The sequence below is a fragment of the Carassius carassius genome, chromosome 18, assembly GCF_963082965.1.
Source record: "Carassius carassius chromosome 18, fCarCar2.1, whole genome shotgun sequence".
Taxonomy (NCBI): domain Eukaryota; kingdom Metazoa; phylum Chordata; class Actinopteri; order Cypriniformes; family Cyprinidae; genus Carassius; species Carassius carassius.
This window is the reverse complement of record NC_081772.1, coordinates 17,376,847-17,448,935: the sequence shown is the minus strand read 5'-3', so window position 1 is coordinate 17,448,935 and position 72,089 is coordinate 17,376,847. Positions and strand designations below refer to the sequence as shown.

The 72,089-nt window shown below is 38.8% G+C and overlaps 2 protein-coding genes across 2 annotated transcripts; one reads left to right on the top strand and one right to left on the bottom strand.

The window, feature by feature from the left end:
• The first annotated feature begins 15,514 nt into the window (after window positions 1-15,514).
• Window positions 15,515-27,422, top strand: LOC132092574 (neuronal acetylcholine receptor subunit alpha-2-like). The gene is made up of 6 exons (XM_059498857.1): window positions 15,515-15,662; window positions 21,220-21,371; window positions 23,178-23,222; window positions 23,371-23,480; window positions 23,846-24,998; window positions 26,944-27,422. Exons 1-6 carry the CDS (start codon window positions 15,593-15,595, stop codon window positions 27,067-27,069), a joined length of 1,656 nt encoding a protein of 551 aa, XP_059354840.1. The 5' UTR covers window positions 15,515-15,592; the 3' UTR covers window positions 27,070-27,422.
• Window positions 27,423-28,653: 1,231 nt separating this feature from the next.
• On the bottom strand, window positions 28,654-51,634 carry LOC132092573 (protein-tyrosine kinase 2-beta-like). Its single transcript, XM_059498856.1, has 31 exons — window positions 51,519-51,634; window positions 49,245-49,477; window positions 47,023-47,201; window positions 46,857-46,944; window positions 46,690-46,769; window positions 46,473-46,535; window positions 46,331-46,385; window positions 40,681-40,821; window positions 40,503-40,577; window positions 40,293-40,394; window positions 40,066-40,198; window positions 39,758-39,797; window positions 39,535-39,563; window positions 39,360-39,407; window positions 39,134-39,228; window positions 38,854-38,935; window positions 37,422-37,522; window positions 36,768-36,883; window positions 35,988-36,088; window positions 35,718-35,807; window positions 31,084-31,288; window positions 30,834-30,936; window positions 30,674-30,733; window positions 30,378-30,500; window positions 30,074-30,223; window positions 29,944-29,970; window positions 29,776-29,800; window positions 29,584-29,630; window positions 29,336-29,470; window positions 29,154-29,234; window positions 28,654-28,965 (listed from the first exon to the last, which is right to left on the bottom strand). Exons 2-31 carry the CDS (start codon window positions 49,434-49,436, stop codon window positions 28,729-28,731), a joined length of 3,003 nt encoding a protein of 1,000 aa, XP_059354839.1. The 5' UTR covers window positions 49,437-49,477; window positions 51,519-51,634; the 3' UTR covers window positions 28,654-28,728.
• Window positions 51,635-72,089: the final 20,455 nt, after the last annotated feature.

The window sequence follows — 72,089 nt, the reverse complement described above, 5'->3', positions numbered from 1 at the left end:
ATGTACTCTGGTTCTGTTAGTAGAGGCAAATGGTAAATAAATTTAATATAAAACTGATTTACAGTACACTGAGTTTTAAAATTAAGTTTAGATGGGTGCAGAAAGACTGGCTCCTAAATAAAAGAAACCAAGGAACATACAATAGAGTATGTCTGTATAAAATGAACATGGTAGAGAATAACACGCACCTCAGTTAATCAAAAAAATAAATTCTGTCACTTAAATGAAACATACTGAAGTCACATATATAAAGAACAGTGATAGCTAACTATTAGGTTCCAGTAAGATATAATAGTAACTGTTGGGTACATCTGTAATATTTACTGTGAGATTTTTTTTGTGTTGTCATAAAAGATACTTAGCCTGCAAAATTTAATATTTAAATCAGCTCTTTTTTTTCTTGTTTCCCTGTAAACATTATCTTAAAACAACAGAATTTAGGTTAAAGATACCCTTCCATAACAATTAAAAGTTTCTTTACGCAACCTGGTCTCATGAGACCATGTCACTGTTTTATTTGCTCTCCAGAGATGACTGGCGGTCCACAATTGTGAAAAACATTAAATCTCATAAAAAAGTTTATTTTCTATCCTTCCAGGTAAACAGAAACAGTTGAACCCCACCAATTAAACATATAAAATACAGCTTGAAGTGACTTGAATCACTATAGGTCAGCACTTGGATAATAGCAGCTGCCAAATTTGCTATATATGTAGTTGTTTTCAAGCAAAGTTTTTGTTGCTTTAAATTTTAGCCATTGTTATCGCTTCATCTCTGCAGTCTTTTAGTTCCCTTTCAAGGGAACTTCGAACTGCGTCCTCTGAGGGGACACTATGGGGAACACCTCGTCGTGACCCGTGTCTGAAGCATACTTTGAAAAACGCCAACGTGTTGGCCGGCGACAGCCTCTGACGTCACTACCAGCGCGACTATAAATACGCGCCCGTAGGACCCGTCAATATCTTCTTCGTCTTCAGTTGGCTGTTTTGTTTGAAGCGTGCATCTGAGAAACGACCAAGACGGTAAGAGCGATCTATTACTGTTTTCATCATGGCTTCCACTAGCAAGGCGTTTAGACAGTGTGTGCATCCGTGTCAGCGTTATCTGACACCCGATGACACACACACTCTTTGCGTCTCTTGTTTGGGCGAAGAGCACGCGCGCGATGTCCTTGAGGGGGCGGTCTGCGTGCACTGCGAGCGTTTCTCTCTGAGAAAGCTCCACTCTCGTTTGTCTCTCTTTTTGAGGAAAGAGGGACAGCCATCTGGATCCCGCGGCTCAGGTCCCGCCGTTGCCGAGGCACGGAGGAGAATGAGCTCGTGGGGATCACAAATGGATCTCGCTGAGGAGTGTAGAGAGGGACCTTCCTTTTCACACTCTCCGGCGGCGAACGAGAGCGAACTTCGGGAGGCAGATGTGGTATCATTGACCCATTCTGACACTGAAGTTAGTGCTCTGCTGGGTTCTACCCAGGAAGAGCAGGAGATGTCTGAGAGTGGTGAAGAAGCTGAGGCTGAGCCTTCTCGATCCTCCTGTCCCGCGTATGAGGAGCTGTTAGAGGTTATGGATCGCGCCACGGCAAAATTAGATTTGCCATGGAAGCGTGCCAGCAAGGTGGCGCCACGAGGTCGCCTCGCTGAGCGGTACTTGTCTGACCATAGCCCTCCAGCCCAGGTGAGCCTTCCATTCTTGCCTGACTTACATGCAGAAGTCGAAAAGGAATGGAAGAGGCCGTTTTCCTCTCGCATCCACCGGTTTCAGCATACGAGCTATGCTAATATCGAGGGCTTGCATGAGAACGGCTATGAGAGGATGCCCCCTGTAGAAGAGACGCTGGCTTGCTATCTCTCTGTGGGGCAAACGTCCTCTCTTAAATCTCCCGCTTTGCCATCTAAGCCCCTCCAAGATACATCCCGCTTAAATGGCAGGTCATACGCGGCAGCTGGTCAGGCTGTGGCTTCACTGCACACGATGGCGGTGCTCCAGGCCTACCAGGCTGACCTGCTGAAGGACCTGGATACAGGTGAGGGCCTTTCACCTGACCAGGTAGCCGAGCTGCGCCGCACCACAGACCTCTCTCTCCGAGCTACCAAGCAGGCCGCCTCCGCCATGGGCAGGTCTATGGCGGCCATGGTGGTGACGGAGAGACATCTGTGGGTGAACCTGGCTGACATCGGGAAGGAAGAAAGGGGGTTTCTTCTCGATGCTCCGGTCTCGCCTTCTGAGCTTTTTGGTACCTCCGTCGAGATGGTGGTCGGGAAGTTCAGGGAGGCAAGGGCGCGCTCAGCGGCCTTTAAATCCTTCATTCCACGAAGGTCCAGGTCCGAGCAACTCAGGGGTCCTGGCCCATCTCGATCTGAGGGTCGTAGAGGGGCGCAGAAGGCTAGTGTTGCGGCTCGCGCTCCTCCCCCGCCTAAGGGCAGGGGCAAGAGGAACCGCGGGTCACGGAACGGTATGCAGGGTCTGAGGGACGTGATTCGGACGAGGCAGCGTCCTCGCCCGGGTCAGAGCGGTAGGATGACCTAGTAGCTCCGGATGTTTTTAACCTCTGTTTTTAACCTCTGTTTTTTGTCCTCCCCTGCTTAATTCCCCTGTAGCCACCAGCTTTCCACCTGATCGAGGTTAGGTGGACGGTCTCTCACATAACAGTCTCCTTCTGGACCTATGATGTTTTGGTTGGTTCTATGTTCATAGCAACCGCCTTACTGACGGTCCGGACCAGAAGGGGGCGCCCCGCAGCGGGACTCCAGTACAGGAGGGTGGGTGAGTACGTAACCCTTGCTCTACCTGTTTATGGACGTTATGTTGCTGGTGGTTATATGTCTACTAACAATCTCTGTGAGTTTCCTTTACAGTAGCTAGGTGGCCAAAGAATTGGCACAGCACTGCAGGGAATTCCATAGATGTCCGGCCAGGTCACCCTGAGGGGCCGCCTGGCCGCTTGGCGCATCCGGGGAGGTGGTGGTTACGGCAAGAAGCTCTGTATTTACTGCCTCAGGTGATGCTCCCCTCGCCTAGAAAAGAGGGTTGGAGCTCACCGCTCCCGTACGATTCAGCGCCTCTGCGATGCTTGGGAACCTCTCTGTACACACGCTTGCCTGTGTACTTTCTCAAAACCACATAGTGGTCAGTGTGCACGTTGACGCTTTGCGCACTGTCTGAAATCCACGTAAAGTGGTAAGTGTGCACGCATGACTTTGCGCACTTTCTAAAATCCTGTACGGTAGGGGTTACGCGCTTCGCTTCGTTCCCTTTCTTGTGATGATTAGCCCTGGGTTCCATGGGCTTCATTCAACCAGTGTGTATTTGTTATACACCTCAAGCATCGCTTCCCTTAACATGAGGGGCTGGGTGGACTCCCACATACTGTGGTTATCAGGTGGTAGGCTTCATCAGGCCTCCCTGATGGTGAGCTCCCACATACTGTGGTTGCCAGGTAGTAGGCCTCACCAGGCCTCCCTGGAGATTTAGCTCCCACATACGGTGCGTCTCCACTAAATAGCATATTGTGGTTTTCAGATAGTAGGCTTCACCAGGTCTCTCTGAAGGTGAGCTCCCACGTTCGGTGGTCGCCAGGTAGTAGGCCTCACCAGGCCTCCCTGGAGATTTAGCTCCCACATACTATGCGTTTCCACGGAATAGCATATTGTGGCTTTTTCAGATAGTAGGCTTCACCAAGTCTCTCTGAAGACGAGCTCCCACATACTGTGGTTGCCAGGTAGTAGGCCTCACCAGGCCTCCCTGGAGATTTAGCTCCCACATACTATGCGTTTCTACGGAATAGCACATTGTGGTTTTCAGATAGTAGGCTTCATCAGGTCTCTCTGAAGACGAGCTCCCACATACTGTGGTTGCCAGGTAGTAGGCCTCACCAGGCCTCCCTGGAGATTTAGCTCCCACATATTGTGCGTTCCACTAAATAGCACATTGTGGTTTTCAGATAGTAGGCTTCATCAGGTCTCTCTGAATACGAGCTCCCACATGCTGTGGTTGCCAGGTAGTAGGCCTCACCAGGCCTCCCTGGAGATTTAGCTCCCACATACTGTGCGTTTCCTAAAAAGCGAGCTCCCGCGATTTGTGGTTGTCAGGTAGTAGGCCTCACCAGGCCTCCCTGGAGTTGAGTTCCATATTGCTTTCAGTTTCCACTGAGGTGGTTATCTGGTAACAGATAGTAGGCCTCTCTAGGCCTCTCTGTAGGTGAACTCCCACATATTGTGGTTATCAGGTAGCAGGCTTCACAGGCCTCTCTGAATGTGAGCTCCCACATACTGTGGTTGTCAGGTAACCTTTCAGTACACACGCTTGCCTGTGTACTTTCTCAAATCCACATGGTGGTCAGTGTGCACGTTAACGCTTTGCGCACTGTCTGAAATCCACGTAAAGTGGTAAGTGTGCACGCAAGACTCTGCGCACTTTCTGAAATCCACGTAAGGTGGTAAGTGTGCACGCAAGACTCTGCGCCCTTTCTAAAATCCTGTATGGTAAGGGTTACGCGCTCCGCTTCGTTCCCTTTCTCGGGATAATTCACCCCGGTGTTCCTTGGGCTTCATCCAACCGGTGTGTACTTATTGTACACCCCCAAGCCCCCTCAACTTGGGGGGGCTGTGTGGGCAATTCTCGGGTAGTTCAGCAGCGCTCCCCTTTTCTGAAAGGGTCACCTATGAGCATGCTGCTCGGAGCTCGGAGTCTTCCTCTCTTGGGAGACTGATTCCCGGTTCTTCAGAGCGCTCCAGTACCACATACTGTTTGAGACGCTCTGTGAGAGCAGGCATCCTGCTGAGGCAGGGGCTGAGGCCTCCAATTGCTCTGCTCCCGGGCCATTCTTCTACGAGCTGCTCTGACAGAGTCCCACGAGAACCCCTCCTTAGAACAGTATTTTAAATCCATGTTATGGTAAGTGTGCACGGGAGTCTTTGCGCACTTTCTAAAATCCACATTGTGGTAAGTTCGCACGCTAGTCTCTGCGTTCTTTCTAAAATCCCTAGATGGTAAGTGCTTCGCGCTGCTGCTTCGTGCCCTTTCTTGAGTTGGTTTAAGCCCCGTTCATCTTGGGCACCACTCCACCTAGGTATCCTCGGATACCTATCTAGAACAGGGCGCCGCTACTAGAGTGCTGTGGGGACAGCCCTTTCGGCAGGTTTTTGCGAAAGCTAGCAGTAGCCCCTGTGTGACAGGCAAAGACTTGGTAGAGGAAAGTGCCAGGCTCTTAGCCGTATCCCTTTAAAGGAATCTCTGTGATTCCAAGCCTTTAGCTCTACCCCGGGCCAGGGCCCTACAGGATAAGTTGGGTATGTAGCTTAGGCCTTTGGCCGTAAGGGATAATGTCATAAGGCAGCCCTCAGACCGTCCCAGGGGCGACTCCCGGTGAAGAGAAAAGCGGTAGAGTTGGTACTTAGTGTTTGCCATGATTCTGGTCTGCACTCCCCTCAGCATGGCGGCGTGGGTATACTGTTCCCCATAGTGTCCCCTCAGAGGACGCAGTTCGAAGTTCCCTTGAAAGGGAACGTCTCAGGTTACGAATGTAACCATGGTTCCCTGAGAGGGAACGAGACACTGCGTCCTCTAGCTCCCTGCCATGCTTCGGACGCAAGCTTCACGAAGAAGATATTGACGGGTCCTACGGGCGCGTATTTATAGTCGCGCTGGTAGTGACGTCAGAGGCTGTCGCCGGCCAACACGTTGGCGTTTTTCAAAGTATGCTTCAGACACGGGTCACGACGAGGTGTTCCCCATAGTGTCCCCTCAGAGGACGCAGTGTCTCGTTCCCTCTCAGGGAACCATGGTTACATTCGTAACCTGAGACGTTTTCAAACAATTACAGTTTAAAGTTCAAATTTTAAGTGTGTGGGGGGAAAATATGCTCCCAGTGTTCTCTTGACGTGCATTAACTGCGTTAAATGTAACTGCGAAAGAATATAGTTTATATGGTGTTTAGTGCTTGTGTGAATGACACTGTGCATCTTCTATGTGTATTATTATTTAAAAGCTGTTTGTGATGGGCTTTGTTTCTTCACGTGACTTTCTCATCACCACCTGCTTTTGGTGGTTACCAGTACATTAAAAGGTACAAAACAAATTTCAGTACTTAATGGTATATTAACATTATATCAGTTAAATTACAGTATTAAAACGTAAATTTAAGGAAAAAACGTAAAACCTAAAATGGTGTTACCATATTTTTTACAGTATAATTCTGGCAACCACAGCTGCCATTTTTTTTTTACAGTGTGGGAAAATCAAATATTTAATTGCATGCTATTTAAGAGTGGCATAACATCTGATCATAGAGCTTTAGATTTATATCTTTTGCCAAGTAATGATGGATACATTTTAGGTTTGAGAAGCTCATGAGATGTTTTTAGAACTGGTTTTCATACGTATTTTCAAATGTTTTGTGGATTTGAGAGCTTTTGTTTGTTTTAACAGCTTTCTTTCCCTTCATTCATTCATATCTTGTAGTTTTTATTAAAACGAAAGGCTGAGTGAAAATCTGGTATGATGACGAAAAGACCCTTCTCTGTGAAACTCGTACATTATCCGACATCAGGGCACAGATGTGAACTGTATTACCCCACACTCCCCTCTAATATTCTTGTCCTGCTCTCTCTCTCTCTCTCTCTCTCTCTCTCTCTCTCTCTCTCTCTCTCTCTCTCCTGACCACAAAAGAAAGAAATATAAACACTCCCTTCAGTCTTCAGTAATCTCAAAATAGGGACACAGACTTTCAGGTTCCCAAACTTTGTTGGAAGAAGTGAAAAGAAGTTTAAGGCAGACTGATTATGTGTGCTCTGGTTCTCAGTCTCTCATTGGCAAAGCAAAGAACAGCCCATTGAACATTTTGACCAGACACATGGCTACCTTGTGACATGGCAGAAGATTCTGGTGAGTTCTGTCAACTTTTGGCTTGTGCATCTTATTTTATTCATGTTTCTACCTTGAAAAATGAGACCTATGTCTTGAAGAATATAGCAGAGTGTATACATTTTTTCTGCATTCAAGGTCTAAAAAATTAAACTGACCAATAATTTGAGTGCATGACTAAAGATTGCTTTATTGACTGGTGTAAATATATCTTTATGACATTCTTTTAATTATGGCAATATTGCCTTATTTCATTAATATGCAGTGATAGTGTGAAGTGTAAGACACCATATTCAACCTTTAAACAACTACACTTTTACATTTACATTTACATTTAATCATTTAGCAGACGCTTTTATCCAAAGCGACTTACAAATGAGAACAATAGAAGCAGTCAGGTCAACAAGAGAACAACAACAGTTTACAAGTGCCATGACAAGTCTCAGTTAGTCTAGTATAGAACACACAGCAAGGTTTTTTTTGTTTTTTTTTTATAAATGAAAAGACAGGAAAAGGAAAAGTGCTAGTGTTAGTTGGTTAAGTGCAGGCGAAAAAGATGAGTCTTTAGATGTTTCTTGAAAATGAGTAAAGACTCAGCTGTACGAATTAAGATTGGGAGGTCATTCCACCAGCTGGGCACAGTCCAGGAAAAGGTCTGTGAGAGTGATTTTGAACTTCTTTGGGATGGCACCACAAGGCGTCGTTCACTTGCAGAGCGCAAACTTCTGGAGGGCACATAAGATTTAACCAGTGAGTTTAGGTAAGTTGGTGCCGTGCCAGTGGTCGTCTTGTAGGCAAGCATCAGTACCTTGAATTTGATGCGAGCGGCTACTGGTAGCCAGTGTAACCTGATAAGGAGAGGAGTAATGTGAGCTTTTCTTTTCTTTTGCTGCACATGAAATACTCTTTAATGTAAGTAAGACTAAATTAAACCCAGAACTGGAAAAGCGACTTTGTACTTTCCATTCACAAAGAGTTGTGGCCTATTTGCAAAGTCTTCCAATATTGCAAATGTGATCATTTGCTCTGAAGGTTAAGTTTCAGCACAAGAGTGAACATGACAACTTCCAGACACTTGGCATCATTACTGAAGGTTAATTGTGACTTTTCATTTAGACTTGGCCTCAAAGTTTGTTATTATTAAAAAGATATTGCATCTCCGCAGCTTTGAACTGGTTTGGCATGTATTTTAGGAATGACACAATGCTACTAAAAAGGTGCCTGAAAGAAACATAAAAGTCAAAAGCTCTGTTTGAATGGGCTTTTATGGTTCCAATCGAATCATTTCAGTGTCTAAAAGGTTTAATTGTTTTTCTGTTGTAAAACATTACAAGCTCTGGATTGGCAGTGCGGGCAGTTGTGTGGCATAAAAGTAGAGTGGCTAATCAAATCAAGACATTTGTGCTATTGTTCACTTACAAACTTGATCAGTAAATCTAAAGATCATGTCTGCATATGTCGGCATATGACAGCCAATTCATTCTGTTTCGCTAAGAAACAAAATGCAGTATTCCATGACATAATATATATGTATACAGTATATATAAATATATAAATAAATATATATATATATATATATATATATATTTTTTTTTTTTTCATCTCAATACATTTCACAATTTCAGAGTGGAAAAACCTTGCAAACCATTTCAGTTTTTAATTTTCAGTGAAAAATAATAATAATAAAAGAGATTAATTTTCTCAAAGTGCTTCAGGACTAAATGAGAAATAAATCACTGCATGCACAGCAGAGCAGAAGTTCATTACAAGCTGTGTCGGTCTGCAGAGTTACAGATATTATCCTTCCTCCATGAAGCACAAATGTCAATCAGCAAGTATGAACGACAAATTACTGCTGTAGAGAGGCAAAGATGCTCTTGATGGTAGTCCTTTAAACTTTTCTTTACTAAAATAGCTTGATAGTGATAGTGTCTTTGACAGACAACTACTGACTTTAAAAATTTTAAATGTACAAATGCAAACCCGCAGGTCAAGCCTTTAAAAAAAAGGACACTGCAAAGAAACCACAGATTTGATTTTTCTGCCCAGAGAATGCACAGAAAGATTTTTTTAGGCATAGCGAGCTGAACTACCGCAGAATCCAAAAGTGCTCACACTGCGGAAAAGACCTGCCGTCTTCCCTCGAAGACAGAAATCACATTTCCAGATGTTGGGATGCCCTAGAGTAAGAGATTGTGTGAGTTGTCAGTTCAGTCACATCTGGAGACATGAGAGATGAGGTGCTGAGCCCTATCTGCGTCAGAGAGCAGGAAAAAAAAATCCCCAAATTTTTGTTATCCAGCATTTTGACTTGTTTTGCAACAACCTTAAAGCAACCTAAGATGCAAAACTGCCAAGATAATTGAACTTATTTTCAGAGAATACATCTTGAATTAATTTTTTCTTTGCCCCAAAAAAAAAAAAAAACTTTTGGTTACGTAAATACTCTTTATTCAGCAAAGACATTAAATTGATTCATTGATTCTTGTTCTTCAGCTTTTCTTCAACTGTATGCAACAACAACAACAAAAAAGCTTTTAAGGAAGCTTGTTTTCACCAATAATCAAATGTATCAAATCAAATAAATAAATAAAAAAGGTAATTCTGACTTTTTCCTCACAATTCTGAGTTTACATCTGATAATTATGACTTTTCTCTGGTAAGTCTTAGATTTTTTTTCTCTCACAATTGCAAGATATAAACCCAATTATGTGAAGTCACAATTGTAATTTATATATTCACACTTTTGAAAAGAGTCTAACTGGTGAGATAATTCAGAACTGTGAGATAAAAAAAAAAGTTACCAGTTATGTTTTATTGCATGGTGGAAACAAGAGATTTAAGACAAGATGTACACTCAGAATCAGAAAGTCAGCGTTTACAAGAGAATTAAGACAAGATGTACACTCAGAATCAGAAAGTCAGCGTTTACAAGAGAATTAAGACAAGATGTACACTCAGAATCAGAAAGTCAGCGTTTATCTCGCAAATCAGCATTTTTTTAGTCTGTGGCGGAAACAGGTTAACAAAGTTTTCAACATTGATAATGGCAAGAAATGTTTCTTGAGAAGCAAATCAGCATATTAGAATAATTTCTGAAAGATCTTGTGACATTGAAGACTGCTGATAATTCAGCTTTGTCTTCACATGAAGAAATTACTTTTTTTTTTTATAATAATATTTCACAATATTACTGTTTTTACTGTATTTTTGATCAAATAAATGTAGTCTTGGTGAGCATGAAGATACATAATAATAAAAATATTTAAAAAAAAGACCACATTTTTGAACAATACAGAAAAGTGTTGATCTGTTCTCAAAGCAAAACATTATTAGAGTGTCTGTTTATTTCTTCACAGATGAGGAGGTCAGAGCTTTGCAGCAGTGGTGACTGTGTGGAAAAGATCTGTCCAGCTTTGAGGGGCTCAGGAGGGACCTCACATTTGCCATCGCTTGGGTTCTCATCCATCCCTCCGTCAAGTCCCAGGTCATAGAGGTTACTCCCTCTTCTGGGTCATGAGGAGGCTTCACTCTACTCTGGGCACTTGGCTCTTCACAATCCTAGTGATGCCAGTCTACTGTCAGCATGGTGATGATGGAGAGTGGGGATCAAGTGACCTCTCTGGGATCGCGGTCACTGGCAATTCCTCCACTTCAGTCTTCCATGAAGTCGGGGATGAGCCAGACAGGACCAGGCCAGTTTTTCAGACCCTGCCAGACACAGAAAGCGGCGACTGTTATGTCCACTTTCAAGTTATGTCAAGGCAGTTACGAGCTTCCAGAGAGGAAGTTGCTTATCTAAAGGCCCTTCAACATGAGAACCAGGCAGTGATGGAGAATCTGGTCCAGTTTGTAGGAGCAGAAATGGGAGATCAATGCTATGAGGAGGTGATCCAAGAGAACATTGTTGGAATCAGGGAGGATCATGTGAGCTGTGAGAGCGTGGTCACAAAAGCAGCAGAGGAGTTGGAGAGTCAACTGGAGGGAGATGCTTAAGCCACTTTGGCTGGAATTCAGAAGTGAGATGAGTTGAATCTTAATAAGATAGTCGTATGCTCTGATCTTCGAGACAAAATTAACAATTTAACAATTTGTGATGCTCTAAGGCAACAAACCTGGATAATAAAGAGAAGGGAAGAGAGTTTAATACATGATCAAAATATTTAGTGTAAAAATTTTACAATTTGCCCTTATTTGCTCTACACATAAGAAGTGAAAATCAAATCAGAAGTGAAAATATTTATATTTTTCTAAATATATAAGGTATACTGTGCATCCCGTATACATAAATAAGTAATATAAATATTTTATATATTAACCCTTTCATGCATCAATTATGATAATCTCATTTTTTAAAAGAGATCTTCGGATCTCCATTGGAGTGGACAGCATGCGGTTATGGTTTAAACTGAAGATATACTATATTAACTATAAGACAATAATCAAATAGATAAAGTATTTGAATTTAACAAACTAATCAATACTTCAATCAGGACCACTTCCGTCAAGTATATTTATGACAATTATAATTGCATACAGTTAGTGTTGGCAGTATGGTTATGTTCTGGGCAACACTCCACACGCCTGTCCATGCAGCCATGCTTGGACAGAGCGGTGGAGAGCAGCAAGACAAACCCCCCTGGTGTACAGAACAGAACCATTAGACGCATATATATAATTACAATTCACAATTATGTGAGTCGTAAACAAAATGTGAGAGACTTCTTCCAATGAAGAGACTGTAAAGAAAAAACAAAGTTAGATCGGATTACTGGTTCAGTTGGTTGAGTTGGAGTTGGAGGAGGGAGTTAATTGCAAGCAGCAATGGGATGGAAGAGACACTGAAGAATGGGAATTTAAATAGACCGCATGTGATAGGTGTCAAGACTGGATTGGTACACGTCAGGAACAGCTGTCTCACAGCTGATGCAAGCTTGACTGACGTGGCCTGACTGAACTAACGCGATGCTCGATAATTATATCAAATCATGTTAAAACTATAAAATATATATAAAATATATATATATATATATATATATGCGAAATATTGCAAAGGCTTCATACAACTTTATACAAATTGCACTTCACGTATCTTTGATTTTAGAACATGAGGACATGATTCCATCAGAATTTTCTACAGCCTGTCAAGGTACAACTGTGGAAACCACTCAGATGCTCCTCCAGTGCACCAGAGTATGCATATTTACCCTTATTAGCTGATAATTCTGATTATGTTCAAGATGGACATGCAGATTTCTATCATAGCCCTCCTCTGAAAAAAAACCTAGCGATACATTTTTTCAATTTCATCTGAAATGATCAGTGTTGGGGGTAATGCATTCAGATTACTTTTTTGATGTTACAAGTAAAGTAATGTGTTACAAGTAACATGCATTACCTAATCAGATTACTTTTTGATCTAACAAGTAATTAACTACAAGTAATGTGCATTATCTAAACAGATTACTTTTTGATGTAACGAGTAAAGAAACACATTACAAATAACATGCATTACGTAATAAGGTTACTTTTTGATCTAACAAGTAATTAACTATAGTAATGTGCATTACCTAATCAGATTACTTTTTGATGTAATGAGTAAAGAAACACATTACAAGTAACATGCATTACGTAATCAGATTACTTTTTGATGTTGAGTAAAGAAACACATTACAATAACGCACATTACATAATCAGATTACTTTTTGATGTTATGAGTAAGGAAACGCATTACAAGTAACATGCATTACATAATCAGATTACTTTTTGATGGTATGAGTAACGAAACGCATTACAAGTAACATGCATTATGTAATCAGATTACTTTTTGATGTTATGAGTAAAGAAACGCATTACAAGTAACAAGCATTACGTAATCAGATTACTTTTTGATGTTATGAGTAAAGAAACGCATTACAAGTAACATGCATTACAAAATCAGATTACTTTTTGATCTAACAAGTAATGCATTACAAATGTGATACATTATGTAATCACATGACTTTTTCGATGTCAATGAAAATTACATTCTAATAATACAAATACATTTATTTACAGTAAAAAAGTCACTGCAGATTAAGTTTTTAAATTTTAAGTTTCAAAAACAATATTCACATTATAATTATGAATTGTAGCTGAAATATAGCAATTGATACATGACATCCACTACAGTGGACGTGATTAATCAGAGTTTTCTCTCAATCTAAAATCAAAACTTTTACTGTGATATGACTCATTAGATATTGCTTGATGCTGCAATATTTTTTTTACCTACAAGAGTCTCCTAGGATAGAAGGAATGGGTGGATATTCCGGAGCAACTTGGCATGTCTGACTGACCCTTGGCCATCTTGGTTTGGAAGGGGAAAAAATCAAAACATAACAGCTTGCCACTTGGTTGCAGTTTATAGGATGATGCACCAGGGTCCAATGAAGAGGCTGATGTGCAACTTTCCCATAAAAACCCGTGCAAATTCAAGAAAATGCTTTTTTAGTTGCTGTCCACTGTAGTGACCACTATGCGTGAAAGGGTTAATATATAATACTAATACTATAGAATTCACTCATTTAAAAAAAGGTCTCGAGGGTACCCCCCAGCCTGCGAGGGGCGATAGGGGTATGTGACGAGTGGGGCGGGGCCGAGAGACGTGGGAACAGAGCGAGGCCGGTGGAGTGATTGGAGATGAGCGACACCTGCTCGACCCACCGGTCTCGAGTCCCACTGAGGAGATGGAAGGTTATAAAACTGGAGCAACGACAGTGAAGGACGAGAGAGGACCAGGCCTGGGTTTTAGTTGTGTTTGGTTTGTATTTGTGCGCGTCATTCGTCCGTGAGGGGCTGACGCGCTGTTTTGTCTTTATTTTGTAATTAAAGTTTATATTTGATTGTACGCCGGTTCCCGCCTCCTTCTTCCCATGATCATGGAGTTTTAATTTGTTACAGTAGCCTATTATATGGCATGTCACATTTATATTTATCCACAATGTTTTCATAACATTAAAACAATGTTGTCCCCTTAAACAGTCCACATGTTAACCATTTTATTAAACTAATTCAGTTTTTTAATATTTTATCTCGTTTTTGGGAAAGCCACTGAGATCAGAGAAAAGACTGAAACTCTCTTGTCTGGTGTTCATTTGTGAGCCATATTGAAAATATAATGGCTATGTGTACAAGGAAACATGATCATGATGAAACATGATGAAAGAAATGATCTTGGCAGTGAGGTGATATCTTAAAAGAATATTCTCTTTCCAAAAACAGACAAGCCCACAGCTATGGTCTGGCTGTCTCGGCGCTAGGGAGCAGATGGTGAAAAGACTATATGAGGGTCTGAAAATCAGCAAGCATGAACTCACATGCATTGGAGAGAGAGAGAGAGAGAGAGAGAGAGAGAGAGAGAGGAATATCACTGAGGAATAAATAAAAACATGACTTGGCAGCTTGGAGCCAGAATCTAAAGAATCAGAAAACATTGCGACTTAATATTAATATTTTAAAATATTTTGTGATTTCTCTAGTCTATGATAGAAAAATACTGTAAGTATACTATTAAAATATAAGTGTATTACTCTAGTCAGTTGTGGTCACTTTTGCTGGATGTGTACTTTTGATGCAATTCTGTGTGTATGCTGATCACAGAGACAACTTGTGTGAAAGAATGACTTTCAGTGACATGAACTTAAGACTGTATTGAGGGTTGTATATTTATAAACTGTTGATGGTGGGTTATAGTCATTCTTGATGTGGCATTGTTGAATATGATATTCACATTAAGTGTACTTTTGTGTAAGATTATCAGGGTATAAAAGGTGTGGGAACCCTGAAATGCAACTTAATTGTTTAGGCTACTTTTATTAGAAAGATTTATGTGAAATACTGTAGCAATTTAACATAATTAATAACTTCAGGATTCAGGATTAGCATAATTATTATTAATAATAGATGTTTCTGTCTCTAAAGTCAACCAGGGTGTTTCACCTTCTGAGTGAGTTCTTGTTTCCGTCAGCATTTATTCAGCTCCACTCACCTCTAGCGGCGATCTACTGCAATAACAATTCAATCACTTCACGCAATTAGGTTTGGACTTTTTTGACAATGTTTGTCTCCGAACGAGTTTGCGAACGTATCCATTTAACGTGATGCTTTATTTATTCATTCATTTTTATTATTGTTATTATTATAATCATCATTATTATTAAAAAGAAAATCAGACTGGTTGGAAACAGAAATCAGGCAGTTTGCAATGTGGTCAAGCTCGCTCCCTCCCTTTCTGTCTGACATGAAAGTGGATGAGCGGACTGAGAGAGATGCTCAGTCTGGAGTGAACCCTGAGGAACAGCAGGAGCGAGGTCATGGGGCCATCTATATTTGTGATAGAAATGGAGTTACTCTGGGATATAACTGCTTCTAAAAATCCTTTTTGGATGCACGTGGAAATAAATAATACTTTTTGCAGCACGGAATCCGTGTTCCTGATCTTTCGCTGAACAGGAGGCAAACCTTAAACTAATCATCGTAGAGAAAGAAACGAACGTTTTGGATAAATATGGATAAACAAGGGATTTATGCAACTTAACTAGACTTTTGTCAGCACTTAAAATGCACTACAAAATACACCACAACAGAACACGCAGAAGCCACCGAATGATACCGAAACTGTCTCGTGGAATGCAGACGAATATATAGAAATGTATTGAAAGTAGGCTATGCTAACTGGCAGTAGGCTACGATGGAGCGCTTTGAGAATCAGCTGTTCTTCCTAAGGATCTCTCTTCTCTGCACTATTCTATGTGAGTCAGGTGAGTTTCACTTCAGATTTTTTTACTTAAATTTTAAATACTTAAATACCTTTACTCGAAATTTTCCATAAATAGGCTGCTGCTTAAGAAAAGAGACTCATAGAACATAGTGGATTAGTCCATCGGACTATTAATGTATAAACTTGTTTTGACTGCTAAACCAGCTAGCATTTTCCAAAAACCATACTGACCACCTTAATATGGTATAGCGGCTTTGTTGTTGGTTTAAGTCTGTCAACTTGAACCAGCTATGGCCACCATGGACCAGAAACGCAAAAATATTTTGTAGAAGGGAGTCTTAAAATAACACAAGACAAAGTTTATATTTGTTTGCGTATTTTAAGCATCCCCAACGTGCATTGATTAATATGATCAATTTAATTCATTGTCAGAAAAAAGAAAAGAAAAGAAAAAAAACATCCAGACTAATCTGGGTTTCAGCTGGTCAAAATGGGAGACCATCTTATTTTAAACCAGCTAGGACCAGCAAACTATCATAAACTGTTTTAAGACGAAGGAGTTTGGCTTTCACATATCTACACTCAGAGATGTGTAGGCATTAGAATGGCACGCACGATTTCCAGTAAAATGAAATGTCCTCTCCACGTCCAAGCTGGCGCTTAAATCAAGGCAGATTTATTGGGCTTGCTCATCACTCTGCGTTTACGCTCACACTCTCCACGAGCGTGTCTTCATTTATGTGGCTGCTCGCTGTCAGCAGCCGCTGAACTACTGATGAATAAATATCACTGCGGGCATCTGACGCCTCCCGTGCGCGCTCGAGCTTACAGCTGGATGCACTTTACCACCACTTGCATCAGGATTTGCTTAAGAATATCCCGAGTTCTGGAAAGTTTTAGAGTTGAACGGAGATGCACGAAGAAGGTCGCCATCCAGTTTCAGGTTCGAGGCTTTGATCTACCAGTCTAAAAGACCGTATAGTGAAATCCGTCCACCTGCTCTGCTTCTCACAGACTGGGGAACAGATGCGCTGTTATCGCTGTTTGAGAGGCTGCAGAACTGACGCAGGCTTCACTGTTCCAAACTGGAATTGAGAACGAACCTAGAATTCTGATGATCTACCACGTTAACCATTGTTTGACTAGCCTAAGGTTATTGCTACTTGAGAAAAAATACACTAATTATTTATCATATATACATTTATAGTTATACCAGTACATTAACATTTTACATTATTATTATTTTTTAAATAAAACATTTATTATATATATATATATATATATATATATATATATATATATATATATATATATATATATATATATATATATATATATATATATATTGTTAAGTTCACTGCGCTTTGAATTTAATTACTGCTGAAGACAAATAGACAGTTTGAACAATGGTGAAAATACGAAGTCAACAGTTTACCTTATTTTATTGGGATAGATAGATCAGTAAAAAATTAATCAAACTAATTAAGCTCAAAATGGAATATTCAAATTTTTGGAGATGCTGAATTTTTTATTTGCCTAAGCTGTAAGGACTAACCATCAGAATAAAAACACAACAACAAAATAAAACAATCTTGAAATATTTCAGTTTGTGTGCTATGAATGTAGAATATAAGAAAGTTTGCTTTTTTGAATTAAATTACAAAAAATAAAGAACTTTTCCATGATGTTCAATTTTTTTTAGATGCACCTGTATATGCTGTTTTCTTCTAAAAATATTAAATTCCCACCTTTGAACTGCATGGCCTGTCCATAAAATGCTTAAAAAAGCCAGAAATGTGCCAGAGGTGAGAAAGTATTTTCCTCCCCGTCTGCAGGCTGCTGACTGTAATTGCTTGGGTTTCATATCATGTCCCAGTGTGCTAATGCCCTGTGGTGCAGACCCTAAATTTGACTTGTTAATGACATGTTGTCATTCGCCCAGAGTGTGACTCATTGTGCCAGCATGACCCAAGGGAGCTCAATTCTCCAACACAGCTAATGACTGCGCTGAGAGAGCAACTCCAGCCACGTACAGCACTCATATAGCAAACCTGCAAACATTGTCCTCAGGGTTCTGTATTAATGCCTCCTCAGCTCAGAAATAAGACCTGAGTGGGCCACCTTAATGGTGTCTAGCCTCTGCCCTGCATATGAGTCAACCAAAGGTGCAAAGATTGCAGGACATCTCCTCCTGGAAAAAGAAGAGAATCAGTCATCATTCAGTTAGCCATACTGGCCCACGTATCATTAAAAATTGTTGGCTTCTCACATATCAGGTTTTTGAAGCAATGTTCCTGAGAGCATATAGGAGCATTTTCCTCAGCATATAGGTCCAAATGAAAACTTAAAGGGGTCATATGATGCTTTTTAAAGATCATTATTTTGTGTATTTGGTGTAACAAAATATGTTGACATGCTTTAATGTTCAAAAAACACATTATTTTTTAAAATACTGTACATTATTGTAGGTCCTCTATAACCCCGCCTCTCTCAAACGAGTTTGTTTTCTACAAAGTCCCTCCTTCTGACAAGCGCAGTCTGCTCTGATTGGCCAACTGACCCAGTTCATTGTGATTGGCCGAACACCGCAAGCATTTGTCAGAAATGTAAAGCCCCTTTCCATAATCGCGATCTTCATCTTTCAAAATAAATGTAAAGACAGTTAATAATGTCCTTAGTTTTACCGTCAGTTCAAGCCCGAAGGAGGAACAGAGTCACGTGACAGACACAGTGATGAAGCTCTTATTTGTTTGCAGTACCCAGACGGTTAAGACAGCTGACTACACTGTGTGACCACACACACACACACACACACACACACGACACGGAAAAACTCCGCATTTGAACAGTCAATAGCAAATACTTAAACTAAAACAAAATGTAGAGCAGCTGATTCAGAAGCGCCAGATTGTCATAGCAATGTCAGAATTACCTTCGATCCTAGGTTCTAGGTTTACTTTTGGAAGACCAAATAAAGTGCTTTTGCTTTCTCCTAGATACACACAGCATCTCCCTGACATGGCTGCTTCAACACTAACTGCGGATACTGAAACCACACCTTCTTTCTTTGCGTTAACATTTTGGGCAGCATTATGCAAATATTCATGTGGGGGCGTGTTTAAACGAGGTGTTTTAGGGGGGCGAGGCAGAGTCTTAACTTTGATTAAGAATATCTCTTTGGTTTTGAGACTTTAGTCTTTGCAACTTCAGGGATTCTATCTATGCACAATCAGCTTGTAACATGCCAAAGAGAAAGTAAAACTTGAAATCGCATTATATGGCCCCTTAAAATAGAGAACATTGAATGTATTCATTACACAATAGTTGGTTATTGTTCTCGAACTGAGCAGCATTCCAGCTTACCAAGAAGCACTGGGACTTCACTATTTGTATCTCTTCGCCTTTCCATGTTTGCACGCTCCAGACAGACAGTAATTGTGTCCAAAATTGCCTACTGTCTAGGTATTAGATTTGGTTAGAAACTTAACAACCTTTAAGTATGTTCTATATAATATTAATATATGTAGTATTAATAAAATGTAAACGTATTATATTTATCATGTGGTCACTGTCACATGACTCACCAGTGTACTATGAATTAGGACATACTACTACTCTTTTGGCATATCCTAGTGTTTTTCCCATATGTGACTCTGGACCACAAAACCAATCTTAAGTCACTGGGGTATATTTGTAGCAATAGCCAAAAAAACATTGTATGGGTCAAAATTATATTTTTTACTTTTAAGCCAAAAATCATTAGGATATTGAGTAAAGATCATGTTCCATGAAGATATTTTGTAAATTTCCTATTGTAAATATATCAAAACGTAATTTCTGATTAGTAATATGCATTGCTAAGAATTTCATTTGGACAATTTTAAAGGCGAGCTCTCAGTATTTAGATTTTTTTGCACCCTCAGAATCCAGATTTTCAAATAGTTGTATCTTGGCCAAATATTGTCCTATCCTAACAAACCATACATCAATGGAAACCTTATTTATGCAGTGTTTGGATGATGTATAAATCTAAATTTTGATTCTTAAGACTGGTTTTGTGGTCCAGAGTCACATATTATATAGCAGTGGTACTCAGTTCCACATTTTGTATGTCTCTCTTATCACTTTAGATGTTTGTTCTATTGAGCAAGTGCCCTGCAAAGTGTACTTCAAAAGATATTCCACCATGATTCCAGTCCGAAGGGAGCATATGTGTTCCATTCAAAGGGCATTAAAGTGTGCAAGACAGACATTTAGATTGTATTTATTTACAGAGGTATATCATGTCAGACTTCACACTTCTCTAGTAAGTTTCATGTGTGATGACTCTGCAGCCCATGGGATAGCACAGATCCATGACTGAAATGTTCAAAAGAGAAGTAAACTTAAATGGATTTCCCATCCTCAGAAAGTATAGGGAGCAATAAACAGTGTAGGGACCATGTCATTTGGAACGGAGTTCATGCATGGAGCTTTCTTCTAACGAGCTGGTTTTCTGAATCAGGTGTTTTAAATAAGAGACATGCAAAATATGCAGAACAGGACTGGAATTGAGAACCACTGCTATATATAGTATGGAAGTAGGCATTTTCAGATCACGAGAAGCATGGCCTTGGAATGAGACAAAAAAAAAAGCTAGGTATAGACGTGTTTTCTTTTTTAATACATATAAAATTAACAAATCTTATTTTCATTTTATATTTAAATTAAATACTGAGGAATTTATTATAAATTATTTTTCCACACACATCTTTAATTAAAATAAATGGATAGGCATTTTGAATTATCCATGTAGCCTAATATTGTTGCTTTAAATGTGAGTAAACCATTATTAATTTACTAAACTGTTGTGTATAGGCAGTATCAGAAGGCAACACACAAATTATGTTATCGGCTGTAATTAGCCTAGCTGAGGCAGAATGGAATCACAGCACTCTTCTCACGTGATATTGCTGAAGTTTAAACAGGTAGAATAATTAGCCTGGAAAAATTTTTGAGCAAATCCATTACAGTCTACAGATGAAAAGTGATGACGCGTGTAATTATATTTGATTAAAGAAATTAAGGGGAGTTAATCCCCTGATAAAGCGCTTTAATACTACATGTTATTTAACATGCAAGTAGTGTGGTCAGCGGGCCTTAGATACGTTAATAGAGTGTCTGCCCAATTCGTTTATTTAAGCATTTAAACTCTAGCTCTGTAGATTCATACACTTGCTTAATGATTTGATATGCCACACTCAAATCTATAAGAAAACTTACCAGATATGCTGAGCGTGCGAAACCGTACAGCTTTGGCACTTCATTAATGAAGCAAGTTCACTATCAGATGTAATTTACTTGAAATCTGTGTATGACTGCCAAGTTGTGGATATGACACTAGAACAATCATTTACAGTAAAAAACGTTCTCAAGATCGTATGTGAAGAGCCTTATAGGAGTCCAAATAGACTGGATATACATTAAGTCTAGACATAAAAGAAGTCTAATAAACAGTAGGAGTGTTACATGAACAATAATCTTTCTAGTGGTATAAGATAAACATTTAGTACAAATATTGGCTGTACAGAATGTAATGTCTTCTTTTCAACTTGCAGTTTCTTGTTGTGAGAAGATTCATTCACACACTGAAGATGACCTCTTCAAAAAGCTCTTCGATGGCTACAACAAGTGGTCAAGGCCTGTACCAAACACCTCTGATGTGGTCATTGTCAAGTTCGGTTTATCTATTGCCCAGCTCATTGATGTGGTAAGTTAAATTAACTATTTTCAATTGGAAGATATTTTAAATTGTTATGTATTTCTGTGAATGCAAAGCTGAATTTCCAGCAGCCATTACTCCAGTCTTCAGTGTCATATGATCCTTGAGAAACCACTCTAATATCCACTCTTTTACTCTTTACTGTCAATTTTTCATAATTTTTGTGTGCTGAAATATTAATTTCATAAAGGCAGTAACGCCAACATCCTACTGTATATCGCCCTAAAACATTTGAATCTGGATGAATTATGATACATGGTCCTTGAATATTGATGGAATACCTGGTCGTGTGCTTAAAGCCTGTGCGGAGCAGCTGGCTGAGGTCTTCACGGACATTTTCAATCTGTCCCTGGCCCAAACAACGGTCCCCACTTGCTTCAAAACCTCCACCATCATGCCTGTACCGAAGCACTCCATTGCCTCGGTCCCTAACGACTTCTGTCCTGTTGCACTCACCCCCATCATTGCCAAGTGCTTTGAGAAACTGGTTGCATCCCACTTAAAATCCTGTCTCCCTGCTACATTAGACCCATTCCAATTTGCCTATCGCAACAATAGGTCAACAGAGGACGCCATCTCAACGGTACTTCACTCTGCCCTCACCCACCTGGACAGTCAGAACACACATGTGAGATTGCTGTACATAGATTTCAGTTCTGCATTTAATATGGTAATCCCCTCCAAACTGATCTCCAAGCTCAGCCATCTTGGAATCAGCACACCCATCTGCAACTGGATTCTAGATTTTCTGACTAACAGACCTCAGTCTGTTAAGTTAGATAACCTCTCTTCCTCCATCATCACCCTGAACACTGGAGTGCCCAAGGCTGCGTACTAAGCCCTCTCCTGTACTCCATATTCACCCATGACTGTGTTCCTGTTTATGGCTCCAACACCATAATCAAATTTGCAGATGACACCACGGTGATCGGTCTGATCAAGGATGACGATGAGTCAGCCTACAGGGATGAGGTGCAGCACTTGGCTGTGTGGTGTGCCACCAACAACCTGGAACTAAACACCCAGAAGACTAAGGAGATCATTGTGTACTTCAGGCGGACTAGGAATCATGCACACACACCCATCTACATCAACGGAGCTGTAGTGGAGCGTGTGTCGAGTTTCAAGTTCCTTAGCATCCACATCTCAGATGACCTCACCTGGTCCCTAAACACCTCCACCCTGGTCAAAAAGGCACAGCAGCGCCTTTACTTCTTACGGAGCCTTAAGAAAGTTCACCTCAGTCCCAGGATCCTTGCTGAATTCTACCGCTGTACCATTGAGAGCATACTCACAAACTGCATCTCAGTATGGTACAGCAATTGCTCTGCATCTGACCGCAAAGCACTCCAGCGGGTGGTGAAAACTGCTCAACGGATCACTGGCACCCACTTAACTTCCATCGAGAACATTTATCAGAAGCGCTGTCTGGGCAGGGCAAGAAACATCATCAAGGATGCCTCTCATCCTAACCATGGACTTTTCACCCTCCTTCCATCCGGCAGGCGTTACAGGAGCCTACGCTCTCGAACTAGTAGGCTCAGGAAGAGCTTCTTCACCGAGGCTGTGACACTTCTGAACTCCACACCACCAATCTAACCTGCACCTGCTCTTTTACTGCACTGGCCACAGTACTTTAATCTAATATAATATAATCTAATTGAAGGCTCCAAGTCCATCAGAAGATTAAAATTAAAAAGTGTTTGTGACTTCTCTGAACAAAATGCTTTCTGCTGGAGCAAACCCAGCATTCTGACACATACGCACTATCCTTCTTTGTTTTCTCCTCCACAGGACGAGAAGAATCAGATGATGACAACAAATGTCTGGCTAAAGCAGGTGTGTGCAGCAGGAAAGCTGTATGGAATGGAGAAAATTATTAAACAATGTTTAATAATATTAAATAACATTATAATAAAATATTAATAACTATTATATTATAGTGGTTTAGTTTTAATTTCCTGAACATTTGTGGCCCCTCACACAGGAGTGGAATGACTATAAACTACGCTGGAAGCCTTCAGACTATGACAATGTGACTTCTATCAGGGTTCCGTCAGAACTTATCTGGGTCCCGGATATAGTTTTGTACAACAAGTGAGTAACATACAATATGTCATGTAACTAAAACAACCCAATAACTTAAGTCCTATAACCAAACTGTGTGCATTTAATATAAAATGTATATTATACTTAATTAATACAGTTTTGTTGTTGTTGTTGTTGTTGTTGTGTATATCCAAATTGTGCTCATTTAATATGAAATGTTCAAATATAAAATATATAAAAATGGTAATAAAAATGCATATTCATTGTTACAGTCATTGTAATGGCAAATGTACAAGATTTAATTGCTTCAAAGCAAATATTAAAATCTGTGAAAATGAATCTCGCAGAATTGTAAGATGAAACAACTTTTCCTCTAGTAAAACTGCTCAAATAAATGTTGTTGTCCTCTTCAGTGCAGATGGGGAATTTGCAGTGACCCACATGACCAAAGCCCACCTCTTCCACACAGGTAAAGTCCGCTGGGTTCCACCTGCCATCTACAAGAGCTCATGCAGCATCGATGTCACCTTCTTCCCCTTTGACCAGCAGAACTGCAAGATGAAATTCGGCTCGTGGACTTACGACAAAGCCAAGATTGATCTGGAGTGCATCGAGAACACAGTTGACTTGAAGGATTACTGGGAGAGCGGCGAGTGGGCCATCATCAATGCTGTTGGCACCTACAACACCAAGAAGTATGACTGCTGCCATGAGATCTACCCAGACATCACCTACTTCTTCATCATTCGCCGTCTGCCACTCTTCTACACCATAAACCTCATCATCCCTTGCCTGCTCATCTCCTGCCTGACCGTGCTGGTCTTCTACCTCCCGTCAGATTGCGGTGAAAAGATCACGCTGTGTATCTCGGTCCTCCTCTCGCTCACTGTCTTCCTGCTGCTCATTACAGAAATCATCCCCTCCACCTCGCTTGTGATCCCACTTATTGGTGAATATCTGCTCTTTACTATGATCTTCGTCACCTTGTCCATCATTATCACCATCTTCGTGCTTAACGTCCACCATCGCTCGCCCAGCACTCATAAGATGCCCCGTTGGGTTCACTCAGTCTTCCTGGATTTGATCCCACGATGGTTGTTTATGCGTAGACCTGCACCGGGCAGCTGTCACAGGCAGAAACTCCTCCTCCTGCAGCAGCAGGGCCGAGGAATGACGTCACGAGTGCTTGGACCTGCAAACGCACCCCTCAGTACATCTACTAGCTGGTTTAGCGGGGAGAACTCTGGGGATGACGAGTTTCGCAGACGCTTCTGTTATAAGGACTTAGAACTGGGAACGCTGTCCTCTGCAATCACACTTTCTCTCCAAACACCTTCGCTGTGCCCTCTCAGCTCGACTCCACCTTCTTTACAGAAATTCGGGCCTTCCTCTGGATTGGATATGGGCGTAACTTCCAGGCAGCCTGGTGGAAGCGTTAATGTCACAAAGCAGCCTGACATGACATCAGACAACCCGGGGTTCCTTCTGTCCCCCAGTGTCCTGCAAGCTCTGGAGGGGGTTCACTACATAGCAGAACACCTGAGAGCAGAAGATGCTGACTTTAGTGTAAGTTTTCTGTGAAAAAGATTCCATGAAAAAAAAAGTATTAAGAATAATACACTACGGTTCAAAAGTTTGGGGTTGGTATGATTTTTTAATGTGTTTGACAGAAGCACACAGGCTGCATTTATTTGATCAAAATGCAGTAAGAACTGCAATATTTTAAAATATACCGTATTACAATTTAAAATATCTTTAATATTTTATGCTGATGCTGAGGGGAGAGAATATATATATATATATATATATATATATATATATATATAATTTATTTATTTATTTTTTATTTTTTATATATTGTTTACTATTTATTTATAAAATAATTGCAACTTCTATGGCTTATTAGCTACATAAGATCTATTAAACTTGGCACAGACCTACAGCCTGTTCAGAACTATTTGTAACCGTTGAGCAATAATTTGTCATGACAATGACAAACTTTCATTACAAACTAAGAGCCACAAATTAAAGAAGCTTGTCATATAAACTTTTTGTATACACTTGAATGTGTGTGTGTGTGTGTGTGTGTGTGTATATGTATGTATATTCTTAAGAGAATATCTACATGTACACCATTATTAGGCAACTATTAGTGTGCAGAATTATTATGCAACTAAATGAAAAACAAAGCTTTTCCCATCTCACTTGTTTATTTTCACCTGTTAAAGTGAGAATAACAAACAAACTCAAAATTTACAAATTAACATTTCTGAAATTTCAAAAAGAAAACCTCAATGACCAATATAGCCACCCTTCGTCAGTCAGTTTCTTGATCTGGTCAGAATCAACCACAGCCTCCCAGACACTGTTCAGAGAGGTGTACTGTTTACCTTCACTGTAAATTTCCTGCTTAAGAAGGGCCCAAAAGTTCTCAATAGGGTTTAAGTCAGGTGAAGAAGGGGGCCATGACATTAGTTTTTCATCTTTAAGGCTTTTACTGGCCAGCCACGCAGTGGAGCACTTTGATGCATGTGATGGAGCGTTGTCTTGCATAAATATCAAAGTCTTCTTGAAAGATGCAGATTTTTTCCTGTACCACTGGAAAAAGTCGCCAGCAAGGTGGAGGTGGGGTACTGGTATGGGCAGGTATTATTAAAGATGAGCTAGTTGGACCTTTTCGGGTTGAAAATGGACTCAAAATCAACTCTCAGACCTACTGCCAATTTTTAGAATACACTTTCTTCAAGCAGTGGTACAGGAAAAAGTCTGCATCTTTCAAGAAGACTTTGATATTTATGAAAGACAGTGCATATATAGACATACATATACATATTTAACCACGTATAACCAAAAATGTATAGCCATATGTAACCATATTTTGTATAACCATAAGACCATGAAAAAAGTGAAAGTGTCATGACGTGGCCAAGTATGGTATTGGAATTCATGCTCTGCATTTAACCCATCCTAAGTGCACACACACACACTGTGAACACACACCCGGCGCAGTGGGCAGCCATTTATGCTGCGGCGCCCGGGGAGCAGTTGGGGGTTCTGTGCCTTGCTCAAGGGCACCTAAGTCGTGAAATTGAGGATTGAAGAGAGGGCTGTACATTCACTTCCCCACCTACAATTCCTGCCTTTGGGTTACGAGTCCCACTCTCTAACCATTAGGCCACAACTTCCCCCAAACCATAATCATAAATGTATAAATGACCATAAATATTATTGTCAACATTAAAAGTACTATATATACTATAGATAAGAGACACAGTGACTTTCTTTAACTGACTACACAAAATCTCTGAGGTTGGTATTTCACATGTGCACACTAAAGAGATAGAGAGAGTGGGTTAGTTAGTGGGTATATGTGTGTGCGATATTTGAGTCTCTCTTGTTACCACCTTCCTGATATGTCTTAGGGATAGTTTTGTTCCAAACTTTACTTTTCTAGTTTCATGTTATGTTACTGCTATAATAATCCACTAATTTGTCTTGTCTGTTCACACAGGTAAAAGAGGACTGGAAGTATGTTGCTATGGTAATAGACAGAATTTTCCTATGGATGTTCATCATAGTTTGTTTGCTGGGCACAATCGGACTGTTTCTCCCACCCTGGCTTGCAGGCATGATCTAGAAAACACACTTCTGAGTACATTATATGAACAGTAAGGACTTCTAACTTACAGGCTTCCATGGAAAGAACCAGCATGGGGACACAATACCCCTTCTAGCCGAAACATCACAAAGTTCGTGCTGAATTTTCCCCTGCATGGGGTCAGATGCATGTTTGACATCAGGAATGTGGCATCACATACCTGACATTTTTTTAATTCAGATATTGAGAGAGCCACAAAGCTTGTCTATGAAATGTTTGCATTTGAATATATAACTGTTTAACTATATAACCCTGAATATTATTGTCAAAATTAAAAACTGTAAGAGACTCAGTGGCTTACTGTAACTGATTACACAAATAAAATCAGTGAGGCTGGCATTTCCCATGTCTTGTTACTCTTCATGTACCACCCTCCTGATATAGTTGAAGGGATGTTTCATTTAATTTGATCTCATGTCATTATAAAATGTGCATTTTAGCCTCTATAAAACATGAACAAGATATTTTCAGAAATGTTTGTTTATCATACAGTGGAAGTCACCAAAAATGTTTGGTTACCAACACTCTTCAAAATGATTACTTTTATGTCACACAGAAGAAAATAAGTAACAACACCTTTTAATGTTGTTTGCAAGCATAAAAAGCATATTTGTGCATTATGTGATTCGCTTACATTGTTTTGGTCTACAATATAAACATATATTTAATAAGACGAGATGTCAAGAGTAATGTTGGGTCGTTTAGAGGATTCAGCAAACTAGTTATTAACTTTTATAAAAAAAAATTAAAAAAAAAGTAAACAAAAATTCTTGGGGGGTATTCCAAAAAGTAGGTTATGCATCATAGCTGGGTAAGTTCATGCATAAGTACATGGATAACCTCAACTTTCATTTCCAAAAATGAGGTAACTTTCAAGTTATTTAAGTAGCTATAACAACTTATTGTCTGAACATAACCTGCTCTGGAGCTTATTATATAGGTCAGTTTTTCAGAGGTGTTCAGCACATACATTTATTACTATTGATGAGGCTCCAGTGACAAATGTTTTATTATAAAGCACTATTACAACATAAAGCCACATTTATTTTATCTCACACTTTGTGAATATGCATTCAAAATGACTTTTTATATTTTTTTACACAAATGTAGAAGGAAAATTGCTAAAAGAAAATTGCAAGCATAATTTTTGTTCAATCAGTCTTACACAGTCATTCAATCTTGATTTTTTTAATATATATATATATATATATATATATATTTAGCATCAAACAAACAGTATATTTGTTGTTCACAGTAATAAACAAAACTGACCGAATATTACAAGACAGCAATGCATTTTTGGAACATGTTTTTCTTACTGTGAGTAAGAAAGCTTTGGGTTAATTAACCAAAAGTTCTGGGTATACTGTATGTGACTGTAAGTTAACCCTGCTTACAGGAATACCCCTCTGGCTTGCTTGGTTTTCTAAATCATAAATGTTTACATGAATCACTTAACATGATATGACAGCAGTACAACAGTTGCCTGTATTTCTATTGGTTTCATGTCCCATACTGGTGTTGGTTTTTCCCTGTTACTGCATTACAATATTATACAGATAAATCAGTCTGTCCTACACTCAAGCTGTGTATAGGACAGTTGTGTATACTCAAGTCAGCATGTCCCAAGCTGTTCTTCTAGTCTGACAATGAGTCTATGTCCTCAGGTTTGGGTTTGGCCAGGTTTGAGCGCACTCGGGCCTGGTCTACAGCATCTAATAGGTTCTTGGCATCCATGGCCAAAGCGTGGGCTGCTCCCAGCATCTGTTTCTTGCACTCTTCCTTTAGAGAGGTGATGGCATTCTGTTGGGCCAGCCGCATCTTAGTGATGAGCTCAGCCAAGTCCTTATTCAACAACTTCTGAGTGCCTTCAATCTGAGGGAAACATTTGTACTCTTATTACAATCTCAGCTGTAATGGAAAAGATTAAACTCACTTTTAGCGCCACTTAGTGGACATTTAACTTAGAAACTGCATTGATTTGTACTAAGTATGTCAGGGTTTACAAAACTTACAGACTTTGTATGAAATCATGTTTGATACATGTACATGGCATATAGTACCTCTGTTCTACAGGAAACGTGCAGAGTTGGTAGTATATCATCCACACTGTTGATCAGATTTCTTAATGAGAGTCCGACAGTCTGCCAACAAAAATGTTAAAATGACAGTATGTGAAACTGTTAATGGAAATATTGACCAAAAACGGCATCAGATTTAAATCAAGGCTTTTGTTTTTTGTCACCTTGACAGGAGAGATGTAATCAGTAGATGGCAGTGTGTTGATGTCGTTTTTTAACTGCACCACCACCTTCACCACGTCCATGACATACTGGTACACACTATCCTCTGAGCGGTCCAGCTCAGCTGTAGGTGTAGGCTGAAGACACATGCAACTGAATTATGCTTCCTATCATTGTACTGGGAAAGTGGAGTCAAATATTTAACATGTACAACCTGCATACTGGTCATGCGTGTAAAATGAGTCCATACCTGCACTGCAATTCTGGGTGGTTTTGAAGGAGGCAGATGGAGTTCAGCTTTAAGTGGATACAGGATACAGTCAGTATAGGATGAAACATGATAATATGGTACAAGAACTCGATTAATTTTCTCAGCAAATACTGATATGTTAATTCATTAGAATTTGTTGGTATTATCACCTGCAAAATGCAGAGGACTTACCATAACTGAGTGGCAGTTCAGGGGTCTGATAATGAATAAATAATAATAAAAAAACTTTAAATAAATAATAAAAACCACTTTTTTTAAGAAAAAGAAAGAAAAATGCATCAGATTTATGAAATGGTATGAAAATGTTATTGATGAAATGTATATAATAAAAACACACACCTTTGAGTCTTGATGAACCATTGGGTCCTGGGAAAGAACAGCAAGCAATGCAATGTGCATGATAAATAATTTTAAAAGCAAACCTATATTATCATATATAAGAGATTAGTAAATAGGCTTTCCTCCTTACCAGAAGCTTCTCCTCCGTCTTTAACCATTTTGTGTCCTCTTCCATCTGCTCTTTCTGATTGTTCAAAATATCCTGCATGCGCTCCTTCTCTGCCTGCCACAGCCGCTGAGCATCTTCCTTACTTGTTGGCCCGAAGCTGAACTCACCCTCCTACCCCATAAACACACACACACACAAACCTTCTGAGGTTCTACGAAGCTTCTAATGAAATAAATTTAAAATCAAATCAAATAAATAATACAAATATTAAATAATGAAAACTCATAAAAAAAAAAAGAATAAAATAATTTATTTCTATTTTTACCCCAAGACTGCGGCGACGGGGTGGGGATGTGGTTATGGTGAGGATGTTGGTTGAGTCCACTGGTGACTGGTAATCACATGGACTGGCCAGGTCTGGTGAACTTGCACATAAAGCCTCATTAAGCTGGTGAAAATAAGAGCAGAATATTTCAAACTAATAAAACACACACACACACACACACACACACACACACACACACACACACACACACACACACACATATATATATATATATATATATATATATATATAAGAACAATTTAGTGTTTCGTGTTTAAACATAATGAACACACTACCTGAAGATGCAGGCCAACACCAAGGGTATTTCCGAAGCGACTAGTATTGACTCTGGAAGGCTGAAGAAGATGTAAACAAAAGACACTGACTGTTAGCTCGAATGTGCTGCTGTAACTGAGTGTAAGAGAAAACAAACAGCACATGAAAGCTGACAGCTACCTTTGGTGGAGGTTCACTTAACTTGGCCTCCATGATCCGGGTGTTACGCGCTTTATCTCTCTCTCTCTCCACCTCCAACTCCTTCTCCATTTGGTGGACATCACTGTTAAAAAGAGCAAGTTTGTAAAAAAAAGTGGGAAAATATTAATCTTTTTGACCAAAGAAATACAATACAATATATATATATATATATATATATATATATATATATATATATATATATATATTGTAGATGCATGAAGGGAGAAACCTGATGTTGTAGGCTAGTTCGGTGAAGGTGGGTCTCTCGGGGGGGTCGTAGCTCCAGCAGCGGGTCATAAGAGAGTACAGGGCAGGAGGGCACTGCTCAGGTTTGGGCAGCCTGTTGCCCTGTTCCAGCTGGTTAATCACATCACGGTTGTCCAGCCAGTGGAACGGCTGTTTACCTCGACTCATAATCTCCCACATGCACACAGCTGGACGGGAGCAATACGAGAGGATAAAATGGAAGTGAGGGGGAAATCACAAGGGAGGTTTGACAGACTTTTGTGCATTTTACACTTCTGGTGTTTAGCAATATCAAATGATCCTCAAAAGTGAATTTTTTATATCATATGATTCTATAAAGATAAATGTTAAAAGGATAGTTCACCCAATAATGAAAATTGTAATGTATTCACCCTCAGGTCATTTCAAAACTGTTTGCATTTTTTTCTTCTGCAAAACACAAGCGCACCATTGTGTGAAGAATGATGGTGTAGCGTATCAGACCTGAACCAAACAAATTAGAGATTTGATCAGGACTAATGGTTGAAACACGAGGAGCCGAATTCCTCAGAAAGGCAACAGGATATTGTAAATCGATTCCTAGTGCCACAAGTCAGAAGCAAGATAACCAACCAACTCTTTCACAGAACAGCTTTCAACACCATTAGAACAATTACTGACAATTTCAGTTCAGAGAAGAGATTGTCAAATTTGGGGCAAGTAATCAAGATTGATGGTCAAAGAGATGCACAGCCTGACCATCACATAGAACCAGACTGAAATTCCTAAGGGGACCTTTTAACCCCTGGTCTCTACAGAACATCCTTATGTCAAAAAAAAGCAGAGAAACTGTCTTTTACATATGTAGATGCACCGAAATGAACTCAAAAAGACTTCTAAAGGAATATCAGTCCATTGCTGAACTCCATATCATTTATGAAACCCACACATTTGACTATCATGTTTCTAAAGGGGAAGTCGTGGCCTAATGGTTAGAGAGTCGGACTCCCAATCGAAAGGTTGTGAGTTCGAGTCCCGGGCCGGCAGGAATTGTGGGTGGGAGGAGTGCATGTACAGTTCTCTCTCCACCTTCAATACCATGACTTAGGTGCCCTTGAGCAAGGCATCGAACCCCCAACTGCTCCCCGGGCGCCGCAGCATAAATGGCTGCCCACTGCTCCGGGTGTGTGCTCACAGTGTGTGTGTGTGTGTGTTCACTGCTCTGTGTGTGTGCATTTTGGATGGGTTAAATGCAGAGCACAAATTCTGAGTATGGTTCACCATACTTGGCTGAATGTCACTTCACTTTCACTTTTTCACTTTCACTTCACTAATCACTTATTGTGTATGTCTTTTTAATAACTATTGAAAAAAAAAAAGTGAAAGTGAAGTAACATTCAGCCAAGTATGGTGACCCATACTCAGAATTCGTGCTCTGCATTTAACCCATCCGAAGTGCACACACACAGCAGTGAACACACACCCAGAGCAGTGGATAGCCATTCATGCTGCGGCGCCCGGGGAGCAGTTGGGGGTTCAGGGCCTTGCTCATGGTGTTGCCAGCCCAAGATTCAAACACACAATCCTAGGGTCAGAAGTCAAACTCTCTAACCACTAGGCCACAACTTCCCCACAACAGATTAAGGATGCATATTCATATTTAGTATGTATGTGTTTCAATGTGGTTGCTTGAAATGTTTCTGACCATCAGTTATTTGTCAAATGTTTCATATGCTTGTTATAGGAATCATGTCCAAAATTATACCCTGCAAGAGCAGGAAAATTTGGACCACTTGATAAGATAACATATGATTTATGATACCCCGAGCAAAGACAATATCTAATTGGTCAAGACAACATTTTAAATACTCAGGACACCACCAATTTTGCTTTTAGCTTTTGTTTTTCAGCTTTGCTATTAGTCATGCTTTCAGTCATCACTTTTAGTGTTCTTTGAGTGCGGTTCCAGCGTGCTTCGGCCTGCATGAGAAGAAACACCACCGTCTCGTCAAACTTTACTTCTGTTCTTTTAGTTTCTTTTCTTATCCGTTGAGAGCTTCGTGTTCTGAGTTAAGTTTTGTAACGCCGTGTCTCAGATTCTGACCTCGAGTGCCCGTTCAACTTGAACCAGCCCACACAACTCCACATCGTCAATCAGCGCCCAACCACGGGCTTCCCAAGACGTCACTTCAGCGACTACTGAACTTCCAGCCAATCAGCGACATCAGGAAACCCCTTTTTCAATGACAACAAAGGGAACCCCCTTTACACAGGCAATGCAAGTACCTCCAGACTCTCATCTGTACTGATTTATCTAATATAATTTTAACCTCATTGAGGAACTCAATGAGAGGGTTAATTAAGTGATTGATGGCTGTTCATGTCTATGCAATTTAGTCTTCCCTAACTTTCTATCTTCCTGCAAATTGTGTGAATGTGTGAGTGCGTGTGCTTATGTGTTAGGTTAGTTTATATGTCTTAGTTTTATCTAATAAAGCCTTATTTATATTGAAAACAGAAGTATCTTGTGTTTTCTGCTTACAAGTTAATGTCTTAAACTACCAATCTTGTTACTGTGCTAATTAATAATGTTTTCACTATATTAATATCCAGTGCAGAATTTGATGTTATATGGCTTGTTCAATGAATCGCTGGCCATCTCAGTGATCAGCTGTGAAAAAGTAGGTCCGTTTACATGGACACTTTTTGCTTCCATCGGATTGAATTCATTCTGATTGACGAATCCGAACATAGTGTTTACATGAACGCTGAATAAAGTGATCGGGTTGATGTGCGCGTTTACATGTCACAAGCTTCTGATCGGATTTACTCTTTTGACATGCGCACACTGCATGAATATACAGAGTTTCCCGCTGCTGTCGCGTGCTGTTTTAAAAAGCACACGTGATATTTATCTACTTCGGGTCCTAATTAGGCAACGACCAGCACATGAACTTTTGTGCTGCTTAACGTTACTTAAAAAAAAAAAGGTGTAAAATGTCTCTTCCCGCACCCAAAACTAGTCGTCTGTTGATGAAAGTCTTAAACAAGGACCGGTGGAATGTGGTCCTGTTCTATTTCACATACGCTGAGTGAAAGGTGAGTTTTATAATGACAGGACACTTATTTATGACACTTTAGTCACCAGGAAGAACAGCTCTTTCCGCGCGTCATACGTCATTACGCTACATCCACGTCACTGCGCATGCGCACTTGCGCAGAACTTTCCCATTTCGGTTTTCAATCCGATCAAGTGTTTACATGTCCTCTCGCTTGGATTACAAAAGGGATTATCCACCCCTTACAATCCGATCAAAATTTTAGTTGGATTTGGCCAATTCAATCCGATTGACGTGTTTACATGTGACTTTTTTTCTGATTGTGCTTCTAGTCCTATTACGATCGGATTAGTAGTGTCCATATAAACGCAGCTAGTGATTCTGTTCAAATTCCCTTTAACATTTTAAATGATTCCCTTTGAGCTAAATTGACCTGTTTCCCTTACAATGGTAATCAAACAGTTTCCATAGCCACTGAAGAAAGTAATTCATACAGGTTCGAAACAACATGAGGGTGAATATAACTTCAGTAGCTCTTTTCTGAAAAAAGGCTTAAGCTGAATTAACTGTGTTGGGATCATCTGCCCATGACTCTCTCCTTGCTTCAGTTCTGATGATGGTGCATCTGGAGGGGCCGCACTCAAATGTGAAGCCATCAATCAGAGAAAGATTCACAGAACATGGCAGCTCAGCTCCAGAAACTGAGCGGTCTCTGTCTGTCTAGACATGTGTTGTTTACCTAGCGTTTCAGTGAGGGCTACAGATATAAAATTTGTTCATGTCTTAAGATGAGTATTAAGAATAATATTGGTTAATGACGTGACATACAGCCAAGTATGGTGACCCATACTCAGAATTCGTGCTCTGCATTTAACCCATCCAAAGTCACACACACAGAGCAGTGAACACACACAAATACACACACTGTGAACACACACCCAGAGCAGTGGGCAGCCATTTAAGCTGCAGCACCCGGGGAGCAGTTGGGGGTTCGGTGCCTTGCTCAAGGGCACCTAAGTCGTGGTATTGCCGGCCCGAGACTAAAACCCACAACCCTAGGGTTAGGGATCAAACTCTCTAACCACTAGGCTACGACTTCCCCTTTCATTGGAAACAACTATAAATTGCAATATAGAAACTTTTACAGTTGTTTATTGCACCAAGAAATTAGTTTAAAATGAATTGGCAAACTGTAAAAAGTTGAGATGGAAATGAAAATCAGTCATTGTATGACAATTTGTAAAAATTTTATTTAAAAGTGGCCCTGAAGCGCTGAATAATGTTTGTAAGCACAGGGTGGTTAAGCATGCCAAAACTGTAAAATGGATTCATAAAAATGAATTATGTGCCCTCTGAGAATTTTACACTGACTAATAAAGATCTACAAAGGCAATTTTAGGAATACTGGTTTCTGAAGACCTTTTTAGCCTTATAATATTTGAAGTATAAAATATATACTCAAAATGTTGGCAATATTAATTAGTTAAACAAGCAAGTGTCTGTCTAAATTACTTTAACAGTGTCATTGTTTGGTACAATGGACATGCTGAAATCTGATGTTTTACTTCTATTCACTCACCAAACATCCACACATCACTGGCCGCGGTGAAGCGTCTGAAGTTAATAGATTCAGGAGCCATCCATTTGATCGGTAAACGAGTAACACATGCTGCAGACATATTGCAAGGTAATGAGAAATTGTTATGCTTGTTAAACAGAATATAAACAACACAAACAATATTTTAGAAGATTATATATGATAATAGCTGCACCAGAGAATGAAACTATTTATCATAAAATGATTAAACAAATTACAACTTTTATGAATGTGTAAAACAGCTGAGGTAACCTTTATAATATTCTTCATCCTCTATGTATCTGGAAAGGCCAAAGTCACCCAGCTTCACTGACTCAGGTGTGGCAACAAGCACATTTCGTACAGCTATGTCTCTGTCAAGCAGATCACACCAACACACACAACAAATAACAAGGAAAAATTCAATTCAAATTATATTATCAGCATAACAATTTGATTAAAAAGGTGGTTCATTTAACATCGTAATAAAAAAAATCATAAAAATATCATATCATCTGTTTATTTCCAGGCATTGTTTGGGGTCAGTAAGATTTTATTTTTAAACCAATTAATACTATTAAGTGACTAAAAAGTGACAGTAAAGAAATTTTTAATATTACAATAATTCAAATGAATGCTTTTCTATTGAATTGTCAGTTTAAAGAATCCTGCAAAAATGTATCAATATTTGCACAAAAATATTACACAGCACAACTGCTTTCAACATTCAAAATAATAAGAAATGTTTAATGAACAGCAAATCGGCACATTAGAATGATTTCTGAAGGAGCATATGATCCTGAAGACTAGAGTAATGATGCTGATAATTCAGCTTTGCCATAATTACATTTTTAAATATATTACAATAAAAAACAGTTATATTAATTTGTAATAATATTTCACAATCAAATAAATGCAGCCTTGGTGAACTTCATTTTATTTTTTGATTTTCTGAAAAACATAAAAAAAATTGTACCAAACCCCAAACTTTTACATTTTAGTTTATAGCAGATGGATCATAGAGAATGAAAAATATTGAATTGCATGCCACACCTGTGGACCATGTTCACTCCCTGTAGGTAAACAAGCGCTTTGCAGATCTGTAGGCTGAAGAGAACCAGAGTAAGGTTGGTCAAACTCTGCTGGTTTTTTGTCAAGTACTTCCCCAGCTGTAAACACAAAGCAAACATTTTTAGAGAAGGATAAGTGTAGCAAAAATAAATACAAAATAAAATAAAAACATATACTGTAGAAGTACAGACTTTCTGCTGCCCTGAGACATTCTTATGCACTGAGTTGGTTTTTAAAATCATGCACATGTTTAAGTTCACCACTAGTTGACTCCTCAAGCAAGTCATTCTGTACTTAGCAAGACTCAGTTGTGTTGATTCATTCAATATTGAACTTTCCTTAGAGTTTGTAAACAGTTTATGAAAGTTTACAGAGCCTGAAAAAGTTAATAAAGCCATATCTATGGCATTCACTTAATTGAGCTTGCTAGATCAATCACAGCGGTCATGGCAAATGGAATTAGACTATGGATTGAAAGTTACGTAAACCCCTCCATCTCATATAATATATTACCACTCTCCCCGAAATAATCACTTATAGTGACAACATTATTGGTCCTGCAATTTTCCAAAAGACATGTTTTGATGTATAAAAGAAATAAGAGTGATAACATCCAGCATCTGGGCTGTTGTTTACCTCCCCGTGCTGACACAGCTCCATGACGATCCACACCGGCTCTTCCTCAATCACTCCTATCAGTCGCACTATGTGTGGATGGTCCAGTTTCTTCATGATAACTAGACAGGTTGGACATTATAATCCAAAAAGAATACAGTTACTCAATATTATAATTTTATATTTGTGTATTTTATTGTTAATTTTTGCTGCATTTCAAATGTCTGTAATATAGATTGTTTCAGTATCTGGGGCCCAGATTTTCTTAAAATATAACTAGGGTGGCCATATGTGCCATTCACACAGGACACATCCAGGCCAGAATTTTTATATTGCCTTAAACATCCATAGTAGTTTGACAAATAACATGCAGGTATTGTATATAATCGACCAATCGAGATGCTTGAGAAGGTGAGATCTACAGAGAACAATCAAAGCAAATACGTGCAAGTGTTTGTTCATTCGTGCGACTTGAAGCATCGCAGCGTACTGATCATTAAATTACTTTAAAGTACCGCGAGAGAGATTCGAAAGCATAAGGAGCCATCTGCTCTGCTCTCTAGCTCTCATTAATGTCATACAATGATCGATCTGCACAGTGCAAACAGCCAAAACCTGGATATTTACGGGCAACATAGAAATCCTGGCAAGGGTGCGTCCCATAAAAATGGCCTGTATAGTCACCCTTATAAAAACCTATTACAAAAAATGAACTACTGTATTATACAAAACTTCCGAATTTATCACGTGAAAACTATTTATTATTATTGCATAATTTTGTATGACTTCCTACAGAGCCCCGCACATGACATGCAGGAAAAAATAGTAGGCTAAATCGTGTGCACGATTTATTAATTCGTTCCCTCAATGTACAAAAACGTGTACACGATTACTATTTCATTCACTCGATTTATAAATTGTGCGCACGATTTACTAATTTGTTCCCTCGATTTGCTAAATCGTGTGCACGATTTAGCAAATCGAGGGAATGCAATAGTAATCGTGTGCATGTTTTAGTACATTGAGGGAACGAATTAGTAAATTGTGCGCACAATTTATTTATTTTTTTCTTGCATGTCATGTGCGGGGCTCCGTAACTTCCAACTTAAAAGTTAATTCTTTACCACAGAGACTACAGCAGTGGTTCTCAACCTTTTTGACTCCAAGGTGCACAACAATATCCAATGACCCCTTGACTTTTCTAGTTTTCATTCTTTCCTTTGTACTCACTCAAATTTGTACTCACAATTTGTGCACAATACAATATTTTAGCTAAGCTTCGCATATCTAGAAAGAACCACTGCTGTAGCAAAAAAATGCAGGGAAAAATATTTCTTTGTGCATAATTTAAGTAAATATGTTGTGAGAATTTACTGTCAACAGTTCCAAAGTTAAAGAAACACCAGTCTATGTCAATGGCTAAAATAATTAACTTGAGTTTTCATTCACGTACCTGCTTCACCCACAAACTTCTCTCTGACATCAGGTGCACATTCCTTACAGGTCTTCACCGCAACACTGACCTTCTCCCCATTCTAACCAATATAATTTACAAAAATATTCTATTAAAAAATAATATTGATAATCATATTTGATCAATTAGGTCACTGATGATAAGATTTGCCAATGATATTGTAAGACATCTAACACCATTATGCTAAAAAAAAACAGATCTGACCTACAAAAACTATTTAGTTGTCATTGCATCATCACAAATGTCTAGTACTGCTTGCCTTTTTCTGATAAACTCCTTCATGGACCTCTCCAAAGAAGCCTTCACCCAGCATACGTTTCAGGATAATGTCTTTCCTTAACAGTCCAACCTTTGCTGTTGGGAAACACGTGAAAAAATAATGAAAGCACATCAGTACAAACAATAATGATTAAGTGCACGATTTTACAGCGATACTGACCATGAACACATCATAAAAAATTGTTTTAAACTATTCCCATACATACCAGGTGGTGGCGGCTTTTCGTCTGGGATTTCACAGTATATATCAGAGTCTAAAAGATAAATTTGATGTTATCACTTTGTCGTGAACTTCATAATGTTGTGAACTTATCATAATTCCGTAAATATCAAGCCGAGTGTAAGATTGGGATTGTATCTAAAGGAGGGTCTGATACTCACTGCTGTATCTGAAGCTTTCTGTCTTCTTCCTAAAAGCAGGAAAGAGTTAATAGCAATAAGGACTGTGAAATAAATGATCTAAAAATGTATCTCCATTGTCCAGCTCCATTTCGCTCCATTTTATTCAATAAGAGATCACTTTAGAGTTATAGCAATTAATATTAATTCTGTGTTGTAGTCCTGAGGAGAAGAAAACAGAGATAGAGGAATGCTGAGTACTCACCCGGAGGGAATTTCAGGAAGAGAGTTGCGCAAGTGCACATCTAAGACAGCGAAGATAAATTTCAGTTTGCAATACAGAGAAATATGGCAATCCTCAAACCCACATTAATCACAAAAGACATTCAGAGGAGAGCTGTCATAATCTCTCAACATTTCAGAAAACTTTAGTAATTTATGACAATAATTGAGAAAATAAACAATGATCCATCCTCTGGAAGCAGTTCACAAGCAACTCTTTTAATTGCCACTTTATCCAAAGACTATTGACATTCACAGAGATATACCTGTAGTACATTCACTACACTTTACCTTTTGGAGATATACTTTTATTTGGACCAGCTATCAAAGATGAGTCTGTGTGGTTTAGCAACCTACAGTAGCCATCGATCAGATCAGCCATGTTCTCCGCAATGGCTAGAGACGCCACACTGATTGAAAAATTCTAGGAATGGAAAAGGTCATGGCTAGTTTACTACAAGAGTGGCATTGTGCAAATAAAGTTTAACAACCTAAAACTGAAGCAAAAACGTTCTCACCTGTTTGGCACCCTCAATTTCGATAAGTAACAATGTTCTGCCATCACGTTGTGTGTTGTACTTGATACTTCGGATCTGTCTAAATTCAGCAAGGCAGACAGCCTGGGAAGAGAAAATGAAAATGACTTTGAAACAACATTTGGAGACTGACAACTGGCATTAAATTAAGGAATAAATACAAGATTGGAAATAAAGTATGAAGTTGCTCACGGTGGAATCTGCTTTGGTACGTTGCCGAATGCCTTTGGGACCAATGACTAAATCCACTGCTAAACTCCAACCTTGCTGTGTAGATTAAGTAGGACTTTAGTAAATTAAATTTAATACATTATATCTTCCACTTTGAATAAACCCCAACATTTTTTAACACCTAATCTGAGAAACTTACCACTAGCTCACAAGGGAATATTTCCTCATCAAAGCTGGAGAATTCTCCATAGGTCTCAAAGAACTTGATCATACACTCGTCCTCCCTTAGTAATGCATACTGCTGAAACGTCTGCTGGATGAGCTTCCTGAGTTGCTTAGGCTGTAAAAACCAAAATATTACAGTTTAGATGTAGAATTTCAGTGTATTAAGCTCTCATAAACTGCCACTTCTTTACTTTTTTTAGTTTTATTTTGTCCCCCCAGAGGGGGGTTATTTTGTGGTGGTGACTGGCTAGCTGCATATTATCACTTACTTCTCTACGTTTTCTACATCCATTTAAAAATACATTACATATGAACAAATCTGAATTCATGCTGAATTTATGGGCCAGATTTACTAAACATGACATGCAGTATTAGTGTTAGAGTGCAAAAAAAAAATTAAAGAACACAGACGCAGCCAGATCATTTCCATAATGACCAACACAATCTAGCAGCGCAAAATTTGTGTCTGCTTTAAGAATTTTTTTTGAGCATTAAATAATGGCGCATATACCAGTAACTTTGACTAAATGTTTGTACATTGTGTTGCGTGTTTCATTTTAATACTCTCCTCCCATAAACTTTGCGTCTAAAAGGAAAACTCCTACAAATGCATTTTCATAAAGGTCAGCCACAAAAATATCTGTGTCCACACCTGCCTGTCCAATCCTGACAGTACTATTTCAACGCCTAAACACTAGGGGTGTAACGATACGCGTATTCGTATTGAACCGTTCGTTGGACTAATTAATTATATTTGGAAAATAAAAAAAAAGTGAAATATAATGATATGCGTTCAACAAGGTAGCCCAATAACCCAAACGACGTAACAGGCAACGCCCCTGACACCCCCGAAGAAGAAAAAAAACACCAACTTATATGTTTATGTTAGGCTACTCAGTCAGGCGCTCGCTCACTCAGTACGCGCTGAAGGCGCGTTGCAAAATGGCCAATGCGTTTAACAGGGAATCCAAAGTGCACCCAAACACCAGACCTGTTGGTTATTGGAGGATCTTCTATTTCTGGTCTGTTAAACGCATAAGCCATTTTGCAATGAGCCTTCAGCGCGTACTGAGTGAGCGAGCGCCTTACTCTGTAGTGCAGTGATCCTCACTATTTTTTTTTCACAAGAGCCACATTGGCAGAGCAAAATCAAAAGGCGAGCCACTTTTACGACAACATAAGTCACCTTTGCAAATGTGCATTCTACATATAAATTGGACATTCCACAAAAAAGAAATAACACGGCCAATACATTTTCGTTTAAGAACAGATTTACTTTAATAGTGGGATGAGCGAAAGCTGGCATGCATGTCAAACAAAATGCCCCCAAAAGAAAAAAAAATCTCTATGTTTTCAGTGCTGATGCATTCATGTAACATTTAAGGGCACCTAAAAGCTGTCACAACGAACCGGCAAAATTAATGATTATGAATATGTAAAATATAGCAGAATACATTTAATTTTTTTTTTTATGTCTGTCGGCTAGAAAGATGCTGACTCGTGATCTTCGCAGTAGTGAACGCGCCTGAGAGAAATGCACATTTCATACGGGAGGGAGAGCAGTCTGTTTTCTTTCGTTTTGAATTGTTTTGTTTAAAAGTAGACATTTCAATCTTTATATATAGCCTATTTGTCGGGTCTGTGAGTCAATTAGGCTATACGCTGAGTTTCGGTTCATTCATGAGCCAAACTCCAGGGGTGCGTTCTCCGATAACGTTGTCTCTTAGAGCGCTACGAATACTCAAAAGGTACACCTTAACTACAGGTATACCTTTGCTACGTGTGTTCTCCGAACTATACCTTAGGATGTTGCTTAAGGTAAACCTTCTTAAGTTCGACCTTAGCAGTTGCTGTCCATGGTGGAGGTGCTGAATAGGTTGATATCGACGCCTCGATGATCGATTGTGCGCTCTTTCCTTCACAGTGGTATAGGTAAAGTATTGAGAAAACAATGTTCGTTATAAAGAAGCGTTTTAGAAATAGTACAAACTGCATTTATCGGGGCTTATTGAAATAAGTACATGCAGAAATAAATATGAGTATGTGTTTATAATTTAGCAAGTGTACAATCCCAAACCCTCACGGCCATAAGTGTGTTAATGTTCTCCACAACGTATGCTGATTATCCACCAGCCGTATCACATTATTGGCGTAAATCGCTCATTTGTGTAATTGGATGATTTCCTCAATAAAAGCGCAAACATGAGAGACATACCGACATTCACTATGTCGGGGGAAAAAGTCCGCAAAAAGAGATCGCCCAGCCACACTGAGGTCTTACTCAGCCCATATCCATCCCCAACAACCTCCAGAAAACTCCACCACGGCATAAAAACGAAGAGCCGCCAGCAGCTGAATTTCGGGGCTGAGGGGGTAGCTCCGTAGAGTTTGTCTTGACAAATCTGAGCCAACAAGATGCAAGAGCTACAGAATTTGCTCCCGTGGCAGGCGAATTTTTTTTACAATGGTCTCTTCTGACATGGTAGTCAGTGGACTAAAATGTTCTCTTATAAAGTAGTTGACATACACTAACTGGCTCCGCGGACGCCGCCGTCTTTGATTTAAAACAAGTACTCGCTGCCATAGCTATAAAGTTTGTGTAAACTCATCTTTCTTTATATAGACTCCTAAGCCTTTTCTGTCAAATGGTTCGCCAGCTGATGTGCCTTAGGATAGTAATTAAAAAAGCTAACAACCATTAGTGTATGGAAACTTTATTAATAAAAACACTTCCATAAACTGGGTGTTGGCTATAACAACTTAAGTATTTTATGTGTATAATTTTAAAGTAAAAATGTAATTTTAATACTAAATCAGATTTTATATTAAATGTTCATATAAAATTTTCTATGTGTAATTAAACTGCGATGTAACAAATCTTTTTGCGTAGTGGTGGCCACTAGCGGTTTGAACCGTCAGCAGCGATAAGGTATAGCTAAGAGCGCTCCAGACCAACCTTACGAACGCATGACTTACAGAAGGTATACTTAACTAAGAAGGTTTCGGAAACCACGTATTAACGATAAGGTACTTCTTAAGGTACAACTTAAGAACGACGTAGCGTTAAGGTAGTTTCGGAGAACGCACCCCAGGTTCACACCGGCTCCTTCGTATCGTGGTTATCTATTTTCTATTTACTTCTTATTAAATCCAGACAATTGGTTGATGAAACCTTGATTAAAATTAAGATACAATTAATACAAAACGAAATCAAATTTAAAGAAAGGCTTTGTGTTTTCTGTTTGAGGTCTCAGTGAAAGTTTTTAAGCAGTCTTAGTGCCGCTGTCAGAGCGCTCACGTCCATAACGGAGAACTGTCCCGTCCATAAGATTTTTTTTTTATTTTTATTTTTTATACATTTCTAAATAAATGCGACTTATAGTCCAGTGCAAGGCTAGGCCTATATGTTATTTCTTCTTCATGGCGCATTTTTTGACTGATTCGCCTTATAGGCTACTCCGGAGCGACTTATATTGATAGGCTACACCTGTATGAATTCTCATTTTACTTTTTGAACTCCATTATTGAGCCGAGTTTTGCTTGAAAATAGTCTACTGTTGATGACTGTGCAAGACTAATGGATTCAGGGTCAGGCTTGAATGAGCATGCTTCAGACTCGTGGTGTGAGCAGAGCGAAATTGGAGCGGGAAATGCGACGCTCGGTCCACCGTCCTTTTGAAATTGCCGCTCTGCGCTCTGTCCAAGATCCGCCCGCTCGCGCTCCCCGCTCGCTCCCGCCTCACATGCTCTGAAGGCAAGTGGCAGTGTGATACTGTAAGCTACTATGCGAGCCGCCAGTTATAGCTTGACGAGCCGCATGCGGCTCGCGAGCCGCGCAATGAGTAACTGTGCTGTAGTGGAAAACGTAGGTTTTAAGAACATGCTTAATGTAATTGAGCCCCGTTACAATATTCCTTCACGAGCTCATTTCAGACAGACCGTAATTCCTGCTTTGTTCCAAAAAACATAAGCCCTATAGAGAACCAATTGAGTAAAAACACACTCAATATAAAGAGTTATAGAGTTCCATATAAAAAGTTACATCTTTGTATTTGTTCATAACTAATATAACATTTTCATTTTTTTTTTATAAGGAGCTGTTTTTGTTTTATACAGTATGCTGCTAAGAAAACACCATAGAAGATGTGTAAAGAATAGCTCCATCATTGTTCAATGTAAAAAAAAAACATACTTTGTTAGTTTTAATAAATAAAACACTTTTATAAAAATCAAGGAAATTTATCTGCTAATTTTTTCTTTTTGCTGTATCTAAAACGTACCGAACCGAACCGTGACACCAGTGTATCGTATCGAACCGAACCGTGAATTTTGTGAACCGTTACACCTAGGGATGTCCCGATCAGGTTTTTTTGTCCTCGAGTCCGAGTCCGAGTCATTTGATTTTGAGTATCTGCCGATACCGAGTCCCGATCCGATACTTCTATAATACATAAAAAAAGAATAAAGAAGAGCGAAAAAACAGATCCAGGATCTTCAATAAATTACATTTTGAAATATATTCAAATATAAAACAGCTATTTTAAATAGGCTAGTAAAAATATTTCAAAATCTTACTGTTTTGCTGTACTTTGGATCAAATAAATGCAGGCTTGGTGAATAGAAGGGACTTCTTAAAAAAAAAAAAAAAACCTTAACAAGCTTACTGTTCAAAATCTTCTGACTGGTAGTATAGGCAACTTCATTTTTTCTCTAATTTCTAGCTTTTAATTGGCTTAGAAATCTATAAATGCTGGACAATAACAAATAATAATGATTTGTTTATATACTACAAACACTGTTTATCACACAATAATGCAGAATAGTTTCTATACTGTAATAAATACTATGTCAATCAGCACTGCATTGTTCATACTTTATTTATCACCTGCTGGAGATGACTTGAAGAACAATATATCTTCGTGATCGTATATTAATGTCTTCGTGTTTGCATAAGTTTCTGTTTTCCTGTGAGCACCACAGCATAGCTCATGGGCACCACAGCACAGCACAGCATAGCATAGAGCGTGCTCCGGCTTCGAGTATGAATGAAACACACACTGCATGAGAGTTTAGCGCTCTGTGATGTTCATCTCGCTGTATCCTGAGTCCGAATGAAATATCAGGTCATGCGCAAACTATCATGTCTCTTTGAGTTTGAATCTATATTTATTCACACCAGCTCTTGAAAACAAAGTGATGTCATGCCGCACGCGTTGCTGTTTCTGTGTGGAGTCAAAAGGGTCTAACTCTGTGCCACCGCATAACAAAAGATGTGTTAAAAATTAATCAGAATATATATATATCCGAGTCCTGATCGGGAGGTAACGTCCGATTCCGATCGAGTCTGAAACCACGCGATCGGGCCCGATTTCCGATCACGTGATCGGATCTGGACATCCCTAGTTACACCCCTACTAAACACTGTTTGCGTTGGCGCAAGCTGTTAGTAAATTTGGCCCTATATGTTTTATTGGCAAAAGGTTTGCAGTTGATATTATTATTGGTAAAGGAGAAGTGACTCAGTAACATCAAACACAAACAACTTAAGTTCAACTTTAACTCAGGAAATCAATAAAATTGTAATCAAATATTGGCACCGCAGATAAGTGGAAAACAAATCTAACCTTCATACTGTCAATGAGGCCCTTAGGAAAGAACAGGTCCAGACCAACATCTTTTCTAAATAAAAAAAAGCCACAATATTAGCAAAAAAGGAAAATCACCTTTTAAAAAAGACTTATGTACAAATGAAAAACATGAACTTACTCTAGCAAGTCAAAGTTGGACTTTTTCTCTAGACCTTTGGCGTTCATGTCTTTATAAAACCTCCTGAAAGATAGAACAAGCCACATATGTGATGCAATGCTCTGAAATTACCTCACAATTCAACACATTTCAATAAATGTGGATGAATGAAGTCCAGCACTTACACTGGATAATCAGACAATATCAATAAAAGCAAACAGACTATGCCATTTCTTACCTGATCTCCAAACAGCCCAGATGAAGAGCCATGCCATCGCTAACTTTGCTAGCATGATGCTGCATGTAGTCACAGCGCACCTGGCAGAAGAGGAACAGTATTTACATGAACTGACCAATAAAATTTGACTCTCAAAAAATCTCTCAAATCTAGAGATGTTTGCTGACCTGTTGATAGAAATACAAAAGGAACGTCCTGTCCTCTTTTAACCTTCTTATGAAATCAGCAGGAATGTAACGAATCCTGAGATCATATCTGAAATAAAACACACAAACGTATATGAAAAATTCAAATAATGGCCAGTATATTGGTGATATATACTTCCTCCCTCACCTCCACTCTGCCTCGGCGTGATGGCTCTCATAGCGTTGCTCAACCTCTCCTACAGTCAGGTCTGGATGAAGCCAGTGCAGCTCCTCAGATTTGAGGTGTTTGAGCCTCAGCCCAAAGCATCCTGGGTTTTGCACATTCGGGCCCAAACGTCCACTGATCAGAATAGACTGGATGATAGTCTGATGGATAAGCACAATACCAGGTGTTCAGACAAGGTATTACAACATTTGGAATAATATTACTAGAAATGCCATGATTCAGTTTTTCCAATCATACAGATTACCATTCAAAAGTTTGGGGTCAGTGAGACTCAGGAATGGAAATTTAAAATGATAATAAAGACATTTAGAATATTGTAAAAGATTCATATTTCACATAAATGCTCTTTTGAACTCCACAAAAATATTAAGCATCATATCTGTGCTTAACATTGATAATAATAAAAAAAATGCACCAAATGCATATTAATTAATTATCTTTATTTAACCAGGAAAAAAAAACTAATATTAAAAATTAATATTAAAATTTATTTTACAGGATTGTCCTGGCCAACATAGGTAGCCAAGTTTGCAGATAAACAACATAGATATGACATACAATACAAAACAAACATTCCAACATTTAACCTATTAAAAACAATTACACACTATTAACTCGTTCTCTAGATTACATTGTAAATACTTAAAATAATTATGACACACCAAGTTTTGTAACTTCGTCTCATTTTGGAGAAGATTGCAATCTGAAGTGGCGGCATATTTTAAATTTAACCAAGCTCAGTTCTGACAGGGGCACACAAAGATAATAATTTTATTTAGAACGTAATGAGTAATTACCAAATTGTCTTTGAATGAAACAACAGAGATAAAATGGCAAATAACCCCAATATGGCTTTATATATCAATAGATACCAATGCATTTTTCTCCAAATACTCAAAGAAGGCCATGCAACTCTTTTGTATAGTTCACAATGATGAGTTTAAAATTTACAATCAGTTATAAATCTCAGAGCAGCACGGTTCAAGCAACCAAGGAGGCATGAAGGTAAGAGGGGGCATGCTGATAGGCTACATCACAATAATCGAAAAACAGTAGAAAAGTAGCAGATACTTATTTCTTCCTCACACTGAATGAAAAACAAAACTTATATCTAAAGTAAACCCTAACTTTTTTTCCCTCAAATACTTAATGTGTGAACCAAAACATAGTGTATTATCGATAATAGTACCCAAGTATTTGTACTCAGACACTGAAGTAATCTGGCTCACCTGAGAAGTCAGAAGAACAAGAAAGTTTTCGGAAAATACATTTTAGAATTTGAAAATCAAATCATTGTTTTTTCAATATTTAAAACCAGCTTCAAAAACACAGAACATATTTTGGATAATATGAAAAAAAAGCAGACTTTAAAGGACCCACAGAATGCTTAGAGGGGGTTGAGGAATAAACGGGATAGTGTCATCTGCATAAAAATGGAAACTTGAATCATCAATATTTAAATCAAGGCAGTTTATATATATATATATATATATATATATATATATATATATATATATATACACAGTATATATATGCACATATACATATATACACTAAATAAAACGGCCTCAACACAGATCTTTGTGGGACTCCCTTAACAATCTCCACTGAACACAACAGGGCAATATGATCAGGACCTGGCGATTTATTCACATCAAATTATTTTAAAGCTAAACAAATATTGGAGAGAGTCATTTGTTGAAAAGTGAACTCTAGCCCATAAATTATGTTCAGATTCAAGGAATTTTAAATCTGAGTTTATATCATTATGTGTTTAAAAAAATAATAATAATTTGCTTTTTGCCTACAATTTTGGTAGATTCTGTCATTTTACAAGTAATTGTAACTGTAATTTTTTTTATTACCAGTTAGAAACGTAATATTTCTCCATAACTTCCTGGGGTTTGTCAGATTTTCCGTAGTTTAATCAAGAAAGTAGCCTTTCTAATTGCAATTATACACTTCTTGTACACACCAATCAGAATTTTAATTTGTTTGTCTAGCCTTAGCCCATGGTGCATCCTGCTCTTGAATAAGATCACTTAAGGCAGTTGAGAACCATGGATTATCACTGCATTTTTTTACTGCCATTTTTTATTAAATACATACAGCCTTGGAGAACATGAGACACTTAAAACATAAAAAATAAAAATAAAAACTTCATAGCAGTAGGGTATGTATACCTTGATCTGCCATGAGCTGTCACATTTGACTAGTTTGAAGTTTCTGCTAAGGTTGCTGCTGCTGCTGAAGCACACTTTGATGATCTTCACAGGACCGCCATCTCCAACAGGTCCAAATTCAGGACTTTTGATGCCCCCATCCCAGTCCTGGGTGGGAACGTTCCAGGAAAGGGTGCTTGCATCACTCGCCATGTCCTCAAAGATATCCACACACCTTTACACGATCATCTCATCTGGTAGTAAGGCCAGTTTGGAAACACAAGAACAGGTTTTTTTATAGTTAGTTGAACCATGTGCTAAGGCATTTTTCATAAATGGCATTAATGGCAATGGTATATAATACTTTTTTTTACACTTTTAGTGTTTTGTCTAAATAAATTACAAATAAATAAATAAATAAAGTGAAAAAAAATGAAGTTATGCATCACATCATTGTAATTTACAGCATGATATACACATAAAAATAAGGAAAATTAGCGTGAACAATTATATATACAATATCAACGGTTATAATAAATGTAAAAACTCTAAAATCATCTGATAACTAATAAATGGTACCCGTATACTGTGCATTACTATAAGACACACTAAAAAAAAAAAAAACCTTGCAGATTAAAAAGCCTTCACACATAACTTTGACATACTTCAAAACATCCATTAGACCAAAATTTGCACCGTGTTTGCTCACACTGGTTGTGTTTCTGTGCTAAAATAATTATAATTATAATTTATAATCATAAATAATCTCTCTGTCTTCACACGCATGTGATTGCACTTACTGGAATGCAAATCTGATACAATATGGACTGATGTGCAGTGTGGTGTCACATACTGTTATTATAAAACTATCAGAGGGTGTTTGACATAAATTCTAAAGGTGCAGCAAGATGCTAGTCTAAATGAGGTTTATAACTGTATGTACATAGTGCCTGTCTTGCTGTGTTGTTTGCCTGAGGCAATGAATTCCTAGAGGTAAGGCTACACGTCCTTTTTAACGCATGACTCCATGCTACCTGTATTCGTAAACAGGCAACTGAACATGCATCTTGTGCAATGCATGCATATGACAAAACTTTTGTGTTAAATACCGTGAGATTAACTATAATCCCTTATTGTTATGATTTTAAAATTTGCCATGAATGCAAAAAATAAATGTGTCAGCTTTATTTGGTTTCAGTTTCAAGTCTTAATTTTAAGTGACTAATCATTTGTTTACACAGGGCTAAAGTTTCAGTGTCACACTTGACTAAAGTGGAAATTGCTTTTAAAGTAAGGTTAAAAAAAAAGAATAAAAAAACACCAGACCAGAATGACTTGACTTAGATGTTCTGAAATAGTTAATCCATTCTAGATAACAAGTAGGTGGGATTTGACCTCAGTTTTTGCAAGCTAACACCAGCTCCAAGCTACAAAGCACACAAGGAAAGCAGGATAGAACAAGGGAGGAGCCCTACATATGAAAACAGATTTTTGTTTATCTGGAAAAAAAGTATTTCAATGTTAATTATTTTTATGTGACTAACATGTTTTTTTAATTATTATTATTATTAGATATTTATAAGCAGGCTAATTAAATTATGTATAGTTCCATATTTTTAAACATATTTCCTGACTAAGTGCAGGAAGCAAACAAACAAATAAATATGGGTAGACACTCTTGTGTTCTGTTGTTCAAGTTTTTAAAAGTTGAGATTCTAGATTATTTCCCCCATGAACCTAAATAATGTTTAGCTTTTAAATATATAATTGTATGCGGTTTCCATGAAACATAATCTTCCTCACCCAAAAAATATAAAGTACAAAGGTAATGTATTGTCTTGCAGTTGTCATTTAACAAAAGGATGAAACACTTAATTCATAAACTGACAACCTTAAACCCCTCTAAAGACGAAATAAGCACGAAGGCAGACCGCACTAATAATTCCTAGATAGTAGGTTTCGTGCGCAGCTATGGAGACACTGGAATGCGCGTGCACATAAATTTACCAGCGGAGACTTGCCCTTCCAAAACACACACATATCGATTGCCTACATATATAAACGCACGTTAAAAGAGTTTTAATATAAAATTATGTCTTATAAGTAATATTATATTGACATATTACTACATATTTTGATCCTTCTTGGATACATTGCACGTTTTGTGATTTAATGAGTAACGTTGAGCTAACTATTTCATTAACAGTTTGGTGTGACTAGCCTATTCGTGTAAAATACAGCTAGTGCGATGTTTCGCCCACCGCTTTGTTCAATTACGTTATATTGCTCACTAACCTTGCGAAGTTGTGGTCTTGTTTTTTTCCTATTTCCTCCAAGTTCCCCAGTCAAAGTCCAGCTCTCAGACTCAGACTCAGACTCAGGTAGACAGAGAGACGGCTGCTGAAGCCACTCCCTCGAGTCGAGTGCACTTTTTATTCGTTATAGGTGAGAGCAAACGTTCACCACCAATAAGTCGTTCTTATATAGCCTACTGTACACACACACACACACACACACATATGTTTGTTTTTGTGAAAAGTGAGGATATCCCATAGGCGAAATGGTTTTTATACTGTACAAACTGTATATTCTATCGCCCTTCATCAACCCTACATCTAACCCTAACCCTCACAGGAAACTTTGTGCATTTTTACTTTCTCAAAAAAAAAAAAAAAAAAAACCTCATTCTGTATATGGTTTATAAGCGTTTTGAAAAATGAGGACATGGGTTATGTCCTCATAAGTCACCCTCTCCTTGTATTACCCGTGTCATACCCTTGTTATTATACAAAGTTGTGTCCTGATATGTCACAAAAAAAACGCACACACACAGACACACACACAGACACACGAGTAGAAACTCCATCCAGTATGCAAAAGTCATAATTTTTTTTAACAGACAATTCATGAGAACTGCTCAAATGGTAGGAATAATACAAAAATTACAAATTTTCCTCAACTTTAAACGTTTCCAACAAATAATATTGTTTACAGAAACATTTCCTCATCTATTTCAATGGCGTTTACAAGCTCAATTCAGTCTTGAATCGTTGTTTTTTTAGACACGACTGACATCTATTGACTACTATATAGGAAGGAACAGCTATTTTAGACTTTACCCTTTAAGGTGACGCAAAAAGTCTGTAATTACCCGAACTATAACTAACTTAGCCTACTTTACGTTACTTTGTTATTGTTTACACTGTAGCCTCATCAAATAATAATTAGTGATGTGCAATGTATTTTTACGTAACACATTTGAATAAGATGAAAAATATTTTTAAAAAAAATTGGAAAAAAGATTGGAAAAATAAATAAATAAATAAATAAATACAACTTTCCAAATATTAATAAATTGTTTATAAATAATACTGAAACAGCACTGTCATCAGCACTCTTGGAATGCCACTCATCCACCAGAACCACTGGAACTGTTATGGGCTATATGTTAGTTCATTACTAAGTAATGTCTGTGAATAACTCCACAAAGTTCTGCAGCAACCTTGAATTAGTCATTGAACCACAAACTGTTTGCCTCAGTAGATGGCAGTATATTCACAGCAACACTGGAAAAACATCCCTTCATCCTTTTTAATGAAAAAAAAAAGCTGAACATAATTCTTTGTGCAGTGTCTAGAAAAATGACAATATGGTTAATTTCCTGGTCACGGTCATTGCATGGACCTTAAACTTATTTCTGACCGCTTGAGCCCTTCAGGATGAATGAAGCTTGCGTGAGGGACTCCAGTGCTGTGGGCAGATGGAAGCCACACTGATCAGTAGTTAATAATCAGACTGTTTAATATGCAGAAGAATCACAATAGACATGCACATCAAGGGCAGACTCATTTTACAGAGCTTCCTCCTTCACTTAGGCTACCTTTACTATATTCTACACTATCAATATTTTTGTCCCACAGTTTTAAATGTATCATCTGTCAGTTCCATTCTTTGATCTTTGATTTGTGTCTGACGATATAATGACTGTGAAATTAAAACTATTCCTACACCAGAGGTTGTGCATGGCGGTAACTCAACGAAGAAGAATTTCAGCTGTTAAGCATTAATGGGTTAAGTTTAAATGCTCATTATATTGATGGTCACACCCATTGCTCTTTTTGCTGTCACTCTGTCACCACATTGGCAGAAATGGATTGAGCAGTCATTTAACTATGCAAACACTCTCTCTTATTCATCCTCCATAATTATTTAGTATAATAGAATAGTAATTTAATTGAGTGTATTTTATATGATTATTCTTTTAATATGTCTATATAGTTTTTATTTCAGTTTTAGTTTCATATAACCCATTTTGATTTTTTTTTTTTTTTTTGTTAAACCATGTTAACTAAACTATACTAGTAGAAAAAGTATGAAAGTATGAAAAATATTGCCTTAACATAGGGAAAAAAAAAAAAAAACACTTTTAATTTTAAGTTACATTTTATTTTATTTTATATACTGAAATCTTTTTAATGGTTTTACTTTTAGTTAATTTAAATAACCCTGGTTAGGATCAGGATCATAAATGTTGAATAAACACATTCACACATGATGGTACATTAGATACTGTATGATTAAGTAGTAAATGTACTGATTTGCAAGCAAACTAGCGAGCTCTTCCTGAAGCAGCTCATTTTAATTAAAGTCAGGTAGCTCATCCAACATTGCTCAGAAAAATGTGGGAAGGCATCCCACCTGTGGCTCATGACATCCCAATTACTGCTTTGCTGCTTATCAGAGTGCAGGCCGGCTATTACTGCTGCTTCTCACTGTACCATGAGGGCCAAGTGAGCTGTGCTGGGTCTCCTATTTCATAATTAAATTAGACTTCATTACAGTGACACTGAGCTTGTGAGCAAGCACACACACACACACACACACACACACACGCACGCACGCACGCGCACACACACTCACATGTGCATTTAAGAGTAAATCATCAATGGAATAATAAAGCTACACAATCACATCATCTGCCATCTGTGTAGTTGCATAAACCTGAAAATAGAGGTGGACAGTTAATATTCATAATAATTATTCATATTAACTATCATACTAATTACACAATAATTAGTTATGTACTTCAAAATGTAACTTTGATCAATTCAATGCATCCTTGCTGAAAACATACATTTCTGTAAAAAAGCCAAAACACACACACACACACACACACACTCACATACACACACACACACACACACACAAACTGTACTGGATGCTTGTAATAATGTTTAATAATGTTACTGATTTTACTGTATTTTTTTAATCAAGTAAATTCAGTTTTGGTGAGCCTAAGAGACTTCTTTCAAAAACATTAAAATCTTAGTCCTGGACTTTTGTAGGTGGATAAATATATTTATAAACAAGTATGTGGCAACTCTTTTTCTTTCAATATGACTGGTTCTGGGTTTCTGGAATTCCAGCACATGGTCACCATTCATTACACTATGCACTAACAAAACAGAAACCTCTGCTCGACAGTTTCCACTATTTGCCATAAGTGTAGGGGCAAAATCAGTTGGTAAAAAGAGTTGCTGACAGGTCCCCGTTATTAAGGATGCCTATGGACAGACAGTTCACACTGAAATAACATTTAGCACACCAAGCCACATTAATGTTTGCAGAAATTAGATACAGAGTGAAGTCCCTTTTCCCTGCTGTTCATGGCAGATTATGTGTGTTGCTGTTTTGCAAATTTAAAGTAATTCTGGAGACATTGCTTCACTGCACAGAGACACAACTGCACCTGGCACAACAGCTAGTGGGAGAAAGTAAAGGACAAAAAGAGATTGACAGGCAGAGATAGAGAGAGGGTGAAGATAAAAACTTTAGTAGAAAGTATTTTATATGCAGAAAGTATTCAAACCAGACATAACCGAAAGAAAGAGACAGGCCCTTACTTGAATTTGGAGCAAGGCATGCAAGAAATTGCACTGCCCTGAGCCATTTTCACAAAGGCAAAGTCTAAACAAACAGTTGGCAAACCTCTAACCTTTCCAAACCAGTTCCTAGATATAAACTGGTTTTATGTCTTGTTGGCTGTCTGGACGAGGTAGACGGACTTCTGGGACAGGGGACTCAGAGACTGCAGAGGGAATATGGCTGAGAGACTCAGTGAGTCCAGTCACAGTCATGCCTTGGGACACACACACATTCACAGGGGACTTGAAATGCACTGATGTGTATCAGCTTAGAATGCCCGTCCCTCCAAAGCACTAGGGCCCAAGTTTGTGTTTCTGGAGGTGCAATTCTTAAGAAAGTGTACTTCTATGAATTTCACTCCTTAGCCTGTATACTGTGAGAGCATGTGACTTTTTTCACTGACTATGTTTCTTGTCTAACATAAGCTGAACTTACAGTCTGTTTCTGGGCCGTTGTTCATAACTGTTGATTGCAAATTTTTATGTACCATGTCTTTGTTTAAAGATGTCAGACCTCTGAGATGACAGCTATTCATTTGTTTTTAAAGATTATAATGAATGATGAATTTAAATTGCTTGATAATGATGACAGTATGTCTGACAATTCAGTACCACCATAACAAGTAAGGCAATTACATAAAGCTTGGCAAGTTTCAGACAACGGCTTTTTTAAGTTTCCACCCCCTTTGTGCCATTTTCTTTATTTTCTGTATAATTGAATACAAAGCAGTTTTTACTTAAGACCTATTTAATCGAATTTACCATGTTGACCAAAAGAACACTGTTTAAAGTGACATCTGTGTGAGATTTGTGGTCAATGGACCTTTCTTGCCAGCAAAAATTCACCAAAGTTTTGCTAATGTTACCACACCTTTAGGATTTAATTTAAAAACTCTTTAGTTGACATTTTATTAACTTGCATCAGAAAAGTATCTTTTTTCCTAAATGTCTTTATAATATTGAGCCCCTCAAAGCTTCAAAGTCTAAATTATTGTATAATATGCTAACAACTCAAAGCTGATTCTCCTCTGGTCTTCTTCTTTCCATTATTTATCTACGAGTCTCTCTCAACATCATCCTCATTTTTCTTCTTCAGCTCTTCTTTTACTCCAGTTATAGGGGTGGAGGGGAGCCCTTAAGTCAGCGGGACAGTATTCAGAGCACTCAAAAACCTCTCTATCTTCCTTTTATCCACTGTTCCATTCATACAAACAGAATCTGAGTCTACCGGAGATCTCAGCGATGGTTCCTGACCTTTCTCAGCCTTCTGTTTGCACTCTGAGGGGTAAACAAATGGAAAGCACTCAAAATAGAATGATTACTTTCACAGACGACAGTTTCTAGACTCTCCCACTGCAATTAAACTGCATTAAAGTTTAAGGTGAATTGACATCTTTAAAAATTAAGGAGGAAACAATATTGATCTGCTACTGTACTGTATGAGAGTGCCTGGGAGAGAAAAAAAAGAGAGAGACAGGAAAAAAAAGCTTTATCATTGTGGACATATATGTTAGCAATGAACAAATACTGTGACTAATAATTACTAATATTTAGACTCTGAAATAAATAAATAAAATGACTACAGTGTAGCTCAAACTTGTGGCCCCTACACACACACACACACACACACAAAATACATTTTGTGGTACAACATTATTATTCACTGGAAGGAAATTATATCAAGTGGCTAAAAAACATGAACCTTGACAAGTTATACCGAGAATAAAAACAATGTCCATTTCCACTGTTTAGGCTGTTTGTTAAAACTGGAGACTGCTCACCCAGTTAATTTGCTTTTTGTTAGAGAGAAGAATGAAATTGCATGTTGCCTTGGCAGAACTGGGCAATTAGTTAGTTTATATGACAGCCAAGACACTGGAAATATTCTCCTTGCAATTTGTCAGTAAATATTGTTTATTTGCAGGACCTCAGATTCTTATTCTTCCCACACATATGCAAACACGCACCCACATTTTACCTGGGTCTTATGCTTTTTGCTGCAAGCTTTGTGAGTTTTGCAAGTTGTCATGTAAATCAACATTATGACCACACAAACATTTCCCAGTGCACAAACATTGGCAAAGGCCATTCAATATTTCATTCTTAATGTACTTTCCTCAGCACTTACTCAAGCAATACTGTCAGCCTGTGTGTTAATATGAATTTACCCACTTTTTCATGCTGTCTTTGCATGTTTGCTATGAAGTCTTGACACCTAAGCAAATTGGAATGTGCTTACTGATGCATTTTCTTTATTTAAAAGTGATAAAAGTCACTACTTTTCTTTTCTTTTCTTTTCTTTTGATGAAAGTCTTCTGCACAAATAATCTTAAAATAGCTGCAACAAATGTTCTGAACTCGAGGTCCCTTGCTTATTCCCTTGGGAAACTGAGGTTATAGCAGGGCCAGTGCTACCTGGCCTATTCATAGTTTTCAGTCACGTGACTGGCTCAAAGACCTGGTGGGCAAAACATCCATAGAATTGCAGCACAAACCTGTCAATTTAACTTTTGTTTCCAATCCATAAATATTTACATCATCTCTTAAAAGAAAAAAACAACAAAGATATGTGATCAAAATGCAAGTTTTGGCCATTTCAATTACATATAAAACACCTGCCGAAATATGTGACGTTCTAAAATGTTTAATGTGAAAACACTTAAAGACCCATTTAAACAGTGATATTAAAAGATCAAATTCAGGAAACACTTTATTGATGATGCTTGCTTCTTACAGGCAAGCAGACAAGCTAGGAATATGTGTTTTCTTTATAATGGTTTTCTGTGAGAAAACATTTAATGTGAAACTTTGCAATTGCGTTTAGATTCTGGGTTTATCTGCTTGCCTGTACAAAGTCTGCATCATTAATAAGGAGTGTACTGAAGTTTGCTTTTAAATATCAGTGTCTTAATGCAAACCTCAAATAAAATAGCTAGCAGTCAGTGGAGGAAAGCCTTGTTTTGCCCGTCATGTGGGTGTTTCTGTAAGGGTGTGATGTCATATGAAAACTATTAATAGGCAGAGGAGGCAATTGACTATATGCCCGTTTACTTTCCATTTTTAGATAAGCCAGCTCAGTCATTTCTGTTCAACACTGCTATAATGGGTAGTACCCTTTGATCGGTTTCTCTACATAATGTCTAAGAGGACTAAATGTCCACTTATACATTTCAGGAATGACAAATGAGAGTGTACAAAATGAATGATGTCGATAAATTGTTCTGCGAGTCAATGCTATGATTGACAGTGATAAAGCAACGGACGGAACAAAACATCTGATAAGCGGATGTCAAGAGCAGAGCTGTGCATTAAGTAATTCAGGTTAGAATCTCTATCCTTATTTTGCTTTTCCTCTGCAGGTGTAACACGTATACACAGAAGCAGAGGGTAAGTATAAACAGAATTGTTTATTTTCACAGGTGAGCACAAAGAGGACTTGAGAGGGAAACAGGTGAGCAAATCCATGGATGATATAATTACTTGGAGTAGAATTTGATGAGTAACAAGCTTTTCTTTCTTACATGAGTCTCAGATGATGGAGTGGAGAACGGGAGGAGCACATACGTCAGTGTAGTCACTGGGGCTTGCCTTGGAAGGATGATGGAGGAGATCTACGCTGGAGTAGGGGAGAGGAGGTAAGCAGTAAGGTAAGTCAATACGTTCAATGCTAGTAACAAGACCAGAGGTTAATTCCACTGTTTAGTTACGAGATCGGATGGTGAATGAAGCTGAGGTGTGTGCTTATGTGTGGTGGCTGAGTGGTGAATGAATTGAGATCAGGTGAGATGGGGAGGGATTGGCTGGGTAATGAGCCTGACCGATCTGGGACAGTACCCCTTCCTCCGTGGCCCGCTCCTCAGGGTCGAATACCCTGATGACGTGGTGGTCTTCCTCTACCCGGAGGGGCTGGACGATCAGGGTGTGCCATGTGAAGTTAGACCCTCCAGAAGTGCAGCATCTAGGATATCGTCTCTGGGGACCCAAGAACATTTTTCGAGGCCATAGCCCTGCCAGACGACTAGATACTCCAGTCTACCACTACAGCACCGGGATTTCAGGATTTCCTTGACCTTGTATATCGAACCTTCCTCCAGGAGCAATGGGAGAGGGGGTTCCTCTCTCTGGTCAGGTTCTGTGTAAATAAGAGAGTGATAAGAGAAAAGTGGGATGAATCTTATATTGTGGTGGAAGTTGCAGTTTGTACGTGACTGGATTGATCTGTTCCAGGATGGTGAATGGACCAACGAATCTGGGGCTTAACCTCTTGCTGGGCGGTGCAGCCTGATGTCACAAGTGGACAGCCAAACCTTCTGACCTGGTTGGTAAGTGGGGGCTGTGGCTCTGTGAAGGTTGGCTGTCATCTACTCTCTGCGCTCTTCCCATTGTAGATGGTAATGAGCATTGTCCCAGACTCTCTCGCTCTCCCGGAACCAGTAATCAACGGCAGGAACATCCGAGGGCTCTCCAGACCAGGGAAACAGTGGGGGCTGGTAAACGAGCATGCACTGGCAGGGAGTGAGTCCAGTTGATAGTTGATGTAGAGAGTTTTATGGGCATCTTGGCCCAGCCCAGGAAATGGTTCCAAGAGTCCTGGTGGCCATGGCAGAAGGTTCGTAGGAAACGCCCGACTTCTTGTATCTTTTGTTCTGTTTGTCCATTAGACTGAAGGATGATAGCTAGAGGAGAGGCTTATGGTCACACCAAGGAGCTTGAAGAAGGATTTCCACACTCTGGATATAAATTGCGCCCACGATCTGAGAATATCCTGAGGAATGCCATATTGCCTGGAGACCCAGTTGAACAGGAGCTCTGCTGTTTCAAGAGCTGTGGGTAGGCCTCTGATGGGAATGAGGCAACAGAACTATGAGAATCGATCGATTATGATTAGAATGCAGGTGTTACCGTTAGAGGGGGTGTTGATCGGTGATGAAGTCGACTCCTAGGTGTGACCAGGGATGGCTTGGTATGGGTATTGGAAGCAGTTTTCCCGTAGGTAAGTTACGGGGGCTCTTGGAGATGGCACACTCAGGACAACCTTGCACGAACCATCTCACATCCCTTGCCATGTTTGGCCACCAAAAGCAATCTTTTAGCAGCGAGAGAGTGGCGTCAGCCCCGGGGTGGCCAGTGCTCAAGGAGGAGTGTGTGGTGTGGATAAGAGGAGTGTGCTGTGTCTGTGGTACATATTGGTGTCCTGGGGGACAGCCCGGCGGAGTGGCAAGAACTTCATCAGAGGCGACTGGAGGAGCTGTCCATTGGATTGGACTGGAAATGAGATTAGTGGGGATTATCTTTTAAGGTTCTTCAACTATTTCCTCCGAGGTATGGATGCAGGACAAGGCATCTGCCTTGGCGTTACGGGGACCTGATCGATAGGAAATGATGAACTTGAATCTGGTGAAGGTGCACTTCTCTGCTTTTAGGAAGAGTTGAAACTGTCGTAACCACTTCAGGACCTCTGCTACGTGCTGACGATGTCTGGCCAAGCCCCGGGAGTAGATGAGTATGTCGTCTATATACAACCCGAATTCCGGAAAAGTTGGGACGTTTTTTAAATTTTAATAAAATGAAAACTAAAGGAATTTCAAATCACATGAGCCAATATTTTATTCACAATATAACATAGACAACGTAGCAAATGTTTAAACTGAGAAATTCTACACTTTTATCCACTTAATTAGCTCATTTAAAATTTAATGCCTGCTACAGGTCTCAAAAAAGTTGGCACGGGGGCAACAAATGGCTAAAAAAGCAAGCAGTTTTGAAAAGATTCAGCTGGGAGAACATCTAGTGATTAATTAAGTTAATTGATATCAGGTCTGTAACATGATTAGCTATAAAAGCTTTGTCTTAGAGAAGCAGAGTCTCTCAGAAGTAAAGATGGGCAGAGGCTCTCCAATCTGTGAAAGACTGCGTAAAAAAATTGTGGAAAACTTTAAAAACAATGTTCCTCAACGTCAAATTGCAAAGGCTTTGCAAATCTCATCATCTACAGTGCATAACATCATCAAAAGATTCAGAGAAACTGGAGAAATCTCTGTGCGTAAGGGACAAGACCAGAGACCTTTATTGGATGCCCGTGGTCTTCGGGCTCTCAGACGACACTGCATCACTCATCGGCATGATTGTGTCAATGACATTGCTAAATGGGCCCAGGAATACTTTCAGAAACCACTGTCGGTAAACACAATCCGCCGTGCCATCAGCAGATGCCAACTAAAGCTCTATCATGCAAAAAGGAAGCCATATGTGAACATGGTCCAGAAGCTCCGTCGTGTCCTGTGGGCCAAGGCTCATTTAAAATGGACTATTTCAAAGTGGAATAGTGTTTTATGGTCAGACGAGTCCAAATTTGACATTCTTGTTGGAAATCACGGACCCCGTGTCCTCCGGGCTAAAGAGGAGGGAGACCTTCCAGCATGTTATCAGCGTTCAGTTCAAAAGCCAGCATCTCTGATGGTATGGGGGTGCATAAGTGCATACGGTATGGGCAGCTTGCATGTTTTGGAAGGCTCTGTGAATGCTGAAAGGTATATAAAGGTTTTAGAGCAACATATGCTTCCCTCCAAACAACGTCTACTTCAGGGAAGGCCTTGTTTATTTCAGCAGGACAATGCAAAACCACATACTGCAGCTATAACAACAGCATGGCTTCGTCGTAGAAGAGTCTGGGTGCTAACCTGGCCTGCCTGCAGTCCAGATCTTTCACCTATAGAGAACATTTGGCGCATCATTAAACGAAAAATACGTCAAAGACGACCACGAACTCTTCAGCAGCTGGAAATCTATATAAGGCAAGAATGGGACCAAATTCCAACAGCAAAACTCCAGCAACTCATAGCCTCAATGCCCAGACGTCTTCAAACTGTTTTGAAAAGAAAAGGAGATGATACACCATGGTAAACATGCCCCGTCCCAACTATTTTGAGACCTGTAGCAGAAATCAAAATTGAAATGAGCTCATTTTGTGCATAAAATTGTAAACTTTCTCAGTTTAAACATTTGCTATGTTATCTATGTTCTATTGTGAATAAAATATTGGCTCATGTGATTTGAAAGTCTTTTAGTTTTAATTTTATTAAAATTTAAAAAACGTCCCAACTTTTCCGGAATTCGGGTTGTAAATGATGACGAAATGGTGAAGGAACTCCCGGAGCACCTCGTGCATAAAATCCTGGAAGACAGAAGGGGCCTTGACAAGGCCATACTGCATTGCCCTATATTCATAGTGGCCAGTAGGGGTCACAAAGGCTGTCTTCCATTCATCTCCATGGTGTATGCAGATGAGGTTATATGCACTGCAGAGGTCTAACTTGGTGAAAATAGTGGCACCATGCAGTTGTTCCAATGCTGCTGGGATGAGGGGAAGAGGATAGCAGAATTTGATGGTGATGTCATTCAATGCCTGGTAATCTATGCAGGGCCTCAAGCCTCCGTCCCTTTTGGCCACGAAGAAGAAACTGGAAGCATTGCTTGAGGGCTTCCTCCACATACTCTTCCATGGCTTTCTGTTCCGGCAGTGGGTAGATTTTACCACGGGGCACTGGCTCACCAGGAATCAGATCATTCGCCCAATCCCAGGGTTGGTGAGCTGGTAATTGTGATACTCTTTTGGGACAGAAAACATTGCTGAATGATGCATAGCAGGGCGGTATCTTGACCAATCGCTTCTCTAGAGGACTTTCAATAGAAGTGGTATTCACCACAAGGGTTTCACGAGTCTTGGTGGGAGGAATGGGAAGATCTGGAAAGCACTCGGGGAAGCAGTCATCAACCCACCGTAGGATTTCTCCAGTGGCCAAGGAAAGAACGGGATTATGCTGAACCAGCCAGGGGCGTCCCAATATGATGTCTGTGGTGGCACCCTCTAGAACTAGGAGTCAAATGGATTCACGGTGAAGTAGTCCCAGTGTAAGTTGCACAGGACCCACACTGTGTCTGACATGCTGGTGACTGAGTGGCTTTCCAGCGATCGTTAAGATTTGACAGAGTGTTTCTGTGGGGGTCGTCGGCAGATGGAGCTGGTGGCAGAGGCTTCCTGTGATGAAATTTTCAGCTGACCCAGAATCGAGGAGAACGGTAACTGCAACAGTAATGTTGGTGAGTGGATTCATATTTATTAAAACAGCAGTACAAGCATAGACCATGGGTCAGCCTTCTCAGCCACTCAACAGATGTTAAATGGTAGGTATCTGTCTGCATGGGTTCTTTTTCAGCTTCTGGGGGGTTACTGATATCAGGACGGCAAATACGGGGAGTCGGATTGACAGTAGTGTGGTCTTGTAGGCAGGATTGAACACGGTTGGAACATCTGATTGCCCATAGTTTGGGTTCCAGACCCTGACGAAAAGCCATTAAGAGCGAGGCTTCATTCCATCCACTAGCAGCAGCTAGGGTTCTGAACTGGAGAGAAGATTGGTGAATGGTCATTTTGCCTTGCTTTAGATTTTACAATTACTCACCAATGGATGAATCTCCCTCAGTGTTCCAAAAAACCTCCTTGAAATGGGCTAATAGTTATTCAGAGATTGCGTAGCGGGACTGGCCTGTGTCCAAATGGTTTCAGCCCATCATAGGGCGGGACCTCCGAGTGAGGAGATGAAGGTGATCAGTGGAATACAGTTGTGGTACTGTTTCAGTGGCTAGTGAACATTGCAGCAGGAACCCATTGAATTCTTCTGGCACGCCAGAGAAAGGCGCTGGTCTGGCCACAGGGCTGGTGATAAAAAAATAGCATTACTGTAAATACATTTGCATACACAAAACAGTCCTGAGACATCTGTTATACATGTTGTGGCCACATTAGATCTTCTAGAGTATTGTTTAATTGCTTGAATATTTCTGTAGAGGCATACAAATGAATTAAAAAATAAAACAAATGCAGGAGTCCTTTTAATTTGGGAAGCTGAATTGAGTGCAACCAAATTGGACCAAATAGCTGACAACTCAAAACTGAGCAACTAATAAGCAACTTGAAATGAAAATATAAAGGAACAGCAGGTGATGAGCAATCCATCTTCATTTTGTTCACCTTCAGGATGTCACCATTGTTTCTAGAGGATTCATCATGCTATTCAGTACTATCCCAGAGACATATTGTGCCAGACTGATGTTCATAACTCATCAACTGCTCTAAGTGACTCACACAGTGTCATCAGAAAATGGGCTTAGTGTAAATGTGTTGATCTATAAAATGCGGGACTGTACAGTGGATTGTGGTTCCTCAGTGTTAGCTGGGAATATCCAGCTTTCATCTGGTTGGAGGACGCAAGTTAATTGTTCAGTGGCATTAAACCTGCATTAAGCATGGAGCTTGTTAAAAAGCCAAAGCTCCCCCATAGCTCTATTTGAGTTTGGCCAAATTATAACACCCTTTTCACAAATCACATTTAATAAATTTGATTTGAATTTTTCATTACTTCATGGAGCTTGAATCATGGGATAGACACAATACAACAAGGCTGCTTCGTGATATTCAGATTTACGAATGAAATGACACTTAAGAGCCAGTTATTTTTAGTGCATTACTTCAAGTAGCATGAATGTGATGTTGTCCACACAGAATACACTTAAACAAACATACGAAATGTAGAGCCAATAATTTTTAGTGAATCGAACACAAACCAGTCCTGAAACATCTCATATATATGTTTAAAGCACGACCGAGGTAGACTGATTCCTAAATAAAAAGTCCTATAAATCTTTATAGTTCAAAAATACCCAAGAGGCCTCGGTTTGAATCAGTCTAAAATAAGTAAATAGATGTTATAACTGAACATACACAAATTAATCAGAATCTAAATGAATCAAACAGAAATCCAAAAGGGAGCTTGAATCTGATGTTACTTGTATAATATAATTGAAGTAACATAACACAGTAGTTGCTGACTTATCCAGAGGGTGTCAGATATGCACCAGGTTAAGCACATTTATTCCAACTGAGGTTTACTCTGGCCCTCCTGATAAACCTGACTGAAGGGATGAAACAATTTAATGGAGCTGAACATGCAAGCCCTTTCTGTATCTAGGTGAGTGGCTTCATAAAAATGGAATTCTGTTTACTCAAGCAGGTAGAAACAGAGTAACCTATTTTGAAGATGCTGCAGTTATGACATCTACCAGCAATGGTCTACAGGGTCAAGTTTAGCCAAACTTTGACCACTATTTATTGTAACAAGGGTGACCAGTGTGGCAGTGTGTCCGAAATATCAGCATATAATTTATTGCATATGTAGCCAGGTCAGTAGAGGGCGCTACTGAGGGTATCAGTAGAGGGTGTAATTTCCTTTTAAATATGTCACTTCCTTTTGGGTGGAATGGCTGCAGTGCTTGAATTGTTTGGCATGGTCGGTCGCTGGAAGAACAAGCTCTGGTAGGTTTATTTAAGAGATTATGGTCTTAAGAATAGTATTTTAATGCTCACTGGTGATGCTTTATGATGGTTTTGATGTGTTGGCCAAGAGCCAGCGATTTTGAGTATCAGTGTTGCTTTAATTGGGCCAGGGGTGTTTAATCCATTCATTGTGTTTATGAAGTTGTTTTGTTTAGGCATGTGGTTTAAATACCTTAATGGTGAGAAGGTTTGACTGGATGAGTTGTGGACACTGGGTTATCATTGCAGTACACTGCACGTGAGTGTTTGTCCTTTATCAAAATAGGTTATTTTATTGTTCGAAATGAGCTGTGAAAAACCTTTTTGTATGTATTAAAACAAATAAATACTTTTTAGAGAAGTTTTCTTAAAAGCCCTCACATTGGCTATGCTGAACAAGATGAGCAGTGGACATTAATGACATTTGTACTTCCAGTGTCTTCTGAAATAAGGTATCTAATTATTCATGTAATTCTGGAATAGCTAGTATATTTTAACATTGATTGACATTGTAATTTTACTTTGTACGGGCTATGGTTTTTAGTAGGAACTGATGTTATGTCTAGAGATAATACTTGTATGCTTTGATAAGAATGTGTTTTTGCTTTATTGTTTTTTTTCTTTATAGAATTCGATCCATCCAGAGCAAATGACCACTGTTTTTCCCTACCTTTATTTTTCAGTTTCTTAATAGGATTATGGTATTGTAATCGGTTTATTTTGTTTATTTGTTTGTTTGTTGGCCCAAAAATTAATTTGTTGTATTTTCTTTTTGGTTTATTTGGTGAACTCCAAGCTAGGTCATTTCCAACAGCTCCCAACAGAGTAACTAGTGGGGGAAGATACTCATTTCGATTTATACACCCGTGTGGTGATGAAAGTTGGGTGTGTATTTGTGCACGCAGTGTGCGGTTTAGAAAGTTTGTAATTTCTTTTTTTTGGGGTTGTGTATTGTATTTATTCATTTGTTGTGTATATTTTCTTTTTGAAGTATTGTTACCCCACATAGTCTCTTCTATTGCCACCCTGTATCACTAAACGTGGCTAGCTTGTGAAAGAAATCGAATGAAACCAGAATCCATGTATTTAATAAAAGCGATGTATTTATTTTTATAACAGTGTTGCCTTAAGTTATTCATTTAATTGGATAGCCTCGCGGGAAATCCCTTTATTGACTTGGGGACTCCTACCCAAACAAACTTGGAGTGGCGTAGTCAAAATCAGTAACCACACATCTCCATAACCCCATTACACATATCAGCCCTCTTCCCATACTGAAGGCACATCCCTACGCACCATTATATTATGCATCCATTTACATTAAATGATGACTCCTGACAGCTCCACTTGATGTGTTGGGGAATCTGGACCAAGCACTTTTTTTTTTAACCATTTCAGCAAGAAAAAGTGCCACACACCAATAAATATGTGATGAAATTTTAAACATTTAGCTAAATTTCTTGTTCTAGAGCCCCAGGCAGGTTTTTTAGAGGTACCAGTCAACTGAATATAAGTATAACAATACTAAAGAACTCAGAAATAAATATTAAAATTAGATTTTTTAATTCAACATTGTGAACAATTACACAACAAAGTACATAAAAGCCATTAACGGCTCAAAAGTATAGAGAAGGTTATTTGTTGATTCACATGAGCAGATGGTACTCTCAAAGAGCTGGTGTCTCAGCTGTCTATGAGCAATGTAATGGCTTTTAAAACCAACCAAGCATTTCCTGTTCAAGGTCCAAAGGCACCTAATTACTAAAGTGTTTTTACATTTGTTTAATTGGAACAAGAGCTCATGAGGGTATGCGTATTAGAAATGCTTTGGGGAAAAATGAATACAGAACAATCCTTGTGCTTTTATGGAGACTGCATAATAATTTACACAGTAGCAGTGATTCTCAAGCAGAAGGAAGGGGTTCCACTAGGGGGCCTCAGGAAATTGGCAAGAGGGACCTTATGATAACTCAAAATTATTTGACATAAGACAAAACAAGAATTTAAATACTCCAAAACAACAAAAAATCTTTGTTGCGGAGTTCAGGTGTTGAAAGGAAGAGGACGAGGGGTCGGCGTTACTGCTGACAGTTTTATTAACAAAATCAAAACAAAAGACGGTGCCTCTCGCACCATAAACAGAGGAACTCTGGAACCCTGGCGTTCACGCTCGTCAGCAGCGGGTCTCTCTCTCTCTCTCTCTCTACACCTGCTTCTCCTGGCGTTAAATACTCTCTCCACGCCAATTACTGAAACAAGAGACAGGTGTTGATTATTTCCGTTCAGCCCGCTCACTCACCGTTCGTCTCCCAATGGGCTAGTTGCATATCTCCGCCATCTTGGATTTCCGGTCTTGTGCGTAGATATATCCGGTTTGTGCTAAACGTCAGTGCAGAGAAACGGAGAAGTCTAAATATTACTTTCTATATGTTTACAGGATTTATAATATCACTTCAAATGCAAATAAGATATACACTGCTATTATTACTATACTATAAATGTTAACTGAGCCAGTGGATTTGAAACTTGTGTATGTTTGGGTCTGGTGAATGAATTAAATACACTAATGTTCACTACTGTTCACGAGATGAAAGTTGAACTCATGGTGTGTATACACAGCTACAAAATGTATTTTTATCTTACCAAATATGTAAATGTACAAATTACTTATTTCTCGAAAATGTTTGCATTATTATTTTTTTTTTAATGAAATATTTACCTTGTGAGATGTGGGCTGCAATGTATCTTCAGAAGTATCCATTTCTCAATTGTACACATACATCAGTCTGTTTCATCGTTATTTTCACAACATATTTTATTTACACAGTAAAAAATACATGACAAATTTTTAATATGTGTTTAATCTGATAATTAATGCAAAAGAATAACAATATACATGGCTGCTCATAGACAGATAATGATTTATGCTGCAGATCTTTCACAAAACAAATAAACGTAGATAAAAATACACATGAATGCAAACAGCGATCTTTTATTTAATGCAAACTTACCATAATTATATTACGTTTAATTGTACAGTAATTGTAATTGTAAATTGTTAACAAATAAAGTTAATAAAACATGCTTTATCAGAAATCTCTGTGCGTCTTGTTTGAAAGTCTGAAACATTGATCTTACATAACAGTCAGAACAAAACCAGCTCTTCGAAAAGTATTGCATATTTGAGTGGTTTGTGTTTGAAAGAAGAAATCCCCGTGGACCTGACCTGACGCTGATCGCATAATCAACAGAAGAATAAAGCAATCTCCTTGTTGTATCTTGATGGATTTCCACACAGAGGTACGCAAAATGTAGGGAGGATGTTTCCCCATGTTTTTGATATACCACTATCCGCTGTTAAATTTGAAAAACATTAATTATATACACCTAGCCAAGTTTCGTATGTAAGTTTCCCTTACATTCAATGCGAGCGTCGCAAGACCGGAAGTAAGTATGCACACACTCGCGTCGCTGAAGCTCACCGGCGCCATCTTGTGCACCTAGCCCATTCTCTCTCCCGCTGCAGACTTCGCTAAACCACGCCTCCACCTCCACAATCTTCAAAGAATCAGGGTTCCCTATTTCTTAAAAAACCTGCATACTGTATACATGAGTCATAGGGACTTGTTTACACTTGTAGTTTGGTCCTCTTGATTCTTTCGGTCCAGACCAAAAATATGTAAATGATACATTAAGTCCTGGTTTGCATCCATGCTGAATTTTAGCAAAGATACAAAATAAAAGTCATGAGGGCAACCTCAATGGACAGCTTTTGTGACATTGATTTTGAGAACTTATCCAAAACTACTGTATGTTGGGCTAAAGATGTTCATTGTGTGCATGTACATATGGTGGTATTTTTACCAGCTGATAGCTCACAAAGAAAATAAAATGTCTAAAGGAGTCAAAACAGAGCCAGGAATTCCTACATTGCACAAACCGAGATCTGCTGCATAAAATGATTTTCGGTGATTTCTATAATCATGGATCCTCCTAATCAGTGCTCCTATATCATACAATGAGAGAGGTTCAAAGATGGCCATAGTCACGATCTTGCAACCAAAGATAGCCTGCAATAATTTTCTGACAGTGTCAAAAATTCAGCATTATCATCACTACGACCTACGTCAAAAAAAAAAAATGTGACATGGTGCTAAAACTTAAAAATGCTTACCTCAAACTTTTCCCTTCCTCTTTCGCAGTTTCCTTTTTTTTTTAAGCACACAACAACAAAAGTACAACTTTTTGTTGACCACTAGTGCATGCTGATAAAGTTTAAAGATGAAGCCTACGAGTCACTAGTGTCGTACTAAAGTTTATTAGATCCATGTCGTACAGTGTGATTTGAAATAATCTAATAAGATTGCTGAAATTGCACAGTCCGTAGAAGGCTTAAGGAGATGACGGCGATTCCAATGCCTGTACTGAAGTGTAATGGGCAACATAGCTCCTATGATGAGAAGAACCAGATATGCTTGAGCATGATGTCTTTTTAAAGGTTGCATCTTGTGACATCAGGTCCTGTTTTTGGTTCATTTAGATGTCTTTGGTCCTTGTTCAATTCAGATTTAAGTCGAATTGTTGTTTTTGAATATAAAAAGAGCAGCACAGTGATACATCCACTATCGTACTTTATAAAAAAGTGAATATCTGCATGGATGATGTTACATCCTTAGTAAGAAGCAATGAGGAGGCATTCGAGAATAAAGAGTACTTTAATTAACAAAATTAAGTAGCAAAACAGGGAAGCACATGCAGCAGCAGATAGAATGCTTCTGACTCTTCCACTCTTCTATTCTCAGCAAAAACATATACCCCGAACCTGTATGGCTACCTACTGGCAAATATGCACAAAAGAACACAACAGATGAATTCAGCTCTTCTGGTAAAGAAGCTTCTTTATGCGCTGTTGGAGGGCTTATTATTGTATATTTTTGCCCAGAGGGTAATAAGGCAGAGAAGGTAACAGCCCACAGGAATGAAAATAAAACCAACAGACCCACCTTGCGTCATCTGCAGATGTATACTTATCTATATTTCACAATTTTATATTCCCCTCAGGATTACCTTCAGATTTCCTACATATCTCAACACTGAAAAAAACAAGACATGCTTGAGTGGCTTTAGAAGTGGAGGGATGAATTTTTGTTTCTAGCTTGTCAGAAGTCAAGCTGCGAAGGCCATCCTCAAGAGCTGCCACATTTCCCTCTGGGCATAATTAAGTCTTGCAGGTAAAGGCATTCAAGTGGCCTATACTGTAGGAGGATGAGTTTTTCTTTTTTTTACCAGTCAGACTATACATTTTTAACTGTATAAATACCCATTATAGCATACCTTCCCTGAGATTTTAACTAGATTTGAAGTGAATAAATCATCATGTAATGGAATTGTGAACAGTATCTTTGCTTAGAAATTATGTTCTTTTTAATAATATTGGACCTCAAACTGGGGCCAGGAGCCCCTTCAAGGGTGTGCTTAGGGAGTCCTTAAATAATTTGAAGTAAAAATCTACGAAATGAATTTTTTGGGCTGTCAGAATGTGTTAACTTTTAAGACATTTGTCAAATATTCAAATGATTATTTAATATTAATTTTACACATTATATAAACTGGCTGCTTATTTTATTAAATTGGCAGCCATTGTTTTTAATCAACCTATACTAGCATTTAGTTTTATGGAGGGAAAAAAATGAAAATGGTCAGAACCTCATTTCACATGGAAACTGTGACTTAATGCAGACTGCATGTTTTATAGCTTTGCTGACAAAGGGAAGCATCCCTTTAAAAGTAAAAAGACACTATAAGGGCACTAAAAAGAGCCCTATAGGCATACTGAAATGCTCACATGCTTAATTCATGTCTTCCTGTGTTTCTTCTGGAGAACAATGGGTTACACAGAGAGAAGAAGGGAAACAAGGCTTTGCAATGCAGTTAGCCAAGAAACAAGGTGATTTTAGATGATGTTCAGTGCTGAAAACAATATTGAAAACCAGCACTAGGTGAAACCAGTTTTGATATGTCAGAATGAATGACATTCTGAGGTTTACAACTTGTAAAAATGCAGTGTGTTTTATTATATATTACATATGTGACCCTGGACCACTAGCATATATTTGTAGCAATAGCCAAAAAAAAAAAAACATTGTATAGGTCAAAATTATTGATTTTTGGAAAATCATTAGGATATTAGGTAAAGATCATGTTCCATGAAGATATTTTGTAAATTTTTACCATAGATATATCAAAACTTAATTTTTGATTAGCAATATACTGTACATGGCTAAAAACCTCATTTAGACAACTGTAAAGGCGATTTTCTCAGTATTTAGAATTATTATTATTGTATGCATATATAAACAGTACAGACCAAAAGTTTGGACACACCTTCTGATTCAAAGAGTTTTCTTTATTTTCATGACTATGAAAATTGTAGATTCACACTGAAGGCATCAAAACTATGAATTAACACATGTGCAGAGGTGGGTAGAGTACCCAAAAACTGTACTCAAGTAAAAGTAAAAGTACTTCTAGAAATATTTACTCAAGTAAAAGTACTAGTCTTGAATAGTT

Bases quoted from the DNA above. Each gene is read 5' to 3' on its own strand.
- LOC132092574 (XM_059498857.1), top strand. From the start codon at position 15,593: ATGGAGCGCTTTGAGAATCAGCTGTTCTTCCTAAGGATCTCTCTTCTC. The intron at 23,223-23,370 runs GTGTGTGCAGCA...CCCCTCACACAG, and splicing joins CAAATGTCTGGCTAAAGCAG to GAGTGGAATGACTATAAACT. The intron at 24,999-26,943 runs GTAAGTTTTCTG...CTGTTCACACAG, and splicing joins CAGAAGATGCTGACTTTAGT to GTAAAAGAGGACTGGAAGTA.
- LOC132092573 (XM_059498856.1), bottom strand. From the start codon at position 49,436: ATGGCGAGTGATGCAAGCACCCTTTCCTGGAACGTTCCCACCCAGGAC. The intron at 39,408-39,534 runs GTGAGTATCAGA...TTTATCTTTTAG, and splicing joins AGAAAGCTTCAGATACAGCA to ACTCTGATATATACTGTGAA. The intron at 28,966-29,153 runs GTACTATATGCC...TGTTTCCCTCAG, and splicing joins ACGTTTCCTGTAGAACAGAG to ATTGAAGGCACTCAGAAGTT.